The 54,330-nt window shown below is 55.1% G+C and overlaps 1 long non-coding RNA gene across 6 annotated transcripts; it reads left to right on the top strand.

Annotated features, from left to right (window-relative positions):
* The first annotated feature begins 282 nt into the window (after window positions 1-282).
* On the top strand, window positions 283-43,603 carry LOC136562356 (uncharacterized). 6 transcript variants are annotated; one of them, XR_010784498.1, is made up of 5 exons: window positions 283-983; window positions 1,789-2,242; window positions 8,233-8,487; window positions 18,133-18,202; window positions 42,962-43,603. It is a non-coding gene; the product is annotated as an uncharacterized lncRNA (long non-coding RNA). The 6 variants fall into 6 exon arrangements; XR_010784500.1 differs by having other exon boundaries at window positions 302-983; window positions 2,093-2,242; XR_010784499.1 differs by lacking the exons at window positions 283-983; window positions 1,789-2,242 and adding exons at window positions 7,892-8,025; window positions 9,748-10,248.
* Window positions 43,604-54,330: the final 10,727 nt, after the last annotated feature.

Below are 54,330 nucleotides of genomic sequence, written 5' to 3'. Positions count from 1 at the left end.
GTCATGCAGAGAAGCATCCCCATCCCAGGTGCGCCCCGTCGGGGTCCGGTACCGGCGGTGGGAGCTGCGACTTCTCGCCAGCTTCTTGGAGACCCCGCTCCCCGCCGGGAGCTCAAAGCTGTCTGTCGGATAATGGGGCGGTGGGACTTTGTTTAACCCCGTTGCCCCTGGGGCCAAGGGTCAAGGGCTTCCTCTTCCCCCGGGACACGGCGGAGACGCCGTTGGTCACAAGAGGAGGACGGCGGCGAGGAGGGGAAGCGATGGCCGCAGTGCACCCCTGTCCCCGCCGCGGCCCTCCCGTGCCATCGCCCTGGGATCCCGTGAACCTCCTTCTCTCCCCGGCATCGAGAGGCTGAGACGGGCTCCAGATGGGTGTTTTGGGGGAGCAGGGGGAGGCCAAACATCACCACGGGGCAGCGGGTGATGATGCAGAGAGGCAGCCCTTGCTTTCCAGCATCCCGCGGTTCTGCTTTCCCCTCCCAGCTGGAGCAGGACGTTTTTAACAGGGTGCCGGTTTAAACGGTGTTTCACCCCCTCCCTCCACAGGTAGAGATGTCTCAGCTGCCCCCCCGGAGCCAAGAAACGGGAGAAACGGGCAATTTTTATAGGTGACGTACGGGCTTACGTGGGAATCCGTGCCCAGCACTGCTCTTTCAGCTTCTTTTTCTCCTGAAATAACCCTTCCGTGAAGCTCGTACCCCCCTATTGCAGCTCGCAACCCCTTTTTCAGGCTGGGGAGGAGTCGGGAGAGAGGGAAGGAAAAGAGAAAAGCAGAGCACCCCAACATCCCGCTCTTTCCCTGCTCGGGAAGCGAGCCCCGGAGCTCCCAAAGTGAGCGCTGAAGAGGGCGACAGGAGACAGGCGGGAGCCGGCTCCGAGCTGGAGGGGTCGGGGGTGGGATGACAGCAGAGGAGGACCCTCCTTTTCGGGATTAAGGGAGAACCAGCGGAGGAGGGAAGCTGGCGGCACCGCGGGCACCCGAGGTAAGTCCCTCTCGTGCCCGCAGCGGTGGTACCTGAGCCAGGGCGCTGCTGCGGGGGACGCTTTGAGGGTTCAAAGGAGCCCGATCCCGGGGGGAGCCCCTTCCCGGGGCTGCCCCATCACAAGCACCGGGCTCTGCGGGGCCGGGGCTGCTTTGGAGGCTGCGGCTCCTGTGGAATCGGTGCCGGTGATCCCGGCCCGGGGCTGCCGGCAGCGCCTACCCCGCTCCGTGCCCGCTCCTTCGGGGCTGGGCCGGGGTCCCCCCGGGCCGAGCAGCCCCACGGATCCCGCTCCCAGCCCCCGGGGCTCCTCCCGTGCGTGTCTCAATTCGCTCAGGCTTGACTTGGCAATAAGCTCTCTCAATAGGGTGACAATAGAGCCCCGGTGGGACCCGAACAAAGAATTTGAAAGTAGTTAAATTGCAGGACACGTCCATCGCCTGGGTGCTTGAATTAAAAAAAAAAAAAAAAAAAAAAAAAAAAAAAGAAGAAAAAAAAAAAGAAAGAAAAAAAAAAGAAAGAAAAAAATCAGAGAAAAGAAAAAGGAGAGGGACTTTTCTTTGGGTTGGTGAGAAAATGCTCAGGGTAAAAGTTGGTTTGGCGTCTTCATTTCAGCGACAATGGAGCAGAGCTAATTCAATAGGAAACGCGGGGATTTTTTAATGAAAAGACCGCCGGGGTTACACCGAAGTTAAGCTCTTGTGAATTAATTATTAGGGCAAATAAACTGGGAGGGGGGGAGCGCTCGGGAGGGAGTGTTGCAATTTCTTAATATTCTCCTTTTCGTGTTTAACGACAATGCCATTAGGTTTTCGACTCTGGGTGAGCAAAAGGATTTCTTACACTCCCCGGGAAGAGGAGAAGACGCGCTTTCTTTTTTTTTTTTTTTTAATGGTGTTAATTGCTTTTAAAATAAAATACTACGGAATTTGGCAACGAGCTCCGATTTCTGCTGGCGGTGGCATTTGGGGTTGTATTTCCTTTCGTGGCAACTCGCAGATGCAAAAAAGGAAAATAACGGGGGAATTTAAAAACACGAATGTAAAGGCGAGGCGGCGTGTTCGGCTGTTGCAGATCTCTCGGGCTCGATCGGTTTATTTTTTCCTACATAGAAAACCTGTCTGGGGATCCCTGTGTATTCATCGGGGCGGCGAGAGACTCCCCAGAGCCGCTCCGGGGCATCGGTGGAGTGAATCGGAGATAAAAATTAGGAGCCAGGTTAAACGCAGGAAGGAAGAGGAGAGGTCGGAAGCGGAGTAAAGGTGTGCCAGGAGGGATTGGGGTGTGGGGGGGTTGTGGGTTTTTGGGGATGGCTTTTTGAGCCTTGCAGCAGAGGCTGCAGGCGGTGCAGAATGTGTGTGATTCTGTAAAGACGAGAGGGAAGGTAGAGACCGAGGGGAGAGGAGCGCGGTGCCCGCACCCCATTCCAGCTCGCTGTGGCCACCGAGCCCCGCGCTGCGGCTGTCGGGGTGACCCGGGCTCCGGGCTCGGCCTGTCCGTCGGGGAAGGCACGGCCCGGCCCGGCACGGCTACAGGAGGGACCCCTTTTCCAGGGCCAGGTACTCGGCCCGGGGGCAGCCTGTGCCCCGCAGGCGGGCCGTGCCTTGCCGTGCCTTGCCGTGCCACGCCGTGCCGTGCCGAGCCGTGTCGGGCCTTGCCGTGCCGAGCCGTGTCGGGCCGGACCGGGAAGTCTCGGGTCCTTTCAGCATTTGGACAGCGGTGCGGGGCCGAGAAGGCAGCCGGGGGCCGGTGGGAGCTGCCCGGGCCGGGGGAGGTTTAGGGGCGGCCTCAGCCCTTTCGCTGTCCGCCGTCACCGGGTCCGTTCCTCAAGGGATGGGGGGCACCGCCAAGAGGGGACTCGGGTGTCGGGGTGTGGGGGGAGCTGGCCCCGCTGTCCCCCCGAAAAAGCGCTTCCCGGGGCCGGGGGAAGAGTGGGGTGCCCGGTGGGGCGGCCAGGTGAGCGACGGCGGCCCCGGGGGAGCGGGAGGCAGAGGGGCTCTCCGGGGGGAAAGGGGGGTAAGCGGCCCCCCTCCCCCGCGCAGCCCCATCCTCGGGGGGTAATTAAGGGGTGAGGCGGAGGGGCTGCGCTTTCTGCTCGGCGGAGCCTGCCAGCCACCAGCCCCCGCCGCCACCGCCGCCTTCCTCCCGTCCTCCTCCTCTCCCCCTCCCTCCCACCGCCTCCTCCCCTCCCCCTCTCCCTCCTCCTCCTCCTCTCCGCCATGGTTGGAGTGAATAGGCGGCTGCCGGGCTGACGTCAGTGCGGGCAGAGCCTGCCGGCGGCGGCAGCTCCCGGCCAGCGACCAGAGCCGGCACCGGCAGCAGCCGGGAAGACGCATGGAGCCGGGGCAGAGCCGCCTCCGCCGCCCCCGCCGGCCCGCGCCCGGGGCTGGGGGCTGCGGGAGCCACCGCTCGGCCGGGGGCAGTCCAGCCCGCCCCTCCGCCCGCCCCGGGGAGGGGAATGGCCCCGCCACCCGCTTCTCCCGGGACCACCGTCCTGCCCTCCGCACGGCAGCAGAGTGAGTGTCGCGGCCGGGCATCGCCGCCTCGGCGGGGCGGCCCCGGGAGGCGGGAGGGTGCGGGGGGACAGTGTCCTCCGGGGGGGACGCACCGGCTGCCGGAGGGGGAGGAGGGAGGCAGGGAGAGAGGAAGGGGGGATACGAAGTTGGGCCGGTCCCCGCCGGGAAGTTGGGCTCCTGCAGGTGCCAGCACCACGCGGGACCGGGACCGCCCCGCGCCGCTGCCCGGCCCCGGCTCACCCTTGGCGGGGCACGAGTGGGAAACACCCGGCGCCTTCTGCTGCCGGGGACGCGTTTGCTCCGGCAGCTTCTCCCTGGATGCCCGGCACGCTGCAGCTCGGGAGAGGGGCCCGGGGCGGGCTGAGCCCCGACGGGACGGCGGGGAGCTGGGGCCGAGCGCTGCCGGGGGATGCCGGGTGTCCCCCAAACCTCCGCTCCCGCCGGTGGGAGAAGCGGCACCGGCCAAAACGCCCGGATGAGGCCGAGCCTCCCGGGACACCCAGGCTTTAGGCCGCGGGAGAAATCCCGGGCTCCCGAGGAAGTTCATCCTCCCGGTGCAGCGGGTGCTGCTGCAGGGCCTGATTTTAGGGATGAGGGAGAGGACATCAGGGCGTCCCGCTCCCCTGCTCGGATTTACCCCTGAGGAGCAGCAACGAGGCTACCGCTGCTTGTGCCCTGATCTGCCACCGGCTTCTGGTGGATTTTTTTTCGTTTTTCATTTGCTGTATGCATTTCCTTTGCTAAAAAAAAAAAAAAAAAAAAAAAAAAAAAGGAAGAAAAGGGGGGGAAAGCATTTTTATTTTATTTCATCCTTGTTTATTATAAATTTATAAATTTATTTTTCTTTCTGTTTTTTACCCTCATTTTTAAAATTTTCTATTTTCCCCCCATTCATTCTTCCTTTTTGCTCCCTGCCTTCCCTCGACTGCTTAATTCCTCGGGGATTGTTGTTTGGCTTTTGTGTTTTGTTTTGTTTGTTTTTTTTTTTTATTTCCCCTGTATCACCCTGGAAGTGAAACGCATTTTAGGCCTCAGCCTTAAGGAAACCCGAATCATAGCAGTGCAGGTGGCCTGAGAGTCTGCACCTGGCCGGATCCCTTCGACGTGCCTCCACCCCCGGCCCCGGACGGGGAGCACCTCGCCCCGCCAAGCGAGGAGGGTCCGGGCCGGTCCCCACCTGGGTCCCGGCCCCGACGGCCGGAGAGAAAAGAGGAGCCGGGGGTGAGACGCAGCCGCTTTCCCTTTTCCGCGCCGGGGCTTGCTCAGAGGCGGCTTTTAATTACTAAACAAAGCCACGCGTTTCCTTCACGCCTGTCGGGAGCTGCCGCTTCTTTGCCAAGCCCCGATGGTGAGGGGAGAAGCAATCCCCCCCCCCCCCAAAAAAAAAAAAAAGAAAAAAAAAAAGAAAAGAAAAACCAACCCAAAAAAACAATTAGGAGAAGATGCAGCTCGAGGCTGCGAGGCGTGGGGGGTTACTCCAGGTTGGCTAAAAATAACTTCTCCTAATTAAAGAAAAGTGACGTCAGACGTGCAGGACGTAGAAGAGGGGAAGGCAGCGGACTCGTTCCTGGGCGATCACGTTAAATAATTCAGGGCCGGCCTGGTGACCGCGCTCTTCCGAGGTGCGGCCGGGCTCTTCCGAGGTGCGGCCAGCGGGGCCGCCCGCCGTGCCTGGTGCCGGGGTCACCCGAGGAGGGAGCGGGCGGCGGGGCCGTCCTGCCCGCGCCTGGGGCGGCCGGTCCGCAGGGCCGGGCCGGTGCAGCACCATGGCCAGAGCCCCGGCACCGCCGTCCCTCCCCGTCCCGTCGGGCCGCCCGCCGCCGTGGGGGCTTTTCTCTCGTGCAGATGGAGCAGAGTCCCGCGGCCCCCGGGGGCGGCCCAGGGCAGGAGGACGCGAGCTGGCTCCGGGTGATGCCATCGGAGCTCCGGAGCCGGGGCAGCCCCGCCGATCCGTCCCCAGGCTTCTCGATGGTGCTTTGCGCTGTGCCAAGGAGCCATTTTGTACGCATCCTGCTAAAATTGCGCCAAAAAGAAAGCCCAAACCACCCTTACCCGCCACAAAAAAAATCTCCCCAAAATAACCGGAATTTAAAAAAAAATCCCACAATACCCAAGCCTAAAACCAAACAAAAATACCCCTAGCGCATGGTATTCTCTCGCACGTACTGGGGCTCTGCCTACACGGAGAGAGAGGGTCAAGGCGAGAGCTCCGAGCACAGCAAAACACTGCCGAAAAGGAGCAGGGAAGAAAAATAATATCATATATATTTCTGCCAAGAAAATCACCTCCTTTGACCGTCTCCAGCCCCGAGAAGCCCGGCGGGGTGCGGTGGTTTACCCGCAGCATCCTCGGCTGAGCGACACGGCGGCCCGGGGGCTCGGCACGGCGGGCGGGAGATCTCGCACGGCGGCAGCGGCCGGGCAGAGCTGAGCCTTAGCGGGGCTGGCTCTGCCCGGCTGGGCCCCCTCGCCGCTGCCGCAGGGACAGCGGGGCTGGAGCGGGGCCGCATCGCCGCCGGAACGGCCCCGGGAGTGGGGAAAGCGGTCGGCGGCGCCCCAGGCTTCTCCCCGCGGTGAGTAACGGGGCCTCCCCCGTTAAAACGGGTGCAGCGAGGCCGGTGCCCGGGCCAGGCGAGCCCCTGGTGCCCGCTCGGTGCCACCGTCCCCGCAGCCCCGGGCTGCCCTCCGAGGCAGCGGGGCGGGCGGGCGACTTCCCCCGCCCCAGCCGCCAGCATTCTAGCAGCGACCACCCTAACAGCGAAACCGATAAATTAGGAGAAAATCCAAGGCCGTAAAATTAAGGAGATCCCATTCATGGCAATATTTTTCCCCCACGTCTCCAGGATAGATTAAAATAAACGCCGGCCAAGTCTCCTCCCGAGCGGCTCCGGGCCGCGGAGAAGGCACCGAGGGGCTGGGGACGGAGAAAATATTTCTCCCCACCTTCCCCAGCCCCGTCGGGGCGGCCAGAGCACAGCCGGGCCCGTTTCTCGTTAGGCAGGAGGCGGGAGGGAACGGGCAGTTCCCGGGAGCCAAGCAGCGGTGGCCGGGCTCGCCTGGGCGCCGAGAGCAGCGCCGGCTCGCAAAGGGCTGGCAGCCCTCGTCCTTTAGCTTTTAGCCTGATTGAGCTCGTAGATTTTATTTATTTAATTTTAAAAATTTTTTTAAGGGGATGGCGGAGAGGGGGAGGGCGAAGAGAGGGAGAAATAAATAATCCGAGCGGAGCTCGCCGGGAGCCGGAGGCGGCGGGACCGGCAGGCAGCGCTCTGCCGCGGCTGCTCCCGCCGAGATCGCTTCGTTTTGTAGCAGGTCACATTTTACCCTCGTCTGGGATTTAAAGAAAGGCGATGTTCAGAAGCGGCGAGGGATTACAATTTTTATTTTTAGAATTTTATTTTTTAATTTTTTTTAGCGAGGAGTGGGTCAGTTAAGCACCCCAGATAATCATATTTACCTCCTGGCATTTTAGTCTGATTATTGTTGCTGTTATTATTTGTATGTGCCGGATTCGCCGCTACACGCACATCGCGTTAAGCATCTGTGCAGGAAATCGCAGAACCTGGAGGGGAAATAATTAAAAGTGCGGGGAAATGGGGAGCAGAGAGAATCTGTGGGGGATCGCGGGTGCGTTCCCGGGGCACGTTTCGGGACGGGGGGCCCCGCGTTTGGCTGCGGAGAAAGGGTCTGCCTTTCGGGCTGCCCCCAGGTGCGGAGGCCGGACGGGAAGGGCATTGCTGGGGGAGGAGAAGGTGTGAGAGAGGTACGCTGCATGGGGGGGGTGCATGGAACACTGAGGAGAGGGAAAAATGGGAGAAGGAGTCGGGAATACGAAAAGAAAATGGTTGGAAAGGGAAAAGGTGGGGAGAAAGGAAAGGCCATGGAAAGGGAGAGAGTGAAGGGGAGAGGGGATAGGGAGAGGGAAAAGGAAGAGAGGGGAAAGGGAAAGAGGCGAACAGGAGAGAGGGGAGCGCCGGGGAGCGGGAAAGGGAGGTCAGTTGCAGGTGCAGGGCTGTGCAGGGGTGCTGCTCGCCTCTCCCCCGGCCCAGCGGCGGTGCCGCGGGGGCACGTCGGGGCGGGAGGGAGCGGGGCGGGGGTAGGGGAGGCGAGCGACCCTCGGCGCAGCCCCGGCACAGGCCGGGCAGGGCGGGAGGAGCGGCGGAGGGGCCGGTGCCGCCCGGTGCCGCCCGGTGCCGAGCCCAGCCGTGCCGGCCCGCCCCGTCCCATCCCGGCCCGCCGCGCAGCCCATCCCGGGCTGGAAAGCGCGGGAAAGGGGGCGCTGATTTAAATGAGGGCTCGGGGATTGGCTGGGCGCGGCGTGACGTCACTTCCCAAAGGGGGCGATTACCATGCGAGGGGAGTAGAAGTTGGGCAGCGGGGCGGGAGCGCGAGTGCCGCTCGCCGGGCCGGGCCGGCGGGCTGGGCACCGAGCGCCTCGCATCGGCCCCCGCAGCCCAGCCCAGCCCCGCGCTGCCCGGCCCGGCCCGGCCTGGCTCGGCTCGGCTCAGCTCGGCACAGCCCGACCTGTCTCGGTACGGCGCGGTTTGGCTCCGAGCCCCCGCGGCAGCCCACCGTGCGTCCGTGGCTCTGCCCCGGCTCCTCATCTCTGCTTCCTATTTATCTTTTTTTCTCTCTCTCTCTTTTCTTTTTGTTTTTCTTTTTTTTTTTCTTTTTTTTTCTTTTTTTTTTTTTCTTTTTTAATTTTTTTTTTTTAATGTGTGTGTGGTTCCCGGTGGCAGCTCCTGGCCGCCCTGCCCCGGCCGTGCCCGCACCTTGGAGCGGACGGACGGAAGGACGGACGGACGGATGGCCGGCATCCCCGACGGAGGGATGTTTCTGTCTTTGGTTATCTAGCTGTATGAGTGTTGTGGAGCCATCATAAAGCTAGATAACCGAAAGTAGAAATGACTTCCAGACCTGCTCGCCCAGGGGAAGCGGCCGCACCAGGACCGGCAGTGCAGAGACGGCCCGACTCGCCGCCCTGGGGGCTCCAGGTAAGGGCTGCGGGTCCGCGACCTCCCCGTCGGGCCGCTCCGGGCAGCCCGGGGCTCCGCGGCAGCAGGCGGGAGGGACGGGGACAGCGAGGCGAGCCCTGCGCCAATTCTTCCTTTGCCAAATAAATCCGGGGTTTAATTATCGGTTAAACGCACGTCGAAATTCACTCCTAGGCTGCGGAGTGTTGCGGCTCTGGGAGGATGGAGAGAGCACCCTCCCCAAATAAACCTTCCCCCCGTCCCAGCCTACTGGTCAGACCACGAAACCCCCCAGCTTTTGGATATCTTTCCTTCTCTCCCTCCCTCTCTCTCTCCCTCTCTCTCTCTCCCTCTCTCTCTCCTGCTCTATTTTTTCGGCTTTGGATTTGATCCTGGCCTCCCTTTGGAAGGTCAAGTTGGTGAGAATGTGATCACTTTTCTTGCGTGGTGGCTGTTGCTTTTGTTCGTAGCTGCGGGGGGATGCCTGGGGAAGGGGTCCCGCTGCTGGGTGCACCCCTCCAGCGTGCAGCCGCCCGGCCCTGAGGCTTCTTTGGGAGCCGAGCGCTTGGCAAGGCACAAAGCCTCCCTCACCTCCGCTGCAAGCCCCAGAAGTTGAAACATAATATGTATTACAATGTCTGGCAAATAAAAAAAAAAAAAAAAAAAAAAGAGGAAAAAGAAAGAAAGAAAAGAAAAGAAAAGCAATTGGCACATCTGCATTCCGTTCCCATGGCGACACAAAGCACCGTGCTCTCCGCCGAGCCTCCCCGGCACGTTTTCCCAGCTGGCGTGGGGCGAGCGCCCCTGGCCGGGACCGGGGTCCCCCGGGCCCCCCGGCACCCTGGGGCAGGCTGCGAGCATCGCCAGCAGCCCCTCGCCCGGCGCTGGCCGCTCGCACCCCGCAGGGATCATCCCCGCGCTGCCGCCAACCCACACGGGTCGTGACAGCTCCGGGAAGGCTGCAGAGAGAAACCTTCCTGTGGCAGCGGGCTCTTAGCTGGCTCTCTGCCCCCCAGGAGATGCTGCGGGAGATGGGGAGGGCTGGGAAAGGCGCTGCCGCCTTCCCACTGCTCGGCGAGGCGGAGCGCGGGTACCCTGCCCCATCCTCCGCAGCGGGCATCCCTTGCCGAGGGAGAGGGGAGCACCGCGGGGCCGAGCCCCGGCCAGAGGTGGGAGCCCCCCGCACCTCGCAGGCAGGTTTTCCACCTTCCCTTGCACGGGGTAATGGTGTCAGATGGCACGTAGGCCCGCCAAGCTAAATCTGCCTGTGCACCCTTCCAGGGCCAGCAAAGCATCGCCATAACCACAGTAAGGAAAAAGGATCTCAGCCTGAATTTGGCTATACCGGGAGAAAGAAAAGTTCTGAGGAGCTGTTATTATATATTCTAATGAGAAGTCATTGGAGAAATTAAAAAGGGCAGAGAAAGACGAAGACGCCAGCACTTATTCCACAGGAAGCCTCCCAGGGAAAAGGCTGTGTGAGTGTGAACGCTGAAAAGCATGAAGGCCTGGAATTAGACTATCATTTAGAAAGCGTTACTAATCCGAAGTTACAGCAGTAATTCCATGATTTGCTGGGTCCCACACGCAGCGCCAGAATTAAAGATACGGATTTTCTAGAAATGTAACTCAACTGTGGCACCGAGTCTCGGCAAGATCCGAATGAATCATTCATTCCAAAGGCAGCGAAAGACGTGTCATTAAGAACCAACCTCCTTCTCTCCAGCCCATCTGGAATATGTATACTCGATGCAATCCCAGAAATTGTGGAAGAGATCGGAGGTGGGGAGGAAGGAATGTAGTCCTTTCCCTCCTTTATTATGTTGGCTATTTTTAAGAAATAATTTTCCAATTATTTTCACAATATTGTGAGTGGCGCTCAATTCTTCTCCTATTTATTTTTTTCCCCCTTTCGTGCGCTAGCATCGAGTCAGGTGCAAACGGTTTCAGTGGAGATGCTTTAAAACTAGACTGAACAAAGCAGGAGGGAACTGAGCAAGGTGGTTGATGAATGCATTTATTCCGGAGTAATGATTTGATGGGGGATGGAGGAAAGAAACATTCAAATTCCTAATGAATGTAATTCAGGAGGAATCATTCAACCAGCATGTTAGAGAAAATCTGTTTGGTGGGAGTGTTCTGCACTGGCAGAACCCAGGAGGTATTTCTGTCCCTGGCCTTTGTAATTGCAAAAGGTGAAAATATAAAAAGAGGATCTGAGGAAAAAAAATATACACACATATAATAAATGTCTTTGTGTGTGTATATATAAATACATATATATATATAATTTTACGAAATAAAATGGAAGTGTGGAAATCCGTGTCTACATGAGAACTCTTACAAAGGATTGATGCAAGCTTTTTCACCTTGCTATTCAATCAGCTGGTCAGAAACCACTCTTGAGTTTTACTATTTTTTTTTTTTCTCCAGAAAATCACCTCTCCTGAGCTGATTTTTCAGGTATTTTTGCAGGCCATATACTTGGTACACTTACCCAGAGCAGTTCCCCTGAAGGAGACTGAGACAGGGACTGAGCGATTTGGCCTTTAATGTCCAGGAGAGAGAAATTGAGGTTGAATTTTTTTCTGCTGCTTTAATGCTTCATTCTTGCCCCTATTGTTGGCATGAACCTATGGGTGCCTCGAGGAGGTGTGAAGGCAGCACCCCCTCAATTAACAAGGGAGGTGGCAGTGAGTGATGGGGGACAGCAGGATGAGAATCCCCAGCTCATGTGTGTGTGGGTCGGGGGTGAGGCAGTGGATGAAGCCCCTCAGCAAATCTCTGCTTGTGACATACCCGCTGCATCTAGAGAGTCCCTGGCAGCCCACCGACAGGTCTCTGCTTTCTGTCTTTTTTTTAAAGTGCCATATTGGAAGGGAGGTCCCCAAGGGTCTGTCCTTGGGCCAGGGATGGATTTTGGCTGGACATAGTTCCCTTTGTGGCTTTGCTTTTTGCCCCATTTGGGTAGCTGTTGGTTTGGATGGGTCTTTGCCCCTGTAGAGGCAAAACCCAGAAGGGAAGGTGTCTTTTTGGGGCGTGCTGAGAGTCCATGTCCTGGCATTCCTGGTTCTTTCCCTTCTCAGTGGGACTCTCCTGGTGGAGCAATAGGATGCAGCGTAGGCCAGACATGGGTGAGGTTCCTGGAGCTGGGTTGTGATGTCTTTGTTCTTCAGGCAGAGCTGGGGATGGGCAGAGGGAGACAGGAACAGAAGAATCAGCATGTGCCATTGGGGGATGAATGCAAAATACAGTTTGTGGGTTTCACCCCAAGGAAATGATGCTCTGGGAGATCGCGTGCTCCAGCTCAGGATCTCCCACCTTTTCCTAAAACTTGATCGCCATGCAGTGGGTTTGGCTTGGTGCATGAGATGAAGGGGCTTTATGCCAAATACCTGGGGAAGCCAAACTCACCAAGGCTCGCAGTCAGGTGGAGAAGGGGCTGTTCAGGCCCTGCTGTTGGAAGGAGCTCCCCTGGAAGCCAGGCTATGTGAGCGCGCACGCTTGGTTATGGATGAAATCCCATCAATGGGCATTTTTGTGGAACTGCCTGGCAATGGCCAGTTCCACTCCTGAGCCTGGGCTCAGCCATTTCTTTTGTCTCTCTTGGCTCCCATGCCATCCCTGCACCCTTGATGCAAACGGACAGAGCCTCCCCTTACCTGCTGCTCTGCCCTGGCTTTGTCTGTGCCGCCGCAGAAAGGGCAGAGCCGAGGAGCTTGGAGGGTCCATCCAACCTGCGGCCATGGATGGGTGCTGCTCGTCCACCAGGGAGGGATCACAGCTGCCTGCTGGAAACACTCGTGTGTCTGGCTGGAGGGAAGGTGCTGGTTTGGCATCAGCACTGAGGCGCCTGGCACGAGGTGGTGCACACACACTGTTCATGGTGTGGGTACCGCGTGTCACCCTGGCACTGCTGCTGCCACACTGCAGCCCCTCAGTCACCCTGAGTCTCTGGGTGTCACCAGGGGCCACCAGCATAAGATGGACATGAGGCTGCCCATGCTGGCTTCCCCAACACACGGTACAGGGAGTCGCCCTGTCCAGGTCGGGGATTTTGGTGTTTCGTGCCCACAAGCCTGGTCACCTTGGAAAGATGTTTGCCAGCACCCAAACTGGAAAAACATCATCTTGGGCTTCTCACCATCCCTCTGTCCCTCTGAGTGCACATGTTTGTGACCAGAGCTGGCATACGAGGCCGGGCCATCACGCTTCCCACAGGCGGGCTCCCGCACAGAGTCAGGACGAGGTTCTGGCTTTCGTGTTTTCTAATATTTATTCAGGGGCTCAGGTTTGGTTAGGAGCGTTTGCCTCGAAAGCTAAGGAGTGGGGGTAAAAAAAAGAAAATGGGGGGAGCAAAAGAACACAATCTCCGGCAGTTAGCTGTCTCTTGGAAACTCAGCTTGCTGTTCCTATAGAGGCTTTCTCTTTTCCTTCACCCTGGTCTGGCCTTAAGTACCACTTTAAGCGGGCTTTGCTCATTCACATCCAGGCTCCTTAGAGCAATTGAGCCCGCGGGGGTTTGAAAAGAAGGGACAGTCCTTCAATGGCAGGACCTTGGGCCAGGCTAATTGGTTTTGGTTCAAGGGGATACTGGATTTGTGAAAAGCCCAAAGACATCTTTCCCACGCCAAATCCCGGCTCTTCAGAGGGGGAAGTGAGGGGTGCTAGGTGGAGAAGGGAGCTGAAAGAAAGGTGGTTTAGTTGAGGAACCTAAGGCCCTGGATGCCCAGCAGCCTTGGCAGGGTTGGGTGCAATAGGGGCAGTGCCCAGGGTGGCACAGCAGCAGGGGCACGGTGCCCTTCCTCCTCCTCCTCCTCCTCCTCGGGGTAGGTGGACAGTGGTGGCTGGCTCCTGGTGGCATGCTGGCAGCAGTGGCCTGGTTTCATTAAAACCAGGCTTTTTCAGTGCATGCCAGACTCCCATGGAGATGCCACAAATGCAGGAAAGATGGGACATGGGTCCAGAAACCAAATTGTGTCTGTGTGCTTACCTGTGCAGCTGTGGGGGGAATTTGTTGAGGTCTCTTGTATCTCATTTTGATTTAGGAATTTATTTATTTTTAAACATTTACTCTCTCTGGCATCATTCCGGCAGTCCCACGACCTTTACTCTCCCCAATCCATAAAAATCACTTAATTATTGGGCTGAAAATCAAGGCTTGGAAACAAAGCCAGCTTATGGGACCATCAGTTCTTGATATATTTCCTGAGAGGACATATTTCTGGGCACCTTCAGAGCAGAGCACGCAGCTTGTTGGATATGAGATATCAAGGCATTATTTATTGAGGAAGTCTTCACACTCCCTCATCTGTTATAATTAACTGATGACATTTTTTCTTAGGTTCAAAATATGGTGAAAAAGTATAATTAGCACGAAGCTGAGGCACTGCATTAAAATGTCTCCTATAGTTAATGTAGGGTAGTTGTGCTATTTATTATAGGAGGAGCTGGCTCTGACCTCTGTGTTGCCTAACACTTTTTATTGTAAAGATTCTTGAACTTTTTTTTCTTTTTGAGAACCTCTGACACTCCCATTGTTTGCTGTGGGCCCTTGAAATTCGTCTGGGGGAAGCTCTTCGAGTCGAGAAATGCCTGTTCTTTGTCCCTTAAATTCCTTTCAGGTTTAGCTGAATTATGAATTGTTCAGAATCACGATTTCCCTTCGCTTGCCTCTTGGGGGGGCAGAAAAAAAATTAAAATTTATTGTTTCCCTGGAATAATAATAACAGATTAGGAACAGGGTGAAATCATGGACTCCCACCACTTTATTGCAGAGCTCTGGACCAGCCAGGGAAGGTGGGAGGGTGTTCACAGCCAGCTCCATCACCCCTTTCCACCTTTAGGTCATATCCTTCCAGCACAGACCCTTCTCCTGGGAGAAAACTCCTCCGTGTTCTGGTGCCAGGAGGGAAAAGTGAAGGGGATGTGGGTGCATTGGCCTGGGCACTGCCAGCCCCAGCAGTCCCCTTCTCTGCCGGCCCCAGGAGAGCAGCCTTCTGCCACTGCCAGATAACATTAGTCCTGTATTTCATAGTGGCAGAAATCTGTGCCGAGGCTTGGGGCTTGAAAATCTCTCTGCCCGCACAGGATGAAGCAGGGATGGGTGCGGGGTGGAGGAAGGGGAATTTGTTACACTTGCCTACAATTGTTTTTCTTTTTGCTTATATAAACAATCTATTATTTATTAGCTATAAATAATGCATTTTTCTGTATGTTTAGAATGCACGTGATTTCTGTATATTAAAAATGTACATGGTTGAAGGCACCAAAGCAGGCGCTGGCAAGTCGGGGGGTACCTGATTTCATTCTGACCATGAGACGTTAATTCAGCCTCTCCCTGCCCATGCCCTTACGAGGCTGACGGCACGGTCACGGCCTATTTTTAGCTCACTCCCTCTTTTCCTGTCCAGAGTGGCTGCACGGCGAGGTGGAATTAAGGTTGCGTGGACAGCCATAAATTGGACACTTCCTAACTTTGAAGTGCTTGACCACGCAACCTAAGCGAGGGCTCTTCAGGGCAGTATTTCTGCATGTGGCATTAACTGCATTGGCTGGGGACGTCAAACACAGGGGTAGAGAAGCTGTAGAGCAGAAAAGACCTATCAGACTATTGAAAGTGTTCGTTTGAATAGGTGGGGGAGTCAACAGAGCCTACACTTGATCTGAGCTAAATGGCCAAGAAGATGTCTCCAAGCTGAAAGGGGGGAAGCCTTTGTTCCTTCAGTCCCTGCCTTGATGTTTTCTTTGCCTTTGGTTTTCCCTCGTTCCCTCCTAAGGAGGTTTGGGCTCCTGCTCTAGAGCAACCTTTGGCTTGTGTGGTGAATTTATGTGCTGGTAGAAGCGGGGGTGTCCCTAGGAATGTGCACACACGCGCACGCTCCCGTCATCGCACCAGCAGACGTGTGCTACCAGCTCGCAGGTACTTGCTGATTGGCGTCCTTGCCTTGCCTTGCCTTGCCTTGCACACTCCCTCTTTCCCATGTCACTGTCAGGAGCCATTCCACATGTTGGAGGGAAAGGAGAGGCCTTTGTGTTTTACATAGGAAGGATAATCTCTTTTTTAGCTGCTGGAAGAATTACTCCAAAGGTGATTATATGCAAAGCACATTTATCTTTGCCTGAAATAGCACTTTTTTGTTTTCTTTTTTTCCTTTGTTTACTGGTGGGCATCTCCATTCTGGCTCTCAGTAAGATGCCTGGCTGTCTGTTTTTGAGTGGAGTGGACACCTTGAGCAAATCAGTCTGGAAAGTAAGCAGCCCTTTGTTTTACTTTCCCAGGTTTAATTCAGTCACAACCCCTTGCACATACCTTGTGCCAATACCAGAGCACTCTTCCCCAGCTGGCAGTGTATTTGCCCTGGGTTATGATTATTTGACTGAGCAGTTTTGTGTTTCCAGAATTCCTGGAACCTGATACCTGCCTGGGGCCGTTTCTGGATCAGCACAGGTTTCCAAGTGTCCTGCGTTTGGGTTTCCATTGTTTGGGTTTGGCTTGTGTTTCATGAGCATCTCTTTCATAACTTTCCCCCTCTCTCCTGCCTCTCAGTTCAGCAAAGGGCCTGTCTATCTGAATGCAGGCAATAAACATCTGTTCTCACCCTCACTTCTGTTAATGAGATAGAGACAGGTAAGCATCACACATACCAACTTCCCTGCTCTCAGCAACATCAAGGAAACGGTGACAAGCTATTAATGGAAAGTGATGGTCTGGGTGCTAATTAGTGCTTCCTTTTCAACTTTTACCTACATGTCTGCTGAGATGCCCATCCCAGCCTCTCCTCTCTCCTTGCATCCCTTTGTTTCCAGCATGTTATGTTCACTGTGCACATTCCATGTCAAAGAGTCTTCTCTGTTTTTTCCCTACCGATCACTTTCTGCATCCCTTCATTCCCTTTTTTTCTTTTCCCTGGCACCCTCATTCTTCTGTGGTTGTTCCAGCCAAAGAATAAACATGATATTTTAGTAGGATCTGAAAGCTTGGGGATGGGATATATGAAGTTGGTCAGGAATTGCTCATCTTCATCACTGGGTAGTAATATTTGCTTGTGGCACTAGTGCACGGGGTCAAATTACCCTGGGGATGTGAGGTCAGAGATCTATCCCCTCTTCCCACAGGTAATGCTGTAGGGAGCCTCCCAGCAGCTCACAGGTCTTGATCATGGAGCAATTAGTATTTAAAGTAGATCTTCTGGTAATGCCCAGAGACCAAGAAGGACAGGCCTCCATGGTGTGAGCCTGCAGGAGATGACAGGTCCTGCCCCAGAGAGTTTGTGATCTAAACCCTAAGTGGTTTTGCTGTCCACCAGCCCCTGGTTTTTTAATGGCTGGTTTTTGAGATCCACCCCAATTTATGCTGCTGCAGCAATATGATTCCTGGTCTCAGCTTGGTGCCCGGTCTCTCCCTTTTCTCTTTCTTCTGGTCCCTGGGCTCTGCCCCTTCCCCAAGGACACTAATCATCCCCTCCTCACCTTTTCTGCACGGGCTGCGGGTTTCTTGCTGCCAGGCTTGTGTCCCAAGGAGCTGCCTAATCTGCCCCTGTCATTCCCAGTCACAGGCTCTGCACACACCATAGCTTTATGGGGAATGCTTGCAGGGCAGTAGGAAGAGGCAGCCATGGTTTGCACATCAGCTAATTAATTTTCATGACTGAACGATGCTGCCTGGTCTCTTGTTTATACTCCTCGCCTCTCCCCTTCTCCCCCTCCTCGCTGACACACACACAAGACGACACATCTCGCAGGAACGTCAGCATCCTTCCACAGCCTCGAGACGCGAGCGGTTATTCTGTTGGCTTGTCAAACGTGGGTTTCCCTGCTTCATGGTACACAGGGGCCCCCTGTTTCACATTTGCTGATTCTTATTAGACCCAGCGCGCCAGGGCCCTGTCTCTCCCTGCAAAGCAACGCGCCGCATCCCATCCATAAATCCAACCCTGGAACAAAGCCTCTTCTACCCTGCCCCATATTTCTACCCAGCCTGCCCGCTTTCCCCTCTCTCTCTCTCTCTCCCCCTCTCCCGTGCTGAAGGTTTCCTAGTGCCAGGGAGATATGATAATTCTTGTGAAGAGAGCATGAAATGCCTCTGCTCTTTGTGTCTGTTTAATTCAATGAGAATCCCAGCCCCAGATGTCATGAATGGTGGGCTTTGTGCTGGCCCTTCCTAAGCCCTAACCGCCAGCCCAGCTCTCTGTCTTTCTTGTTTCCCACCACTGGATACTGATTAACAAACTAAATTATTTTTCCTCCCTAATGATGTTTTCCCACTTTGCCCACCAGGCTGGAAGAAGCCACGGGGAGGAAAGAGTTTGTGCAAAGGATGAGATAGCCAGGGAGAAAATTAAAGAGACAGTGTTGCTGTCTGGGGTCTGGCAATGCAGGTCCACTCGGCTTTATTTCCTTATTAGAGAACGGGGTCGTGTCTGGCTGTATTTTACGTGGCTGGGTGTATTTCAGCCGAGGGATGGGCTTGAAGCATCCACACAACGTATGCTCTGAAGCAAGCTAAGGTCTGTAACTCACTTGTAATTGTGTGTGCAAGTTTGCACGGCCCCAAATTTAAGGTCTCTTTTCCGAACGTGAGTGACACGCGGTAATTACTAGACATCCGTCCACGCATATGGGAACCTCTTTCTAATTGAGACAAATTCTCTTTTCCTTAATCAGACGTGACTGAGAGTTCCTGGAGTGGGATGCCTTGGGAAGGGCTGGGACGTCTCCACCTGAGCAAGGAGAGGTGAGTCCCTGGAAGTCTTGCTGAAGGATTGAGTCCAACTCATGCATGGGAGACCAGCTCTTTTACCTGATCCCTGCCTCTCTCCAACAGCCAAATGCCCGGCCAGGCTTTTGAAACAGGGCCAGTTGTTAGCTGCTGCTAGAGAAGACCAGCAGCGATAATCCAGGGAGCCTGGATGGAGCTGGAGGCAGGTGGCCAAGGCAGGATTGTGCGGAGCCACCTGCTTCTTGGAGCCCAGCAGTGCCTTCTTGCTGGGCACCAGCAAAGCTGTGTCCAGCAAACACCCTCCTGCAGCAGTAAAAGAGAGTGGTTGTCAACCTTGTGAATAGAAAAGATGGTAGGAAGGGAGAGAAACTTTTAACAACAGTCTGGGGCTCTGAGTTGTGCCGTTGGGAGTCATTGAGAGGGAGTTGGTTTGGCATTTTGATTTAAAAAAAAAACCAAACAAACAAAAAGCCAGAGGAGCCTCTGTGTTGGTGGTGTGGACTCCTCTCAGTTGGGACATGGGAAGGGACAGGTGTGATGGACAGGGCAAAACAGAGAGCTGGGTGTGCTTAGGAAGGCTCTACAGTGGTGCAGTGCTCAGCCCTGCATTTATCAGAAAATACAATATATGTATTTATCTCTCACAATTGAGAGCTCAAGTCAGAGAGGGCCAGAGCTTTGCCTTTCCCTGTGCAGATCTGGGAGGCTTGTGCAGGCTCAGCTTGGCAGTAGCTGCTCCTGTCAGAGCCACACCAGTGCTGCAGTACCCAGCCATGGTTCCCTTTTTCCTCAGCTTCGACTCAAAGGGGGAATAAACAGGGAAAAGGGAGTTGGTTGCCTGCACCCACCAAGCCCCTGCAAGCACACCCACTGCATCCCACAAAGCACTGCCTCACGTACGGCCTTTGCTTCCCACTGCAGTCACATCTGACCCTTATTACTCCTGCAAGTTAGAACAAGGCAGGAAAAATGGCTGTGCAGTGAGTTTCTTCATGCGCCAGGATTTATTAAGAACAATAGGGGAAATCAATCCATCTATGTAGAATACATCACAGGCTGCAATGGGATAAAGCATTTATTCCGCTCTTGAAGGGTAGAGCTATAACTCATGGGAGGCAAAACCCTTAGTGCTCTGGAGTCCCTTCCCTTCATGTGTGCAAAGAAATGCTTTAGCCCATGGCAACCTACCAGCTATTGAATTTGTGTGGAGAATCTGCCGTCCTTCCCCTTTGCCGGCCCCTTTTTGGAAGGCGAGTCACTCATTAAAACACACCTCTGGAAAAATGAAGGGGCTGTCGGTTCGAAGGCATCTCTGCATCTCGGTTTTACTTTAAACAGAAAGGGAATAGAAATGTCTCAGTGATTTAAAAGCAACCCCCCACCAATTTTGAATGGACAGATTGTGCTTTAACCAACGTAGGATTTGCTGCAACTTTCTGCTGATGCCCAAGGACCAGGCGCTGCAATTACAGCAGAGAGGGATGGGTTGGGGTGTTGTGACAAGGCGAGATGCTGTGCAGGGAGATGTGTGTTGTGCAGCTGAACACCTCCAGTGCTGACTAGATAGATGTGTGTGTATATATATAAGTACTCCCTGTGCCCAGCTCTCTACTCTTGGTAGAAGGCATGCGGTGCAAAGACTGGAGCAGTAGTTAGCAGGGGCAAAAGGTGACCAGGATTTGTTATAATCTTTCTGGTTGTGAGAGAGTGTGAAGCTGTGGGGGGGGGGGGTTGTGGAGGGGTGGCATTAATAGTGAAATGGTCTTTTCACTAAGCCTATTTTCACTGGGTCTAATCTATGTTGTGGGAAGAGGATCTCTTCCATAGGGCAGACCCAGCGAGGCTGGTGAGCTGTTTGGAGGGGTCTGGGCTGCCAAGGAGTGCAGGCAGTGGGAAGCCAGGCAATTGAGCAGACACGTCAGACAGCCTTCCTCAGCAGAGATGACTTGGTAGGTAGCGTGCTGTTGGGCAGATGGGGTTAATTCTTACACCCAAATCAAAAGGCAACCGAGGGGGGAATGTTTTATTAATGAAAGCAGCCCTTTGTGAGTATTCCTCCCGAGGCACGTTCCCTCCACCCGCTGCCTTCCCCCCTGGCTGCTGTCTGGCCCCACGTCTTGCTCAGTACCTGCTCAGCTGCCACTCACCCACTGATAGGTTTCATCAAGAAATGTCTCCATATGTGTCTGAGTCCTGAACCTGGGTATGTGGGATGGGAGGAGGAGGAGGAGAGATGAGTCCTTGGCCATGCTGGAGACAGGGGTTTGCCACAAGCAGGCAGAGCTCAGGCTGTCACAGGTTGCACATCAGCCCATTGATTGCTGCAATGGTGCTGCAGGAGTCACCTCTTGCTGGCACTGAAGAGCAAGAGGAACAGAGTGCAAGGTAAAATGCAGGTTGAAAGTGAGTACTCCAGGGGGTAGGGGATGGAGGGAACAGTTGGAGATTGGGTTGGAGAGGTTGGAAGTTGCCTTGCCTACCATCCAGTCCCCTTCCCATCCCACCACATCTCTGCCTGCCAAGCAATGGGCTCAAGAGAGGAGCAGAGGATTTCCGTGCACATAGAAAGCAGCCTCTTCTTGTCTTTCTTACCCTGCTGTGTCCCTGTGCCCATGTCCTCAGGGGCCCTGGACACCTTGTTCTGTTAAAGGACAGGGCCGTGGGAGTGTCAAGGGCTGTGCATGGAGATTATTTCTGTTGCTTTGTTAAAAATAAAACAAAAGCTGGTTTATGACAATTGATTCAGGAGAAAGAGGAAGTGGAGCTCAATTCCCAGAGCACCTTTTAGCAAGGCTCTGCATGCGCGCGCGCATGTCGTACGCGTGTCAGAACTGAGCACCCACGGAAGGCCGGGTCGGGAAACCTCACATGGAAGCGGGGAAAAGACCCCAGTGCATGGCTGCTTCCCTGAGGGAACCCCCGCAGGGCTAATGTTTGATCTGAGGCTCCGTTGTACTCCTCTGAAACCTTGGGATGTCAGGAGCTCGAAGGGAGCCTGGGATGGAAGAGGATGCTATTTGCATTTTCCTATGAATGCATCTATTTGTATAAATCTGGTGTCTCTGTGCATGCGCACACTCCCCTACGCATGCATTTGTTTGAAGAGCAACACACTGTCCCTGTAGTGTTCTCTGCTCAGGGCCAGAACTGGTTAGTCTGAAATTCAGACTCTTCCTGGAGGAGCTGCAACTCCCCTCCCCGCTTCAAATCCAGCAGTGGCTATGGACATAGGAGTCCCGAGATGGTTCACCATGCGGTAGCAGAGTTTCATTGTGGGGGATGAAGGCTCCCCCTTTCAAATTTGCACAGACATCAAAAGAATCTGGAAGGTTCAAACAGATCACAACGTAATCAAAATGCCAAGCCACCGTCTGCTTCTGCCTTTGGGTTGACAAGCAGGATTAGCACCCAAGGGAAGCAGGGTGTAATAGTGTTTCACGGGCACTGTGAACAGCCCAGGAGTGTGCGGAGTACAGAAAGGTTAGCCGAAGGGCAGGTCTGGCTACAGACGTACGGTTGGGGGGCGGATTTTAAAGCAAGGAGCTGTACTCATACACCCTCCGTGGGTATTTACTTTAGCAGAAGGCAGGACTCTCCTGTATACCAGTGATGTCACGCTGGAAGCAGTTTAAGCTAAACTGGAGAAAGCCAGTTTAAGAGTGAAGATGTGCACCAGTGTGGCGAGGAGCAACAGCAGTTGACCTATAGTGCTGTCATTATAATGGTGTGGTTTTCTGTGTAGACAACCCTGGAGCGGAGCAGCTAGCCTGCCATCCCTTATGTTTCACTGTCTAGCTGAGATGTATAACATGGCCCTGCCTGCATGCAGTTGCAATCACCCTCTGGTTCTCCACAGAGTACTGGAGCAGAAGCCGAATTTTCAACGTGCCTATTGCACCGTCTGAAGTAGTCCCATCATAGCTAAAGACACATGAAATGCTTCCCAAATTCTGCTTTAGTGTCAGTAATTGCTGGTCTTGTCCTGAGGGCAGCCCAAGACCAGAGATGAGGGTTCCTTGGTTGGTGTTTGTTGTTGCTCATTTGGAAAACTGAGCAGCACTGATGTGCCCACTGTAAAGCTCCCATGGAGTGAGAAATGTATCTGTAGCTTTGTCTGTGTTGTCTGTGTAACCATGCATTTTATGACTGACCTTGTTTTAAATTTGTGTTAAATTAAGGTTTAGGAAGCTCATGTGTTCTTTACTGATATCGCTGCAGTTTTAGTTTGGGATTTATTTTGTTTTGGACAGGAGAAAGGCATAATTTGCCTATAACTCACTCTCTGATGGCTGGACAGGTGACATTTTGCCTTGTAGCTCTCGGAATGCTCTATCTGTCCAGGCTGTGTCTTCCAGGGCCAGTCCAGTGCCTGGCATCCTTCAGAACTCACTGGGACACAGTGAGGCAGGCTGTGTAGGGTACACCCGTTCGTGTCCAACGGTAAAGCCATGGCAAGGGCACGGCTGCCTCTGTGGTCACAGGCAGGGCCCAAGCAGTGTGTGCTGCCTGGTGAAGGAGAAGTGTACCAAGATTGTTCCAGCCAGGAGGGCTGGGGAGAGAGCTGTGTGAGTGCCGCGCGCCCAGCGCCTTGGCGCCGTGAGCAGGGCCCGGGCTAAGATGGCCGCTCGCCAGCGCACTCTGGTCCACCATGGCAACTCCTTTTCTCCTGGGGCCCCCTTTACTGGCTGCCACTGCTCCTGGGTGCCCACTGCCTCGGGGCTGGCGGAGGGGAGCCCGCTGGGATGGGCCAGCTGCGGGCCTGAGGCAGTGTGGGCCCCGGCGGCCATTTTGCGGGAGGCGAGCGCCGCCTGTAAGATGGCCGCATGGGCATGAGGTGGGGTGCAGCGCTGCCTTGTCCTCGCCACGCTGCCTCCCTCACGCCGTCCCCTCCTTATCTTGCTAATTACCGATGAAGGCAGAACAATAACGGGAGCTGGCATGCCCCAGTTCTTTCTCTGCCACCTCCTTCCTCGGGCGGAAAATCTGCGCACACACCTCCCCCCCACCGCCCGCCAGCCCCTCTGTGATATTAACTGAATTAACATACTTCCTAATTTGCCCTGTGTTTTTCCTGCGCCGGCTCCCAGCCGCCTCGTCATGGCTTCTCCAACTGGTGGGGAAGAGGCGAGCGCGTTCATCCCCTCCGCTCGTTTGGTTGTATGCGAAAAATCCTTAATGACATCTAAAAGGGGTGGCGGGACAATAGCCCACGCGGGGTTTGGCAGGAGACGTGCGATATTTACCCCGCCAGACCATCCTCGCTGCCTCTTTGCCGAGGGATTACGACGGCCGCCGTCCCCGCGTTCCTCCATTTATTTATTTTGCTGGTGGCGGGGGGGACGCATTGGCACGCGGCTGCTTTGTGTGCCTTGCTTCACCTATGAAAAGGACATATTAAGGTGTTGCCATAAACCCCCGGATGACAAAGAAAGCGCCTTTCTCTTCTGCTTGTGGGCAACAATGACAGAAGGCTTTAAAACCAAGAAATTTTTTTACCCCCAATTGCAGAAGGTTTCCCCTAAAAGGAACTTAAATATGTACCATTAATTGTAAAGTGCTGAGCTCCTGCTAACTATGCCATGCTTTTTGTTTCTGATAGTATTTGTCCATTGCAGAGAGCAAGCCAAGGATGCGGAGCCTCCCCCACCCTCCTCCCTTTGTTTAAGTGACAAAATGTTTCTATGTTCTTGTTTAGAAAATAAACCTTTGTGGGTTTTTCAGCTTTTAGTTTTATTTTTTTTACCCATTTATCGTGGTGTGAAATCCAAACTCCCCTTCTTCCCAGATCTTGGGAATCCATGTTCCTCATGATCAATTTTCCCTCCTTTATCTAAAAATACAACATTATTTTATAGCATTACTCTGAAAATGCAGCAGTTATATTTTGAATTTGAGTATTCAGAGCTTCAGGATATTGCAATATTTTTTTTTACAAGCGATGAATGAAATGCAATGATTTAAGTGTGTAATGCACAATACAGATGCCATGCATTGTAAATACATTTCAGGGGCATAAAATCCAACACAGAGAGCCAGTGTTCCACGAAAGCCGGGAGTCCAAAAATAACTGTAAAAATGAATTGTCTGTCGGGACGAATCTCTCAGATCCAAGCCAATATTTGCAGGGTTACAATATACAACTGGCTTACTTATTGGCATAAATATCTCATTTTAAAATGCCGATGATAAACTGAAAAAGAGGTGAAGGAGATATTTGACTGATTACTGGATGCCATGGATTCCCTGCATTTAATTTCATACTTACATGCTATTTACTTATCCCATGTTTATGGGTATGCGCTTTAGCTTCATGTAAATCTCTCCTGTCTGTCTGTCTCATTGCGTTCTTTTCTCTTCTGCCATCCCATCTGCTTCTCATGGTCCTTCTCCTGAAACCACATCACAGGATCTGATGGGGATAATGGGAATCCGCCTCTGGTCTCTATCATAAACATGCCAACGTGGGCTATTGTGTCGGGAGCCGGCGGTCACCAGATGGTGCTTGGTTGCCCAGGGTCTGTGTCACTGGGTTTGGTCTCTCGATAAACCAACAGCTCTTTTAGCATTGTGTTTTCCCCCAAGATCTACCTACCCTGGCTGAGGAAGGTGTAAGGACCTTGGGTAATGAATCCCCAGGGATGAAACCCTTCTGGGTGTGTTGGGCGCTTTGCAGCCTCAGCTATGCAGCTATGAGCTGCCCTTGCAGAGCTGAGGTTTGTTAATCCCTGTGCTCAGCCGTGTTCACCCTGTCTGCATTCCTGGAAAGGAAAATGAGTGTGGTAGTATGGGACTGGATGCTGTCTCCATGTGAAAAGCGGTCCATGTCAACCTAAGCAGACATCTTGCTACCTTTATGTACCGGGCTTGGGAAGACAGGGCAGAGACATCTCTGTGATGCAGACAAAATCAAACCGTCTCCACTTGCCTGGGCTCACAGACAACTCTTGAGTGTCTGCAAAAGGTCTGGCTTGTGGAGGTATCATTGAGAGATGTAGATGTTACAGAGTGACTGAGGTATGGGGCTTTCCCTGTGAAAAAATGTCCTCCAGCCAGGAGAGACCCAGGGACAAATCCTGCTCTTCATTATGTGTCTGTATGTCCTCAGGAGGTCCTGGACATTGTTGTACATGTGAGCTGCAGAGCGGGGATTAATGCAGAAATAAAGATTGAAGATAAAAACAGTGAGAGCGATGTCTCTTCCTGAACGCAGACAGATGGAGAGAGCCTGGCATAATTACATTTAGCAAAGGGCCGCCATGAATGAAACCAATTAAAGGAGAAGCAATGCTCAGATGAGAGAGAGAGGGAGAGAGGAAAGCAACCACCTTTCTGGGTCTTCTTGGGCATCCACCTTCTATGGGGGGTGAGTCGCACACAGTCCCCAAGTCAGGGGTGAGCTCTGCATGCACCTGCCTCCTGGATTAGGGGGACTTAGCTTATCTGCCATGGTGAAAAAAGAGGGAAATAGGAAACATCGGGCGCTGGCGGGGCCGGCATGGAGCTGGCTTGCAGCCAGCCCCAGCCTCGCCGTCTCCATTGTCTCATGGCTTTAATGCGTGCCTAGAAATCCAGTATTTAGGATTCAGGTTACCATTGTAAAGCAGAAAGGTCGTGCTCAGCGCCGCTCGGTGTGGATTCCTCTGGCAGCTCTTTTGCCTGCGTGCCCCATGTTGGGATGGTGTTGGCAGAAGGCCTGGGGCCAGGAGGCTTGCAAGGAGCACGTCTTTGCTGCCTCTGGCATGGTGTGCACCTTGCAAGGGATGCTGCTGGTTTTGGGATTTAGGGAGGGCAGCGGGAGGTGTCCAGAAAGCCACACAAAGGAGAGGTTTGCATTTTCTGGGCAGCCAAAGCTGAGCGTGCCTTGCTGACAAGCTTGGCTTAAAATCCAGCAAGGCAGGATCAATGTGTCTCTTCCTTTGGCTCTCACTTGGTGGGAGCTTCACGAGTAGCTGCTGCTGGTGGCCAAGGCTAAGAGAGGCTTTTGGGACTGTTCCTCCTGATTTCATTTGTAGTCCCAGAAATGGCTGTTTTCCAGCTTTCTTCCCTTCTTCTACTATCCTGCTCTCAGGGGAAGGTGCCTTTCGGGTGGAAGAGCAGCTGGCAAGGCTGGACTAGAATAATTCACAAGGGTTTTAGAGCAAACCTTGGGATTTGGGGTGTCTGTTGCAAACCTCCAGCAACTGTAATCAAGGACTGTTTAAAAGTCTCAGTTCTCACTTAAAATTAATAGAATTATGCTAACAAGAAATGTATTTAGGGACATCTTAATTGCAGGGAAAACTCTGGAAACAAGTCAAAGACCTTGTAGGGCTTAGGCATTATCAGTCTGAAGAAAACTCCTCCAATTAGTTGGTTTTTGGAATGAATCTTAGCAATTTTGGGGATCAAGACTCAAAGCTCGAGGCTGACAGTGCAGGATGCTGCGTAACACCCGAACAGAGAGGAAAAGAGAGACTGACAACTCAAAGTGTCGTGGATCACACTGGGTTGGATAGCAGCCGGCTTGGGTCTTATTTAAGCCCCTAGACATACCGAGAACTCTCAGGAGTGGTCCCAGCCACTGTTGTATGGCCCTGGGCACAGAGGGCTGTGGTCCAGAAGGTAATAATTGGTGATGTTGGTCCCTGGCACCCTATTCTACAAGAGAGGGATGTACATCTCTGTATGTGCTAATGAAGGTGGTGGGAACAAGGCTGTACAGATGCAGATTGGCTGTGCCTGTGGATACATGTGGCTCAGTCTCATTCTGGGAACAGCTTGAAAAACAGTGTTTGACTTCCACGCTGTCAGGACTCAGAAAAAAAAAGAAAGCTTTTTAAAATTTATTTGGTCCTTGCTTTAACTGAGAGGTCATGTACTGTGTGCAGCGCTGTGGAAGACTCTGCTTAAGAGTCAGAGGAGGAGATGCTGTCTCTGTGGTGTCCTCATGGTACCGTGCAGGATCTCCCCAGGCTGCTGCAGATATGTCCCAAGCTGCCACTTGGACCAGTGACTCAAGGGAATGTGCTCCTTGAGTCCATTTGTGATACATTTCATAGGTATTGCCCTGGTCCCAGTGGCTGTTTGTCTGAATGTGCTGTTGCCAGTGTGAGTTTTAATGCAGCTCATGCAGAAGTGTACTGGAGCTCCCCAGAATGAAGGGCAAACTGCATGTGTGAGTCTGGACCTGTACCAAGCTCTTAAGGCAGTTGTGGTCCTGCATGGTGCCCAGGCTGAGCTTCCTGATGGCGTGGCACTGAGGAGCAGGGTAGAAATAGAGGGCTTCCGAGTGGGTGCAAGGCTGGGACCCATCTGACTCATTTTGCTTGCAATCAGGGGAATGGGTGATGTGTCAGAGCAAGCTGAGAGCTTGGGGAGGAAACAAATGGCTCACATAGATAAGTGCTGGCTGGGGAGCCCATCAGGTTCCTGTTCCCTTGCAAAGGAAAGATCCTTCCTGCAGCTTGTTGCATTTCTGTAGGCTCTGACTGACTTCTGCCTCCTTGCCTCCTTCTCATCCCCAAAGGACAGAGACTAAAGGAGTGCCTGCTATTGCTGCAAGAGCTTGAGGATGTGGTAGGAAGTGGCTGGTCTCTGCTACCTAATTAACAGCATGGCTGAGTGCTGGGAAACAAAGGCTCCGGTTTCTACACTCTCTTCCTTCTTCCTTTCCTTCCTAGCCCCTAAAAGAAACCTCCCTACTGATGCCATGGGATGTTTCCATAGATACCTCTGTGGCTGCAGGGATGTGGAGGGGACTGTCTTGCTGTGTGCAGTGGGACGAGGATGGTGATGGTGTGCTTTATTCCAGACTTGGATCAAGCACTCCAGGGAAGGCGTGGCTGGAGGGACAGGGATGCATCGCTTCTGCTTGGGCTATTTCCAGCTGCAGCTGTCTCGAAGCTCTGCAGAGTGCCCTTCTGCCTCCTTTGGGAAAAACCTGCCTGTGTTGATCCATTTGGGCATGGAGCAAGCAGAACTGGCCACAGATGCCTGCTGCAAGAAAGGCTTCGCCTGTTCCATGCTCCAAAGACAATGCCAATCTACTGGGATTGTGGCACCAGTGACCAGCAGGGCCAGTGCACTTGACTGAGGGGCTGAGAGCTGCAAGGGCTCTGCCAAGGAGGGATTCTCTACATCTTGGGGAGTTTTCACACTTCCATCGCCTGATCAGACCCACTCAGTGGGAGTCATGGTGGCAGGCAGAGGGACATGGGGGTGTTTGAGCTGCATGCTGTACTCCTGAGGGACTTGCTTTATGGCTGTGCAGAATTAGTCTGTGTTTTCTAGGCCACCTTTGAAAAGCAGCTGAAAATTTGATTTCCATAGCCTAAAAACGGAGCTCTGTGTTTGGCTCCTTAAAAGACAGGCAAGGACTAGAAATCTCCTGCGACCTGAGAGCCCAGTCAAACTCTGAATGGCTCAGTGAGGGTGGAAATGGGCTTTGCTTTTACCACAGTCAAGTTTACTGCTGTAGTTCCCCCAGTTTGTGCACAAGGGCCACACTGAGGAGCTTCCCAGCTCCTCTCTGCTGCCTGAAGTTGCTAGGGCAGAAAGGCTCCTTTGCCAGAGCTGTTTTGGGAAGGACTGGAGTGGTGGCTGTCAAGACTGGCACCTCTTTAGTGCTGTGTTTCCATGGCTGTGCTTGGAAAGGGCGGGTGGGCACGAGGCCACCAAGCCCTGAGAGGAGGGATGTCTCTGGTGACGACCACTCATTTTGCCATGCAGCCCTGAGGAGAGGGAGGCTGTGTGTCAGCCCGATGGAAGCTCTCTGCAGGTCCTCCTGCCCGAGGAGCAGGCAGTGACACATTTCTGACACAAACTGAGAGGAGATGCCGGCGTGAGATCCCGGTCATGTCATCTGGGATCAGGTACCAAACCCAGCCGTGGCTGCAAGCGGTGAAGGAAGCAGCTGCCCCGAGCGATGGTGAACATGATCCAGAGCTAATCCCGGGGCGTCTGCTCCCTGTGTGTGCCCGTGGCAAGGTGCTACCCTCAAGGTCTCCCAGCCCCACACCATCACTGCTCCTGTGGCTCTGCAGAGTGGAGCTGTGGATGAATGCCGGGGGGATTTGCTGGCTGGGGATGTGACAGGTTCGCACTGGGCTTGCATTGGATGACGGGTGCCAGCTCCACAGGGTGCAGGCACAAATATCTCAGGGGGATTTGCTTTCCTACAGAGCCTACTGCTCTCACAGGAAGATGGAAAAATTTGGGTCCTAAAGGGATGAACACTGCCTGCACTTTGAAGGCAGACATCCCAGGAACCATAGAGAAAAAAAGACACCCACTGATTTTTTTTTTTTTTTTTTTTATTTCTCCCTGTTTCTGTCTGCCTATCAGCCTGTCAGCCAGCTAGATGCTAATCCACAGCAGCAGCAGCACAAATAAAGCTAGGCTAGAGGGATGCTAATTTATGCCTGGATTTCATGCTTTGTTTTACTTCCCCACTTTATTGGACAGAGTAGGCTTTGTGAGTGACGTAAAATGTTGCGTGTGCTCTCCCCATGGCAGGTTTCTGCACATGCAGCAGGAGAAGTTCATTTCTCTGTAGCCCTTGCAGCCTTGCACATGCCTTTCTCTGCCTCCCCTGGATTATTTTGGGGTGGTCATTCCTGATATATCCCCATTTGATGAGGACTCTCTAAGTTTTGTTGCACTGTATGTGAAACCCAGGGATGTGTTTCCAGTCTCATCGTGTCTTCTCTCATGGTGCCAGCATTTATGCATCTAAACTGTAATTTTTTATGCTCTTGCTGGGTAACTAGACTACAGCCTCGGCAATTTGCATGAATAAATGTCATGTAAAATCATCTGCTCGTGGGTAGTGGCCAGCCGAGAAGTTATGTTGTGAGGCAATCTGTTCTGAGTGATCTGTTTAATGAAATGTTGAGATTTACAGCTCTCAACGTCCATGGGGAAAAGCATGTATGGATTTTAAGATCACAGCCCTGAGGTGACTTCACCTGTGTGGTACAAGTAGGTGAGGAGTTGTATTACTTGTTGCTTGGAAATTCAGTGTGTTAAACTGTGCTGTTGGGCAAAAGCCTTTGAAATGCTCTGTCTTGAAATAAAGGGAAATGTAAAGAATACTCAAAGAGGTGTTGATAACAGAGGGTCTTTCAGTGTTTCTTGCAAGGGATGCCCACTGGAACCCTAATAGTTTTGGAAAGGAAGGATCAGCCACCAGAGGCAGGGAATGGATGTTTTGGAGGTTTGCTGAGGTTTTCAGTTCCCATTAGAGGAACTGAAGGGAAGGAGATGCCCAAATACCATTGAGTCTCTGTGCTTGCCATGCTGGTGCTGACTGTTCCCTGCAGCCAAAGCTCCATGAGCAAAGCAGCAAATCACTGGGGAAGCAGAGAACAACCAAGACAGAGCTGAAGGGGGCTTTGAAATGGCCACACTGGCAGGGATCTATGAATTCCCTTGCTTTTTCACTCAGTTTTCTCACAGCTCCTGCTGGCCTCTGCAGAACAAGTTGAGGGGAAGAGCTCAGAGGTGGGTCTTTGTAGCAAGGTCTGCCCTCAGCTTCGCCAGGTGAAATCCTAAGCAAGGGTTTAATTGCATTCAGTAAAAGCTGCCCAAATTTACAGCATGGAAATGAGAGCAGAATCATGAGTGTCCTTGTTTCCTTTTACCATCAAATAGATTTTCTCAGCCTTGAGTTCTGCAAGCTAATCTCTGTAGGGTTTTATTTCATTCGCTGTCTTCATTGCCCTATTAAAACAACAGCTCTGTCCCCGAGTCCCTGCGTGTCACTGTGTGTCGAGTACTTATCCCTGTGTATTGGGGCACAGGAATGTGGCAATAAAACTGCTCACAACCACTTGTTTGGATAAAAAGCACAGATTTGCTTACCTTGCAGTACTTTCCCTTTTTTAAGCAGAAATGTTTGCACAGGTGACTTTTGGTTTTGCCTTGTGTACATTCTTGGGTTTCTGTGTGACATTTTGGCCAGCCTTGTTTAGTGATGTCCAGGAATTTCCTAGCTTTCCTCTTATGGAAATCACACAAAGGTCTAGGGGGTGGATCTGACTGCGGGAGCAATGTTGGGGGAGCTGAGCTACCTCTGCCCACCAAGGCAGGGCTCATGTGGGTTTGCATCACAGCTTTTCTCTTCTCTGACTAAGCTAAAGGACGGGAATAGTTTGTACTCCTAAGGTGCACCTGTTTGTGTAGGAGGATGTGGGATTGTGGCATTTGTCTTTGCAGCTTTCACTGGGCTCCTCCACCAGGCTTTCTTTAGGCTGATATCTGCTCATATTTGGGGGGAACCTCTGGGCAACACTGCATCTTGCATTGCACAGGTCCTCACGTGCAAACACCGTAGGTGTGCGGAGGTATCTGGCTTTGTGCGGGTCTCAAAGCCAGCCTCTTTGAGGTCTCTTTGTTTTGTCTCCCTCTGGGTATCTTGTATGGATGCATTTGCATATATGGAAAACGTTGTCATCGTCTTCTCCCCCTCCCCAGCTCCCGTTTTTTTTGCCTTTGCTCTGCTGGCTCTTGGGCATTTCCAGCTGAACGGAGCCTGCCAAGGCCAGCCAAGCGCGGTGGGGCTGGGGGAACATCCCCCATCTGCACCTTCGCTATTTCCTTCCCCAGGCGTGCCTGGGGGTGGCCAGGGCATTGGGGCATTTTTCCCTATTTTTTTTTTCTCCTGGTATTTAATAACTAGCAGTAGGGGTCCTGAAGGGAGTCTGGTCCATCCTCTGAGCCCCCAGCTCCAACACCCTGCTGCTCCCCCCTTTCTTCTCGTGCTGTAGTGTGTCTGTCTGGCTGCAGCACCAAAGAGAGCAGTCCAAACCGTGCAGCAAGGCTGCTCACTAGCTCTAAATCCACGAGGCCAGGTTTAAGCACTTTTTGTTCCTGCTGGAAAAAGCCTTGAAGTGGTTATACCAATAAATCTCTTGCTCCTCCATGAAGATGTCCTTCCCAGGACATTTTAAGTCCCTAATCCTCTCCGAGGCATCTCTGGCTCTATCTTCTCTTTTCTAACCTGTACCTGCCCCCCTGCTGCCAAAGACTTGAATGCCCTGAGGCTTCATCCCTTCACTCTGCCTGCTCTCTGTGCACCTCCGTGGAGCCACTCCGCTGTCCCGACATCCTGCTGCCCGCCTCGAACTGGGGACAGGCTGGGCCATTGGAACGGCCGGGGGCGGAAGAAGGGGGTGGAGGAGAGACGGGGCAGCTGCGAGGCTTGTGTTAGTAAACACTTCCTTGGGTTCACATTTTAATTCCTTACCCCCCCTTCCACATCTTCTCCCCCATCCTTTCCCTTTTCTATATGCTCACACAATGAGACCATTGTCAAGGGGTGATTTGAATGAGGGGTCTCCGGGCATGTTCCCAGCATTGTCAAACAGAGTGGGAAAAAAACCACAACTCCAGCCTAGCCAGGAGGACCAGACCAGACTGAGACAGATGCCTAAATTAGTGACAAAGCCTTTTGAATGTCCCCCCTAGACAAGGGTTGCCTTGTGCATGCGTGCGTGTGTGTGTGCATGCTCGTGGGTGTGTATTTGTGGCTGGGTGGCAGCTTGCATGTCTCCCCATGTTAATTAGTTTTGCATGCATGTCTGATAAGGTGCCAATGAATATATTTGTACTCCTTCCATTGGTGAAAGCTGTCTCGGCGGCGGGGGAGATGCGGGGTGGTGGGGGTGTGCTCAGTGCAGCCTGGCAGCCTGGGGTAATTGAGCTGTGCGGGGCTGGGAGAAGGGGTGAGGGTTACATCGCCACAGCTCGGCTTCCCAGCCATGGGATCTGCTGCTTTCCTTGCAAATCATGGGGAGTTTAAAAGAGAACTGAGGCTTTTTTTGGTTCACTGGGTCTTTCTCTTCATCTTGGCTGATTGTCTGGCTGAGGGTCTGTAGGCTCTTTCTTCTCCTTTGCCCTGTGTGTCTTTCTCTCAAGTCCCTTAAAAGGTGTTTATTTCCAATGGATTTGTATCCATCTTTGTATACACACATACACATGCAATCACTCACACAAAGCCCCAGTAACAAAACCTCCGCCTCTTTCTCCAGAAAGGGAGTCAAATCTGCTACCAGTTACAAAATATGGGAGGGAAATGAAGCGTGTGGGTGCCAGGGGTGGAGCAGTGGAAACAGGCAAATAGAAATGCAGAACAGGAGTTGGAGAGACAGAGATAACATGCTCTATGAAGGATTTATCAACATTTGCTCAGGATATAGTTATTAATTAGCAATGCAGAGAAAAGTCTTTCTACATCCCCAGCGTATGGACCAGCACATAATGTCATTCCTAGACTGCTGTTATCATTCATCCATCCATCCATCTGCATTCTGTAGGTTCACACAAGAATTCATTGTATGTGTAGGGATGTAAACATCAGTTCACATCTAATTAATTTCCTGTCTAAATTAATTTTGCATCCTTTCCCTTAAATCAACAAGACTTAAGAGCCCACATACATTTCTTGAGAAGAATGGGAAGAAACTCTTGAATGGGCCAAGATGTCTTTTTTCCCTGTGGTCCCATCTGAGCAGCTGCCAGATGCTGAAAGAGCAGCGATTTACATGCCACAAGGCTGCTCTGAAGCAGGGGTCATTTTGGGAAGTTTACTGGAGCACAGCTTACCTCCTGTGAAGCTTGGTAGCAACCAGCTTCACGTTAGCTCCAGTTTGCTTTGACTTCTCTTCCATACTTGGGTTCTGGTACAGTGAAAGAATGAAGAGCAGGAGCTGATGCACAATGGAGCAGGGCTGGCCTGCAGGGAACCTGGGTGAGAGATGCTTGGTCCAAGCAGCAGAGCATGGGGCTTACTCCTGATGGGCTGGCTGGGGAGGAAGGGAAAGGTCATGAACAAGTAAGGTGGCTGTTGGCATCAGCAAGGTTTGGGTTGGGTGGGACTGACGTCTCTTCCCCCACTGACTTCGTAGTTGCACTGGGTTTTCCTCTGCTGCTGGGAGGGAAGCTGGGAACTGACATGGAGAGAGGGTAGAGTAGCCAGGAAGCAACAAAGCCACCTGCCTGGAGGAGAGCTGACAAGTCCCTGGTGGGCTGCAGGAGGAGCAGCTCTCCTTTGTGCTCAGAGAAGTCCAGGAACACAGGCGGGGCCAGGCTACACCTCCCCATCGACCTGCACGGGATATCTATGAGGGCCAGCCCAAAGAGTGCCCCAAAATCCTCACTGCCACTCCAGCAGTAGGTACAGTGGGCAGCTCATCAGTAATGTGCAGGAAAAAAGGGATTCCCATGAAATGCAGGTCTTCCAGTTGGAGAACAAAGGCAATTTCGTGTGACTTATCAGCGGTGCCTAATTGCGCAGGGTGAATAATGAGCAGCTGGAGAGGCAGCACTGCCGTCCCTCCGGCGGGCTGCAGCCGGTGGCCACGGCTGGAAACCCCCATCAGTGCCAGCAGAAAGTGGGCATCCTCAGAGAGGTGCAGCCCCAGCACTCGGTGCCCATTTCAGAGCTGTTTGGGCTCCTCCATCGCAAAGTAATTGTGCTAATCCCACATGGATGTAAGAGGGGAACCTGCTGTTGGAAAAAGTCTCTCTGCGGTTGCTCAGACCTTTCATTTACGCAGAGGGTGAATGTGTCATCCATGCCTGACCCAGATGCAAGGTGGCCTTTAATCACAAAGAAGAACCAGGCACCAGCATCCTGCAAAGGGCTTGCAGCTCCCTCCCTGTCTGGTGCCTCATCTCTGAGCAGTGAGTGGCCATGCTAAGGACCCCTTCCAGCTGACCTGCCACCCCTGTGCCCTCCTCTCCTGTTTGCACATCCCTATCTCTCCTTAATTCTGCTCCCAAACTCTGGGCAGGGCTGTGGAAAGCGCTTTGTCAGAGCTCCTCACCAGGTTGATCTGCAGAAAGGGTTTTTTTCCCTTTCCCCATTGGGATGACTATTCCCTCACAAGCAAAGCCTCTTAATGAATCCGTGGCAGCAAAGTAGGTAACGTGCTCTCCCTGCCAAGGCTGCTTGGCACAGCTGGAGTCACGTAATCAGGCTAGGCTGCCAGTCGGGGACAGAGTGGGAAGAGTTAAACTGAGGACAGTGCAGGGACAACTAATCCCCAACAGGAAGAGCAGCAGAGACCTCCCTGTCCTTCATCATCCTCCCCCTTCATTCATGCACTTTTCCTCCCTCTCCACCACATCCTATTCCTCTCCCACATCCTCCCTTCACTTATTTCTTCTTCCGTCTTTCTCACCCTCCTCTCCTCCGTTGCTTTCTCACTCCTCCCCCGTGGTTTCCCTCCGCCCCCCCATCCCCGGCCCCGTCTCCTCTCACATGCTCTGTCATGTCTCCAGAGCTGCTTTTCGAGTGGGACCGAGGGACGGTGTATTTGGGCTGCGGTGGAGGTCACAGCTATATGGGGATTGTTTAAAAGAGATTTGCCTACATCCCAGCCCATGTGACCAGCCTCAGCTGCAGGTCTCTCTTTCTTAATCTGGAGATAAGCGTGATTATCCGAGGAAGGGCTGTTCGGAGCTTTGTAACTGTGACAGGGGAGCTTTCAAGTCGCACTTTGCTGGCAGAGCAGCGTTTAAAGCCGGGGAATCAGATTCCAAGCGTGGCTTTGCATCTCTTTTCTGCTGGGAGCATGGTGCAGGGCTGGCAGTGGGGATGGGAGCTTTATTACGACTTTGCTTATGATGCGGAAAAGGAGTTAGGGGAGGGAAAATGGGGGAAGAAGGAGGTGAAAAAAAATCCCAATTTGCTGTTTCCCCATCAGTGGTGGCCCAGGAGAGATTGGCACTGAGTCAAGGGGACAGGCCAGCCTGAGCCCTGGTGCAGAGCAATAAGGTCCATCAAACCTGGGGTCTGCCTTGTTTTTAGCCTGGGGTTGTGTCTCCTTGTTCTGCTCTACCCCGCCTCGCTCTGTTGAATCCTTCTCACAAGAGGTCTCTGGGGCCCTGTTTGGAAATGAAATGCTGTTTTAGCAGCTCCCATGGCACAGCTTCCCCGGGAGAGATGGCAGGGCCAGCTTTGCTGCCCGATAAACACATCGGCCCCAGCACTCAAGGCAGTCAACCCCCTGTCCCTGTCCAGAGAAATATTTGCTGGAGATGAGTCCTTGTGGGGCATCTCTGCAGCCAAGGTGGAAGTGCAGGGACATACAGCAATTGTGTAGTTCAGTATTGTATCAGTGTCTCGTATTGCTGGAGGTTGAAATATTTAACATCTCCTACAAGTGACATGGTCCCAAAAGATTTCTTTGGCCGGGACAGGCATCAAAATAGAGTTTAGTGGAAATGTTCAGCTCTGGAGCAGGTGCTGCTTTGCTTCTATTTGTAGACTAGAAACTCAGAGCAGAGCCTCATAACAGCGCTGCTTTTGATGGAGATGGGTCAAGGAGAAAGAAACCTGGATGTGAGCCAAGGGCGGGAATCTGGGGCGAGGTTGAATCGGGACGGAGTGCCAGCGCTTTGGACCGTCACTTGGGCAGGACTCACTGTTCTTGCCATATCCTCCCTGGAAGCGCTTCAGCTTCCAGCACAGCAGCTGAGGCCAGCCTGATCCAAAGGACACCCTGAATCCCATCTGCTCTCCCCACACCACCACCCATCCCATAGTGGGTGGGAATTTGCAGTGAGAGCACCAAACTACCCCTCTGCCTGGGTTTGTTCATGGAGGGGCAGTTCCTTGCCTGTGTCAGAATACCAGGGGATAGAGTACATCCCTCTTCTTCCTCTCCCACAAAGGCACATCTCATTTTTGCATCGTGCTGCCGCAAGGGCCAGCCAGCCTTAAAGCAGCCCAGGACAAAGTGCTGTGCCTGAAGATTGAAATGTCTCTCTGCAGGGCAGGTAGCTCAGTGTACCTCCAGGGGCTGAAGAAGGGAAGCGGTTGCAAATGTATCATTTTGAGAGCAAGCTCTGAAACATCTCCCACGTTGCCTGCCTGTCTCCAGAGCCCCACACAGCTGCTCTGTGGGTGGAAGCTCTGTTTTTCGTGTGCCCCCGTGAACTTTATTTTTTGCTATTTTTCTTTGAATACTGCTTAGATGAATCCTCTTCAGTGCCTACAGCTCATTCCAGGGCTTTACTGAGGATCTGGCCAACACATGTAGCCTTACTTCAGGGCATGGTTCTTGAAGAAACCAAATGGGTACAGCATCTTTTTAGTCCAGTGTCTGTAAGACCAAACAGCCCAAATCCCCACCTGCAGCCGTGCTGTGCAGATAATTCCCGTGCCCCATTGGAGAACAAGAGCTCCCCTTGAAATCCCAGAGCCTTGGATGTGGCAGCGGGAACGTGGGCAGGAACATGTAGGTGTTGGCATGTGCAGGCAGGAACACGTGTATGCCAGGGCAAGCGTGCCCATCTCTGCAGGCACAGGCCCACGTCTGTCTCTGCACCAGCCTCACAGGAATCTTCCCCACACCTGCCTGAAATATGAGGGTTTAGGAGCACAGGGCTGATGGTAAATTAACCAGTGGTAAGTGGAGGGAAGCACAGTAGATGGGTTTAATGGAGAGATCCATTTGGGATGCAGCAAGGGAAGGTTTTCTGATGGAACAAACAGAAGGAGCTAGGAAAGGGAGCAGTGTGGTGGATAGGAGTGTGAGATCAAAGGCTGTGACAGGGCCAAGAGCGACGAGAGGTGGGAGCCAGGAGCAGTTTGTGTTCCTGGGTGTTGAGCAGTGCTGAGGAGAGTGAAGGAAAAACACTGGCTGCTGTGAACAAAAGCCACTGAATGGGGAGATGGGAATGGCACAGAGGGGACAAAGCAGGAGTCACAGAGCAACCAGCACCAAGCACCAGCGTGGGTGGCTTTCCTTGCTGGGTGGAAGATGGGCTGGAGAAGGGGGCTTGCTCCCAGTGAGGATGTGCAAGGTGGTCATGGCCCATGACAGGGAGCCAGCAGAGTGCCACAAGTTTGGAGCACAGAGTAGCTTTGGGAAAAAGAAGCTGTCACAGTGACAAGGTGAGTGTTTCCCCAAAGGTAGCCAGTGTTTCCAGGATAGGGAAAAGGAGCTCTACACCTGGGTTGGGAAGAGCTGAGTCATTTCTCCAAACACCACGTTAGGCCAATGCTGGAGTTTGAGCACAAGCTGGGCAGTAACACAGGCCTGGACAGGAATGCCTGCCCAGCATCCCTGAGCTGCACTGGGCCTGCAGCTCACCCTGCAGCACCTGCAGGACTCTGCAGGGTCCAAGGGGAAGGGAAGAGCTCTGGCAGCTGAATTTGGATTCTCCCTTCCTCACCCAAGTATCCACCTTCACTGCACAGGCAGCTGAGACCCAAGGGCAGTTTGGGCCCTTGCTATCATTGCTGTTGATCAGAGCCTTTTCTTACAATGTCCTGGCACTTCCTTACATTAATCTGGTTTTTGTGATTGATGACAAGCAAAAGTCTTGTCCAAAAGGCCATAATGTTTGCTTGCACCCTCATTACTATAGTAACAGAGGTCCTCAGGACACCTCTGAAGTAGGTCACCACGAACCCCATTTTGCTGTGTCTCCCAGTGCAGCACAGCTCCAGAAACAGAGTGCACCCACCACAGTCCAGCTGGGCCTCGCCCTGGCACAGCCCAGACCCTCTCAGGGAAGGCCAGGCTGGAGAAATGCCCTCCAGTGACAGCACCCAAGGGTACAAAGGGCTGTCCTGCACCTGGTCACAGGAAACTTCTGTTCCTTATGCAGCCCCAGTGCCAGCTAATGGTGTTCCCCAAGTCAGGGCTCACTTCCAGCCTCCTGTCTCCCCATCCCCCACCTCCTTGCTGCCTCCCTCCCCCCTTTCCCCAGTGCCTCTCCTCCTGCTTTGCATAATTTTCCATTTTCAGTGTCCCCTTTTCTTTTTCTCCTCTCCATATGGTGCGTCCCCCTCTCTGCCTGGCGCAGGAGCCATCCTTAACAAGCTCGGCAAAGCCCTCTCTCAGGGGCTGCACATGAAAGATGCTCTGTAAAAACAGAGGCTGGGATGGAGCTCCCCCTTTTTTCCCCCCTTGATTTATATGGGGCTGGGATGTGGGAACGTTTCTGGGTCGCATTTTAGAGCCGCCGGGTGTTTGTGCCTGTTCTCTCCAGCCATTCAGTGCAGACCCCTAAGGCCAGCTCGTCCTCAGCCTTTGATCTGCAATGCAGAAAGAGCATCCAGGGCAAGTTTGTGCCTCTCATTCAGCCCCTGCCCTCATTTTGGCTGGCAGGGAGGGATGCCCTGTCCCACCACATCAGGGAGAGGCCAGGCCCTTTCCTCTCAGTGTCCAGTGGCCTTTTCCAGCTGGCTACTTTGGCTCCCTCCCACATCCCTGGCACCATGAGGACCTTCCCACTCACGAGGTCCAAGGCACTGGGTCATGGTGAAGCAGCAGGTCGTGGGATTTGTGATGCACGGCGATTCTGCACGTCTAACCCACCCCTGCCCCTCTCCAGCTCCACTGCAGATACTGGACAGTGAGCACCCAGGGGTGCCTGGAGGGTGCTGGGGCTGAGCAAAGGGTGCTGGGGCTGGCAACGCCTGCCCAGCATTTGATGGGTTAAGCCAGTCTCTAGCTAATTTCTCCCAGCGGCTCCCCTCCTCCTCCTCGTACTTCTGTATGCAGCAGGCAGGGCCTCAGCGCAGGTTCCTGCACTGAGCTGTTGCCAGGGGAGTAGTTAGGCGAGTCTGAGCTATGTGGGGAAAAGGCCCGGGCTGTCAAAGTGTCTGAGATGAACCATAGCCCGGTCCCCCTGCAGCTGGGCCCAAGCATGCATCAGCCCTTGTTTGGAGCCTGGGAATGGCAAAGCCCAGGGAGGTTCAAGGGCAAACTTGCTATTCATTAGTCAGGGGTCCTTGACGTTCCCACTCTCTGTCTCCCTTCTTCTTCTTCTTCTTCTCTTTTCTGTCCCTCTTTTGACAGATTCCTGGGTGCTTTTGGGGAAAGCTCCCCTCCTCCTCCTTGCCCCAGCAAAAGCCCTCCACATAAACTTCCCCAGCAGACAAGGCAGGAGGACAATAACGTCAGGGCCGCGATGCAAACGAGAGCCAGTGGAGCAGCCGCATCCCCCGGGTGTCCTTTCTGCCCGGCCCTTCCCGCGCTGCTGCGGGAGCCTCAGCCGCCGCATTCATTTCGCTCATCTTGCCCATCTCCGATGTTTTATTATCTTGATGCTTGCAGGAAATTGTAACTTGAGATAAGGAAAATGTCAGGCGCCTTCTCCTCTCTCCTGTAGCCCAAAGCAGCGCCAAGTTGCTCCGTAGGAAATGTAAATGCTTGCCCAGGTGCAGAGGATGAGCACGAGATGGAGGGAGCCTCGAGAGGCCGCGCGAGCATCTCCGTCAGGAGATAAAACTCGCGGCGTAGGCGGAACACGGAGCCTCCCTCCCGCCCCGCTGAACAGAATATTTCATAGCTCTTAGAAGCCGAAGCTCCCTTGTAATTATCCAAAGCAAACAGCACGTGTTATTAGTTTAAAATGATTTTTTTTTCCCCCTCCCCGGGCCCCTGGAGCAGAATGGAGGTGTAATTGTGCTAAGGAGTTAGCAGGGGAGAGCACAGCTTTTGGTCACATTCAAGTTGGAGGGCTTGAGCCAGGGAGGCTGGTATGAAAGGCTGGTATTTGCATAAGCAGCGTGCATCCCTACAAAAAAGAAAGATATCAGGGGCTTGCAAAATTCAATCAAGGCTGGGAGGGAAGAAAAAAAAAAAAGGGGGGGGTGGAAGGGAGGGGGGAAAAAAATTGACAGTGAAAAAGGTTTTTCTAAGTAACACCCTGTCGAGATTAAATTGTCCAGAAAGTTTCTCCGTGTGAGCCGGTGAAGCGGAGGCTGGGCTGAGGGCAGGGGAGGAGTGGGGTCCCTCCTTCCTGGCCTCAATAGGGGACAGGAATCTGATTAGGCAGAGCGTTCTGCATCCATTTACCATTATTTGAGGGTTTTTTTTTTCTCTTCCCACCGCCCAGAATTGCTGTGGCAGGGCAGTTTATCAGCATATAAACCTCAGTGCTGGCTTTGTAAGGGCACAAGGAGGCACAGGAGCAAGTGTTGGGGCAGAGGCTGAGCTATAATTTCAATTGTTTATTCAGTTAAAAAAAAAAAAAAAAAGACAGTAAATCCACACACAGAGTGATGTTTTCCCTGTGCAGGGCACTGGGGAGGGAAGGCAGTGTTGGGGCTGGAACTGAGTCCTGGTGGAGCCCTTTTTTTGCAGGCACCCTCAGTGCAAGGCTGAACTTTGCCCAGAGAGAAAGTGCATGCAGGAGATTTGAGTTTTCCTGAAGCTTATGTCGAGTCAGTTGGGTTGGTCCAGCCCCTCCTGCCCTCAGTTATTCAGTGCCAGAAGTTTCAAGCCCACCAGGCAGGCAGTGGGTGATTTCCAGGCTGGGTGATGTCTGGTACCAGCGAGCATCCCCTCTATCCACACTACAGAGGAGTTTCTCTGTAGGCCAAAGCAAGCTCAGCCTGTCCCTGCAGAGGGCAAGGACTGTCCCTGCTCTGGGCAGGGGACTTTACCTACCAAGTAAAGGCTTTCCCCTGGTGAGAATAAGGATTCATCTGCCTCCTCCTCTTCTGGGCTTGAGAAAGCACCCACCATCATTCAGATCTCATCTGTCCTGACCTCAACATCCTTTCCAGGCTTGGAGGAACATTCGGGATGACTCCTAATCTCACATAGGATAAAGAAGTGCTGAGCCTTGGCTTTTTGCAGCCTGAGTCTCCCTAAACACATGCAGCATGGGGTCTGTCCTCTCAGCACCAAACCCAAGCACATGGGGTGGGTTTGGCCTCTGCCTCTCTTAAGTTTTAGGCTTGCTTCAAAGTTGCAGAAGGGAAGGGATTTTCCTTGGATTTCCATCAAGTGCTTTATGAATATTGCAATAAAGGGGTTACAGAAGATCTATTTTTAAGAGAGAGAAAAAATACCCATGAAAATTGCAGCCTGGACCCCAGAGTGTAGAGTATTTGCACAGTTCAAAGAGTTACGGTGGTTCATCCAGTCACAGCCTGGGAACGTCGCGGTGCGACCTACAGCAGATCACATGCTGGCTACTCCCAGGGCGGCTCATTAGAGAGCCACACAGAAGATTTATCTCTTAAAATGGGCTTGCAAATATTTTATAAAATTTGCAATATTTTATAAAATTACAATTTGGTGCAATAAAAAGAATAAATTAGCCAGCTGATGGTTCCTTTTGCAAGTGTACTCAAGGATTTGTTATATTAGTCTTTACTCCTTCCAATGTAACAGTTTGTGGGCAAAGCAAAGGGAAGATAGGGAAAGGATGGGACTGGTTTGGGGGCTAGGGAATACACACTCAAAATGGGTAAAGTGTAAAGGAAATAGATGAAAAAAAATCAGGAGAAAGGGAGGAGAACGTGCTGCAAGGTGCAAGATGTGTGGGGCAAAGCATGGGAGGCGTGGAGAAAGCCGAGAAGGCGACTTGGGCTGAGCGTCACAGCTTCGGCTCCAGCTCAGTGGCTTGGTATCACTTTCTCCAGTCAGACAAGGGCGCCGAGGGCAGGGAAAGTTAACACGAAGATTAAAACATCAGAGGGCTGTGCCTTTAGTGGCTCTGACATGCAGAGTAATCCCATGCCCCAAAGCCTAGGGAGGAAGGACAAGCCGTGAGCCCTCCCCTGGCTGGCGGTGTGCGGGGCAGGCAGAGGTAGGGGATTGAGGAGGGTGCAGGGGAAACTTGGCATCTTGGGGACTACAGTTTTCCCAGTAATGAAGAGGGTAAGGTGGTCCAGAGCCATGAGAAACGTGTGGTGGGGAGGGAAAGAGGATTGGAGTTATGCTCCACCAGGGACAAGTTGGTCTGTTCTCAGCCAAGCGCTGCTGGACCATTTCTCTGACAGAGATCATAACCACTCCATTTTCTTTCTTTCCTTCCTAGATCCCAGTGAGTGGACAAGGAACTTTTGAAGCCTGTGAGTTCCTTCTTCTAGCTGATTGCCACCTGCCTGGACTTGCCATCTGACTTCTCTGAGTTTCTCCAGGAGAGTCCCAACCTGCTTCTCCATTGGCCCCAGAGAGGAGACAGCTTTGTCTCGTGAACACAGTGGATTTCTGCATCACTTTGAAACACAGCGGTGCAGCCATGGGGAGGGAGCCAGGGCAACACAGGGAGCCAAGGGATGATCCTACATCACTCCTGTACGTTGTCTTCAGTGCCCTCAATACCCCAGAGCAGGACCAAAGTGCTTAGGCAGAGAGACCTGAGCCAGTCACTGTCTCACCTGGTGAAATACCAGGTGTGCGAAGTTTGGAGGGAGTTTTTAGCCCCTGGCTTTGCTCATGGAGCAGAGCTTGGTCCTTGCTGCTCTCGATCCCTGGGTCTCTGGAGCTGTGGGAGTGCAGCCTTCCCAAAGGCACTGTGCTGGGCCCATGAGGACCATGAGCTTTTCCAGGCCAGGCAGCCCTGCTGCTGTTGTACCCTCTCTGTTCCTGTAAGAGAAATGTACTGCCTGTAATTCTCTCCCATTCAAATCCTCCCAACCCCATGCACTGTTGAAAATAAACTCTCTCTTTTGCAAAAGCGAGCGTGTGATTTGGTGCAGTCTCGAGACGGAGGAGGCAATGGGCACAAAATAAATCCAGGCAAATCAAGAGGGAAGGGGGAGCAGCCGAGAGCCAGGCAGCCGGGCTGCGCCGTGCCCCGCATCAGGCACATTTCCCTGAAAGCCCGAGCGAATCCCTCGCCGCTCAATGATCTTTATTTGGTCTGAACCCCGTCTGGGAAGTAACCGCTAAACCCAATGCAAACAGACCCCCGTGAAAGAATATAATGAATATGTCTCTCAAATGATTTGGAGCCCTTCTGCCTGCAGAGCAGGGTTCCCCATTGTGCCCCGCTCCCGGCGTGCTCGGGGCAGGCTGCGCGAGGTGGCCGCTTTCCCAGCTGAAATCCGAAAAAAGCAAACAATGGGTCAAGGCCGGCATTGTGCGAGCCCAGGCAGGCAGAAGGAGCGCAGCCCGGCATGGCCAAGTTCAAGGCTGGGCAGGGGGCCGGGCGTGGGGATGCTTATGGGGGCTGTGCGGGGGCTGCGGAGCAGGGGGGCCGGGGGGGGCTGTGGGATCTTACCCTGTGCAGCCCTGAGCACCCAAAAACCACCTTACAGAGAGGCAATGATTGCCAAGTGTAGCGAGGGGTGCTGGGTGGGGACACCGGTGGTACGGGGAGGAATTTGGGTTGCTGGGGGGCTGATGGTGTTTGGGGGGTGGTATTGCTGTGGGGGATTAGCGTGAGTTGGAGGAGAACTGATGCTACTGGGGGCAGATTGGTGCTATGGAGGTGTTTCAGGGGGAACTGCTGTTGCTAATGGATGTTACCGGGGGAGCTGGTGCTGTAGGGGGGCTGCAAGTGGAGATGGGCACAATGCAGGGCCCTGCTGGTGCAGTGGGCATCCTGGGGGCGATCTGGGCTTGAGAGCCTCGCAGAGGATGCGGCCTCTTTGGGTTTGCCTGCAGCTCCAGGCCCGAGCAGAGACCCCCCCACACCCCCTCATCTCCCCGCCGCTCCCCCCTCCCCGGATGAAGTGTGCGGAGACAGGCGGAGCGGCCCGTGGAAAAACACCATGGAGGGCCTGCACAAAGGGGGTTTTATTCAAATTTGTTTAGAGTTTAGCGGATTTGCATGAAAAATGTGTGAGAAAAGCCGGCTCCAATGACCTCATCCCCAGCTGCCATTAATGTTCAATTAAGTGCTGAATAGTAGCAAAGGGGGGACCGGCCGGGACGTGCAGAGAATCCAGGCTCGGGCGCAGACTGTGAGAACCGGGCGGCCCCCCCGACCGTCTGGCCCCGGCCAGCCCCGACGGGGTCCCCCCGCCGCCGCCCCGCTCTGCACCGGGAGGTGCGCTGAGCCCGTCGGGTCTCAGCCCGTCTGGGTTATTCCCCGGATCAGTCGCATTCTGAAGCAGAGTGCCCCCCCCGCCGCGTCCAAGGTGGGTGTTTGGAGGGGGTAATGCCCCCTCTCTGCGTTGCCGGGGCTGTTGTCACTCCCCCCGCAGCCCGCCTCGCCCGGCCCGAAGCCGCTCTCCGCCTGGCAGACGGTGTCAAAGCCCAAGTTCAAGTCCACGCCGAGGGGCTCTGCCCTGGGATTCCCAGCTCCTTTCCATCCTCCGCCTTTTGTTCGCTTCTGACAATTGCTCTTTATTTCTTACACACCCCCAGCCTCCCCCCCGCACCCCCCTCCCTGCCCGCACTTGGCACCGTTTAGCTGTCTGCCTGCAAACTTAACAACCCCGGTTCTTGGTATAAGCACTCAAATTACCCTTCTTTCTACATATAAACACGGCCCGGGGTGTGCGGCTCTCCCCGGCCGCGGGGTCCCCCCGGCCCAGCCCGGCTCCCCCGCACCGACCCCGGCCCCGGCCGGAGGAAGTTTCTGCTGCGGGACACGGCAGGAGAACACGAGCCGAACACAGAACCCCCGCTCCGCGTGGCTCCCCCGGGCTAGCGCTCAGGTAAGGGAACACACCCCCCCCGTTCGCTTTTGGGGGGCTGCCTCTGCTTCGGGGCGTGATGACACAGCAGGTTTCGGGGGGTGATGGGAGGGCGTCTCTCTGTAGAGGGTTCCCACATACTCCTGGCAAAACCAGCCCTGCCTGGGGCACGCTGATGAGGAGCCCCGAGCCGACCTCCCCCGGGCGTGCGGACCCACCCCCGGGCGGGGTGCGGCGGGGACACTGCCTGGCGGGGGCAGTCGGAAAGCCAGGGGAGGTGGCCTTCCCAAACCTGCCTCTGCTCCGGCCTGCCTCTCTCCGCCCCCCTCGAGAGGGGAACACCCACCCGGGGAGCGGAACGCGGGGCTGGGGGGCCTTTGAGGGCCGGCACCCCCCGGGCTCCCCAGCACCGACACCCCCGGACCCGCTGCCCTCCGGGACGGGGCTTCGGGGCAAAGCCCTCGCCGAGGGTCAGCGGCACCATCCCAGCTGGGTCACACCTCCCTCTGCGCAGGTGTGAGGATAGGGGGCAGGGGAGGCCACAGCGTGACCGAGGGAGGTGCTGACTGAGCCCACAAACAAACCCCTTCCTCTACCTGCGGCTGGGTAGTGCTGGGATAAATTGGTCGGGACGGGGCGAGTCTGGGGGCTTCGGGCAGATTTAGGTTTTCGGCTGGTTTAATTTTTTTCTAAGACAATTTCGGGTGAAGGAGGGGAGGATAAACACACATGCCCCTCCACCTCCCGGGGCTAAAATAGAGATAGCGGATGGAAGGAGCGAACACACCTTCACCGGGGAAGTGAGCAAGGTTTGGGAGAGCGAGAAAAGAAAGGAGGGGATAAGAGGCTGAGAAGGGACAGGGAGGAGGAGGGATAACGGGTGGGGGAGACAGGAGGGCATCCCCCGAAAGCCGTCGTCGAGGCCAGCGCAGCGCCCGTCCCCGGCGCCTCGGGGCGGGCCCGGGGACACCGGCGGGGCCGTGCCGTGCCCAGGGCCGAGCGCTGTCACGTCGCATCGCGTCACGCAGCACCGTGTGGTATAATACGGCGCCATAAATGATAGCGGAACATAAGGACATACGTGCTCTTTATTTATGTACGGAATGGAGCGCATATAAGGCTGTATTGCAGTGCAGCCGGGAGTCGCCCCCGGTCCCAGCGCCCCGCGGGGTGTGGGAAGGTCGCGCTGTGCCGCGTCCCCGCCGAGGATGCGCTGGGGTGGCTCCATCCTCGCTCGGAGAGCGGGGACAGAGCGCTCCCCGCTCGGCAAAACATCCCTTCTCTCTCACGTGCGTCTTTGAAAATAGCGGCGTGGGCGCACCCCGGCGCCGTGGGAGAGGCCGCGCTTTTTTTCCTTTTTTTTTTTTTTTTTTTTTTTGGTGGCTATTTCAAAAACCCACACTCGCACCAGTGCCTCCAGTGTCCGTCCTTTCCGTGGGCCCGCACGCGTGAATGTATGCACGGCTGCTTCTCCCCACCCGTGCCTGGGGACACCTCTCGCCCCCCTCAGCAGAGGAACCAGGGGCGAGACCCTCGGGGCACCCACCCGCGGCTCTGCACCCACCGCGGACTTCTCACGGTGCCGGCCGACCCACAGAGGTCACAAATTGCCGGGGGCTCAGCACCCGGGCGAGAGTCGGAACCCCTTGGAAGGATGGAAAAGATTTTCCCCCGGTTGGTGGGAAATTAAAAATATCCCCGTGCGTGGAAACAGTGAAGATTGGGGTCTGGGTTTGGGGAAAGCGGGGCAAAGTTTGGGGGGAAAGGAGGGATGGAGGTGAAAAAGGAATGGAGAGTTGAAGGAGAGGATGGAGGGAAGGAAGGGGAGAAGGAAAGATGGAAGGATGGAGGGGGAGAAGGAGGGATAAAGGGTGGAAAAGAAATGGAGGGTGAAAAAGGAGGGATGAAGGATAGAAAAGGAGGGATGATGGGTGTAAAAGGAGGGATAGAGGTGGGATAAAGAAATGGATGGAGGCGAGAGAAGGAAGAATATAGAGTGGGAAAAGGAGGAATGTAGGGTGGAAAATGAGGGATGGAGGGGAAGAAGGAGGAATGGAGGATGGAAAAGGAGGGATGGAGGGAGAAAGGAAGGATGAAGGGAGAAAGGAGGGACGGAGGGGGGAAGGGTACCGCGCCCCCGATTGGCTGCTTAAGCACAAAATCCGGAGGTGGGTTTGCGGGGTGGGGGCGCGGAGGGGCCGGGGACTGCTGGGGGGCAGAGGTGGGTGCTCGGGAGGCTGCAGGCCCCCCCGGCAGCAGCCATTTTGTGGCAGTACCTGCCTTGGTGCCAGGGCTGGGCGGTGGGGCCGGAGCAGAGCCCTGCCCGACCCTCCCCGGCCCGGCGGGGCGGTGAGGGGCGCGGGGGGGGGGGAGGCCTCCACGCCACGGTGGGAAACGTATTACCGCGCCCGCCACGCTTGCCCATTGACAGAGATAAACATGCAAATGAGTCTCTTTGCATGTCATTAGCATACAGGCAGATTGTGGGGGGAGGGGCCGCAGTGTGCGCACTGCAGCGTGCTTTAATGCAACACCCAAACAGCCATTGCGGGTCTCTCCCGCCAGCAGCACCTGCGGCTCCCCGCGCCCCCCGCCGCGGGCACTGGGACCCCAGCACCCCCTGGCACCCCCCAGCCCGCCGAGCCAACACCGGGGCTGTCCCGCCGGGCACCCGGCTCGTCCAGCCTGCCCGGGGCTGTAAGACACAAGGATACGCAGGGATAAATAAAGCCAAACCTCGGGAAGCGGCTCTTTTTGGGGCTCTTTCTGTGTTTTCACCTTTTTTCGTGTTCTTTCACCTTGTGCAGGGAAGGAAGCGGGCGGGGAGCCCTCAGCCGCCGCCTCTTGCAGCCCCGCTCCCGCCACCGCCCTTAATTGAGTGGGTTGGGTGGAGTGGGGAAAGGGAGTGACAAAGCCGACGGATTTGGGGAGGGAAGGCGCAGGGGAATGGGTACCCGGGCCAGGGGATCCCCACGGCTGCCGGAGCTGGGCAGCGGTCGGGGTGCGCCCTGCGGGAGCGCGTTTGCGAACGACGGCTGCGAACCTGGGGGCTGCGTCCGTCTGTGGACACGGCTGTGACCGCGACCCCCGCGAGTGCCGCCCCGTGCGTGCCCGCACACGCGTGTGGCATCCCCGCGCCGCACGCGTGTCCCCGCTCGGGTGGGTGTGTCACACCGAGGGGTGCATGTGCGTGTCCCGTGTGTGCCCCACGGCGCAGGGTGTTCGCACACAGCCCGGGCACCCTTCCGGAGCCTTTCTCCCACGGGCGAGCACCGCGCCCACGGCCAGGGGGGTGCGGGGAAAGGGATGAGATGCGGGATCCCCCCCGGCCGCGCTTCCCCTCCGTGCCCGCCGTCCTGCGGCGAGGCTGGCACCGCAGAGGGCCCCGCCGTCACCGCTCCGGGTTTTCGTTGAAGGGGGAACAGCTCTCCCGTCCTTGCGAGGAGGGCAGGCGAGCAGCGTGCGACGGGCCGCGGAGCGAGGAAAACGCATCCGAGTGGCAATTCAAGCTCAGCGGGAAAAGGAGGGCACTGCCCGGGCACCTTCGTGGCTCACTCTTTCCCCCTCAAATTCCCCGCGCATCTGCGGGCAGAGAGCGAGGAAATGCCCTGGCGCCGCGGCTGCGGGGCTGGGTGCGGGCCCCCGGGGGGACCCGCTGGGAAATGAACCCCAGCCCCATTTAGGGTCCACTCGGCAGGGAAGGCACCCCCTTTTCTGTGCCCCCGAGACACGGCACAGCCCCCCGTCCCACACCTCCCAGAGCAGCGGCTCCTCCCTCTGCAAAGAAAGCGGCTTTTTGGTCCCGCAAGTACACCCGATTTTTATTTTTGCAAAGGAACACACTTTTCATTCCTCCAAATAAACACGATATTAAAAAAGAAAAAAAAATCTTGTAAATAAGCCCCATTTTTATTCTAGCAAATAAGCCAGCTTTTCTCCGCCCCGGTGGTTTATTTCTGGCCGGGAATGACAAGGCGGGGAGAGGACGTGGGGCTGGACCGGGCAGTGTTTTGGGGAGGGGAGAACCCCAACTCCAGCAGGCGTTGAGAAATTAAATCGCCCTGGCTCATCTCCGTGTCCCATCACAGAGGAGATAAAAGCGCCGGTGAATTTGTTTTCTAACATAATTTTTAAAACCCCGAGTATATCTTTTGCCCGTATGTCCTCGGGAGAGCGAAAATTCACAGAGCAGCCCCGTAATGAATTTTTTTTTGCTGAAAATTCCTGTCAAACTCGGTTAATAGATTATAATTACAAATAATGCCGACTCTTTTTTCATCGACTAAGTATACAATTGGAAATTAGAAACGCCGATGTTTTGGTATTATTATTAGTATTTTTATTATAATAATTATTTTTATTATTTTTATATATATGGTTTGTTTTGTATGTAGTGGGTTTTTTTAAGTTTGGGGGTTGGGTTTTTGGTTTTTTTTTTTCAAATAAACCTGAAATGTAATTTTCTTAAGCTTTAGCAGCCTTTCAGAAGAGGACCCCGGATAAAATTCGGATCTTCTGCCTTTTAAAACGACAAAAGTGTTAGGCGAAGGTTCTGGGAGAAGCCCCGTAGCACGGACAATGCCGAGCGGGGATGACTCTGTCCGGCGTGTGCCACTTACGGAAATCATCCTTTTAATTTCAGACTCGAGTAAGAGAATTCCAAGAGTCTGGAAAAGTGATTTATGGAGACCTTGAGACCTGCGGCCGCTGGGGCGGCCCCGGCAACCCCGGCCCCGGCCCGCAGCAGCCCCCGAACCCGCTCTCCATCCCCCTGTGCCCGATTCCTCCAGCATCAGGACGGCAGGGACAGCCCTGAGCTGCAGGGCAAAGTTGGCAGCGCTCGGTAGGATTGCTGCCCGGACTGTGTGGGGCTCAGGGTCCGGCCCGGCTCTGCGGAGCCGGTCCCGGTCTCGGTGCGGGGCTGTCACCATCTCATGCCGCCCACCCCAGGCACAGCCCTCACCCGGGGCATCTCTGGCTCCGGCTTTGGGGCAGCCACGGGCGGGGAGGAGGAGGGGAGCGCGGTTAACGAAAGAGGGCTCTATTTCTGGCTGCAGGGCCGGCTCTTTGTCGCTAGGACCGGGCAGGGCGACCCCGCGTCTGTGGCACCCCGTTTCACCGTCGGGGAACGGCGGGGAGTCCACAGCGTCCCCAACCCCGGGAGCAGCCCGCATGCCGACGAGGGCGGCGGAGGCTGACCGAGCCGCTCGATAGTCATCAAATCAGCCCCTCGGCTGCACTGGCGTCCCCCACCCACGATTCCCGCGCAGTGGCGGGTGTGTTTGTGTTGGGGTGGGCTTCGACCGGTGCCAAACCGCGGCCCGTCCCCACGGTACAGCCCCGAGGCTTGCCGGCCGCTGCGGCGGGTGATCCCAGCCCGGTAACGCGGGGAAAAGGAGGCGAGAGCTCCAGACCGGGCCGGACCAGGGAGGACCACTCCTCCCTCGGCCCGTCGGGACGTGGCCGGAGGATGCGAGGGGACCCAGCGGCGCAGCGCCCCGACGGCGGCCCCGCCCCTGTCCAGGGTCCTGAAACAGCCCGGGGCCGCCGAGTCCGCCCAGCAGCCGACGGGACGGGCCCGGGGCGGGGGGCGGCGGAACCCCGCGGGGTGCGGGTGGGACCCCTGTGTTGCGGGGAGGGACTCCTCGGGTGCGGGGCGGGAGGCGTCGGTGCATGGGGCGGTAGCCGGGAATGCCACCGAGGAGACGGTGGCTCTCACGGCGGCGAGACGGGCCGGCAGCTGTAGGGCCGGCCAGCGGCCCCGACGGCGCGTTTCCATGCGCTATTCTTCCCCGATTTACTGCTTGTCACCGGCAGCTCAATGGGGGTCCCCCCGTCTCCGGGACCTACGCTGCCTTCCCCCTCTCCCGCCCCCACCGGCCCCGGGGCCGCGCAGAGCCGACCCCCCCTCCCCACCCCCCGGCACAGAGCTCTGCCCGTCGGCCGCTCCCCTGCGCGGCTTCGGGGAAGTTCAAGAAGTTGCCTGGCCCCGCTCCCTCCGAGCAGAGCCAGCCCAAACACCAGCGCCTGCCCCGGAATATTTCACCGTCGGGCAGAGGGAAGGGAGGGGGGAAGACGGCTTAAATCCACCCCCCCAAGCCCCTCGGGCTCTAATCTCCCATGCATCGTTACAACTGTCCGCAGCGAGGCGGGGGAGGCCGGGCTGCAATTAGCTATAGAGCCGCTCGCCTTGCAAACAGAGGGGCTCGGATTATTGCAAATTCATTTCTATTTTCCAGGCCAGCGCTTGTATTCTCTGTTAGCATAAGAATAGAGCCAGGCCCTGTGAACTCCTCCGACCTACTGACCCCTCTCCCCAGAAATGAATAGCAGCACTTTCCGTCCCCCCCCCTCGCCAGCCTCTCCAGCAGACTCGAGCCACGGCCTAAATTCCTAATCAGGGTAATTTAATATATCTTAAGCCCCTGGCTGCTTTATTTTCACTCCTTTTTTTTAGTTTGTTTTAGGCATTCACTGGCTCTCACCCCGTCATTAGAGATCCTTATTTGACGGATATAAGAAGCTGTTATGAGACTACAAGTCTCTTTTTATCTTCTAAATAAGCTGTGCTTCCCCGTAATTAGAATGGTGTTCCCAGCCTTTGAGGCCTTTCAGGGCCGCCTAACAAAAAACTTGCAGGAGCTGAATAATCCCGAAGTACAGACTCCCCGGCCCAAGCAAAGAGCCGGGACACAGAGCCGCGCCGGGCGGGGCAGGGCGGTGGGAGGCGGCGGGGGCACCCACGCGTGGGCAGCCTCGGCTCCGCCCGCAAGTGTGCAGGGGTGGCCTCGCCCGCACCCCCGGAGCGCTGCGGTTTCGCTGGGACCGGGACAGCCGCCCGTCCTTTGTTTGGGGCTCTGCTTCTGGCGCCTCCACCCCTCTGCGAGGCTCTCGCCCCCTCCCACAGCCGCCCTTGTGACAGCGTGACCCAACCCCACGGGACAGCCCCGGCCCCCGGCGCTGCCCCGGCCCCCACGGCCCCGCGGTGTCCCCGCTCCCCGCGCCGGGAAATGCGGCCCCAGCGCGGCCGGGGGGTCCCGGAGCGCCCCCCGGGAGCCTCGAGCCGTCGAGGGGATCCCGCCGGGGCGCGCCGCTCGCCCCTCATTGGTCAGCGCGGGCTGACGGGTGCGCTCGGGGCCCGCGGATTGGCTGGCGGGGCGGTCGGGCTTGGTGTCGTCACGGCTGCTCGCTCGACGGGGCTCCCGTGGGCGCGGGGACGCGGCGGGCGGCGGGCGCGGCGGGCCCGTCCCCTCCCGTGAGCGGCCCTGCGGAGCGGCAGCCCCGGCTGGGCCGTGAGAGCACCGTGTCCCTGAATATAGATACACATAGGTGTGTGAAATAGATGTGGAAACGCCGGGAAAGTGGCTTTGGGATAATTAGCCTTCTTGATGTGGTTGGAGAGTTATCTAATCCAGAGGAGCCTAAAGGCATCATTACGGAGACAATATTTCAGGAAATCCAATTCATTGGAGCAAAAATATGACATTCATTTTGCTGGTTATGTTATTACAAATATCCTTCAAAGCCGACATTTCACACGCCCTCCCTCCCCCCAGAAAAAAAAAAAAAGTGAAATAAAATAAAATAAAATAAAATAAAATAAAATAAAATAACTAGACTAAAAGCCCCAAAGCTACGGGATGGGAGCTGGGAGGAGGAGGCCGACGGCAAAGGGATCAGTCCTCAGCTTCCAGGACCCGAACGCAGAGGGCTGATAGGACACGAAGGTGTTTGATGCTGGAGGGAACTCCCGGAGTGGGGCAGAGAGCTGTGGGGGGGTTCAGACAGAAACAGCCCCAAACACCGGACACCAGCGCTGCGGCTGTCGGGGGCCGGAGGAGGCCGCCCCATTCTCGCCTTGCGCTGGGCTGCGCGCTATTTTCAGCTCTTCCGCGGCAGAATTTGCGGTGCGAGCGGCGGTGGGCGGCGGGCAGCGGGCAGAGGGCAACGGGCAGGACGGCTCTGCCCCGTACGACCGATCTCGGAGCCGAGCGGCGTAAAACCAGGGCCCCTCCGGGCACGGCTTCGCCTCTGCCGGCGCTGCCCGGAGCTCCGCTGCCCAGGCAGGGCTCGCGCCAGTGCCACTGGTGATACTGGTGCGGCTGGTGCCCGCCGGGGAGTAGCTGGCCGGGAAAGGCTCTGCTGGGGTCTCCCTGTCCGGATCACACCGTTTCCCACCGTTTGTGTTTAGGGCCGGGGACAGGCGCGGGGCCGCAGCCGGTGATGGGGTGGCTGTCAGTCGGTCAGCATCTCCCCAAATCCCACTCAACGAAATCCGCTCCTTGGAGCGTCCCTCGCCTCCGCTCCGCACCTCAGACCGCCGGGCACCCGTCCTGCTCCCCGCCGGGGCAGGGACACGCGTGGGCCTCCGCCGTCGTGCTGCGCCCCGCGCGTCTTTTTGTAAAGAGACGGCAAAACGGGGGAGGAAAACGCTGTTTCCCGGCCCTGGCCGGCAGCCTCGGCGGGGAAGCCGGGCCGCCCATCCAGCTTCGGTTTCCCGAGCCACGCCGGGCTCCGAGAGGCCGATGTCGGCTCGTCCCGGCGAGGCGGCGGCGGGTGTGGGTCCCGAACCGCGCCCAGCCCGGCTCCTCCAGCTGCTGCCACGTCCCCGCTCCAGCTCGCAGCCTGGTTGTTTTGTTTAATTAAACTCAATGTCAGTGTTAATTTTCCGCCTGGCCGGGCAGCCCTGCCTTTGCCGGAGCCGGAGTTTGGTTACAGATGTCAACGCGCCCCATCGGGGCTGCGCCGAGCCCGTGGAGACGCGCCGCGCCGGCCACGCGTGGCCACGGCCACGGGTTCATGGCTGCGGCCCTGGGCT

This window comes from Molothrus aeneus, chromosome 13 (assembly GCF_037042795.1).
Source record: "Molothrus aeneus isolate 106 chromosome 13, BPBGC_Maene_1.0, whole genome shotgun sequence".
Lineage (NCBI taxonomy): Eukaryota > Metazoa > Chordata > Aves > Passeriformes > Icteridae > Molothrus > Molothrus aeneus.
This window is presented reverse-complemented; position numbering and strand designations above follow the sequence as displayed.